This window comes from Cervus canadensis, chromosome 4, assembly GCF_019320065.1.
Source record: "Cervus canadensis isolate Bull #8, Minnesota chromosome 4, ASM1932006v1, whole genome shotgun sequence".
NCBI lineage: Eukaryota > Metazoa > Chordata > Mammalia > Artiodactyla > Cervidae > Cervus > Cervus canadensis.
The window spans coordinates 13,219,685-13,291,773 of record NC_057389.1 but is presented as its reverse complement, the minus strand read 5'-3'; positions in this window follow the sequence as shown (position 1 = coordinate 13,291,773).

The window sequence follows — 72,089 nt, the reverse complement described above, 5'->3', positions numbered from 1 at the left end:
AGAAAATCTAACTTTGTAAGTGTTTGCTTTTTGCATTGCATTTTAGAGAATCTATTTTTTAAGAACTTGACCACTTCAGACAAGAAATTGCTTTCAGTGTTACATACAATTTGAAAGCTGTTGGACAAATCACCTCATTTATACTTAGTTAAAATATCTGTTTATCTTTAATTGAACAAAGTACCAAGTCTTTTACAGAATGTGGATTTTTACAGTGAATCCCAACTTCATAGTATTCTCAGCTTAAAGAAAGACAATAGCAATAAAAATATACATCCTTTAAGAGAGCTTACCTAATACAGGTGTATCTCAGATATTGCAGGTTCAGCTCCAGACCACCACAATGAAGTGAATATTACAATAAAGGAAGTCACAAGAATTTTTTGGTGCATATAAAAGTTATGTTTATACTATACTGTAGTCTATTATATGCAATAACATTATGACTAAAACAATCAATACGTATATCTTAACTAAAACATACTTTATTGCTAAAATCTGCTATCATTTGAGCCTTCTGCAAGTTTTAATCTTTTTGCTTATGGAAGGACTTACTTTGTTGCTGGCTGCTGACTGATCAGAGTAATGGTTGTTGAGGACTGGGTGGCTATGTCAATTTCTTAAAGCAAGACAATGAAGTTTGCTGCACCTTCTTTTATGGACGATTTCTCTATAGCATGTAAGGCTATTTAACAGAATTTTTCCCATAGTAGAACTTGTTCCAAAATTGAAATCAGTCCTTTCAAACCCTGCCACTGCTTTATCAACTAAGCTTGCATGATGTTCTAAACCTTTTGTTTTAATTAACAACAATTTTTCCAGCATCTTCATCAGAATTAGATGTCATTTCAAGAAGCCATTTTTTTTGCTCATCCATAGGAAGCAGCTCCTCACTCATTAAAATTTTATCACAACTTTTCAGCAATTCAGCCACATCTTCAGGCTCCACCTTTAATTCTAGTCCTCCTGTTATTTTTATCACACATGCAGTTACTTCCTCCACCGAAGTCTTGAAATCCTCACAGTCATTCATGAGAGTTGGGATCAACTTCTTCCAGCCTCTTGTTAATGTTAATATTTTGACCTTTTCCCATGAATCCTGAATGTTCTAAATGACATCTAGAATCCTTTCCAGAAGGTTTTCAATTAACTTTGCCAAGATCCATCAGAGGAATCTCTATTAATGGCAGCTATAGCCTTACAGAATGTGCTTCATAAAGAATGAACTTGAAAATTACTTACACCGTGATCCACGGGCTACAGAATGGATGTTGTGTTAGCAAGTATGAGAACATGAATCTCATTTTTGTCTCCACCAGAGCTCTTGGCTGATTAGGTGCACTGACAAGTGAGCAGTGATATTTTGAAAGAAATCTTTTTTTCTGAGTAGTAGGTCTCAAAATGGGCTTAAATATTCATTAAATCATATTATAAAGAGATGTGCTATTATCTAGGCTTTGTTCTTCCATTTATAAAGCAGAGCCTGAGTAGATTTAGCCTAGGATTTTGGGGAATGGTAAATGAACACTGACTTCAACTTTAACTCACTAACATTACCCTCAACAAGAGAGTCAATTTGTTCTCTGTAATTTTGAAGCTAGACATTGACTTCTCTCTAGCTGTGAAAGGCCTAGATGGCATCTTCTTCCAATTTGTTGTTTAGTGTAGTCATGTTCATTAATGATTTTAGCTGGATCTTCTGTATTACTTGCTTGCAGCTTCTATATCAGCATTTGCTAGGTTCATCTTGCACTTTGATGCTATGGAGATGGTTTCTTTTCTTAAACCTCATGAATCAATTTCTGATATGTTCAAACTTCTTTTGAGCTTCCTCTCCTCTTTCAACCTTCATAGAATTAAAGTGAGTTAGACTTAAGCTTTAACTTCGGGGAATCCTATGGCTGATTTAATCTTATATTAAAACTTTCTCCCTATGAGCGATCAGGCTGTGTCACTTTCACATTATATATGTGTTCTGTACTGGAGAAGGACTTTTAATTTTCTTTAAGAACTTTTCCTTTGCATTCACAGCTTGTCTAACTGGGTGAGAGGCCTAATTTTCAGCCTATCTTACCTTTCAACATACTTTCCTCACTAAGCTTAATTTTTTTTCTAGCTTTTGATTTAAAATGAGAGATGTGTGAGTCTTCCTTTCATTTTGAATACTTAAAAGCCATTGTAGGGTTATTAACTGGCCTAATTTAAAAATTGTGTTGACAGTCAGACACGACTTAGTGATTGAACAACGACATGCATAGCAGTATGTGTATGCCAACCCAAACCTCCCAGCTCACCCCACCTCCCCCCGCCCCCGGCATCCATGCATCCATTCTCTGCGTCTGTGCCTCTGTTTTGACAGTTGGTTATTTGAATGCTGTGTGGATATTTGATATTAAATGTTATTATTTTAGGAGTGTGAAAAAGGTATTGTCTCTTGGAGAACAGGGAGGCCTGAGGAGAGGGAGAGAGAGAGAGGAAAAGCTGGTCAGTGAAACAGTCAGAACACATGCAACATTTATTAAGTTTGCCTTCTGGATGTGGTTTGTAACACTCCCAAAATAAGAGTAGCAATCAAGGACCACTGATAACAGATCACCTAAACAAATATAATAAGTTTGAAATGTGAGATTTATTGAATTGTGATACAGAAACAAGAAATCAGAAAATGCTGTTGAATAAATGAAACCAATAGATTTGCTCTATGCAGAATTGCCACAATTTGCAAAAAATTGCAAAGCACAGAATCTGCAAAGCACAATGAAATGAAGCACAATAAAATAAGATATGCCCATACTAAGTTTTGAAGGGAACTAAATACATAAACTAGTCGATAAATGTCTCCATTAAATAAAATATTCCATATCTTTTCAGAACTTGGGTAGTAGATAAGGAAGTCTTCATGGACTTGTGCAGTAACTCCTACATTTTAGTTTTAGCTAAGAAGTAGAATTATCAAAAAAAATATTGTGAACCTATATCCATTAGTCAACTTTGTCTTTTTCCAAATAAATTTTACAAGCTAAAAATATCCTCAAAAAGTCACAGTCATTGCCTAAAATAAAGGGTCTTTTATACCAAAGGAATATGGTTTGCATGATTTTATTGTTAATTACAATCTTCTAAATTGAAAATATTTATCCTTAGGGGAATATCATTATGCTGCCTTGATTTTATGAATTTGTATGCGTGTGTGTATATATATATATATATATATATATATATATATATATAAACCAGATTTTAAGAATTACTGACCATAGTCTTCTTTTGAGAAACTTGAATTAGAAAAGTTGTTATATGAGGGAGTGGAAATAGTCTTGATTAGATGAATGAAATAAAGTGTAATTTAATGAACCTTTCAAGAAAGTAAGTGTGGAGTACTTCAAATCAAACACACTGGGTGTTTAAGTCACATATAGCCTCCCTGAATGTCATTTGATCTTTCCATGGGTAGAGCATGTCATTAGTTTGAACTATTCCGTTTGCAGTTTACCTGTCCTAATATTCACTTCTTCTGACAGCCTATGGAAACATAGAGGGTATATAAAGGCTTGTGACCCAAATGTCTTGTTATATTAAACACAAAGTTAATTGAATGGAAGTGCGTAATATAAAGTTATCAAATTGAATGAGGAAACGGCAGCTCTATGCAAGTAGAAACTCTCTATTTTTGGGGTTGATTTCAGTTCACCCACAGTGTGTGGTGATCTGAACACTTTGGTTTATCTTCTTCATTGGCTTTTGGTATAGAACTCCTATTCACTGTGTTCAGAGAAGCTTTCAGAAGTGTAGAGCCTGTGTATTCTGAGATTCATTTACATTGTTTACACTTCTACGACCAGGCCTTAAGGGAAGGTCAGTTTTTTAAAAACCAAGTAGTGTCTTCCTCCAAATACACGTCAAAAAAGAAGGGTGTTTGTGTTTCGGCTTTGTTTTTGCTGAGTAATACAGTCAAGCAAGAGTTTATTTTTAAGTGACCCGTTGATTTGTGTAAGCGTTTTTGTTTATTTCAAATAAAATATATTTGTATTACTTGTCATTCATACTATCCATCCATACTACACTATCCTCTGTATCAGGTAGTCCAGTAGAAATACACCTGTTTTGTTCTTAAAAAAAAAAAAAAAAAAAAAAAAAGAAGTGTAGAGCCATTACTAGAAATAGTCATCTACAGTCTGGATTATTTGAAATTTACCACTGACAGTCATTGACAATGAAAGAAGACAATTAAAAAGCTATATCCTGGGGTACATCCATTATTTATCCCTCTTCTACTTCTTCACAGGTGGCTTTTATATAGCAGTGGAATATTGTCTTTTAAAATATGTGTTTATTTGTGTATGACATATATACTACAAAATGCACAATTGTTAAGAAGATGAAAGAAAAATTTTTAGGACCCATTTCAGTCATTATCACCTAAAATATAACCAATACTTTTAGTTCTATCACTATATATTTGTTTTCTCTATTTAACTTTATATAAACAGAATTATCCTCTTCATGGATAGCGGCCTTGTTGTGGCAAAGGGTCTTGCATAACTTAGTGAAGCCATAAGCCATGTTGCGTAGGACCACCCAGGATGGATGGATCACAGTGAGTGATTCTGATAAAATGTGGTCCACTGGAGTAGGGAATGACAAACCACTCTAGTATTCTTGCCCCATGAACAGGATCAAAAGGCTAAAAGATATGACACTGGAAGATGACCCCCCCGACCTAGGTCAGAAGGTATCCAATATGCTCCTGGGAGAAATATATATTGCCAAATAAATTTTCAAGCAGTTTTCCATTTTATATTCCCAGAGAATTCCAGTTGTTTAATGTTCTTGTCAATGCTTATTTTTGTCAGTTTTTAAAATTGTATTTTTAAAACCATCCTAGTAAAATTGTGTTGATTAGTTAAGAATTTAACTTTCTGTAAATGGGCACGTATTCACTAACTCTTATCTTCTATTAATCAACCTAAATAACCATTTCAAAGTATGTGTTCTTGAACATTCATTTACAATGCATTTAATTTTAAAAGATTTTGTTTGCGATATAATTATTCAAGTGACTTTGAAGTAACTACAGGATAATGCTTTCCTTAGTCTGGCATTTTAGAATCTCTACAATCTGGTCACTATTTTTTCCTGTGTCATAGGACCCACGATGGCTCAATAGTTTGTGAATCCAAAATAAATGTAATATTAACAGAACTAAATTTTATCAGGTCAAATGTTCTTTCCTACATATAACAAAATATAAGGCCTTAACTTTCTCAGGTTCCCCTCTTCATATAGAAAGCAAGGTTTTTTCTGGGTAGGGTATGATATCACGTATAATGGAGAACCTGAATTTATACACATGTATTTGAGTAGATTTATTCAGCTCTGATAAAATTCTGCTTCTCTCACTTACTTGCTATGTGATTATGCATGTATATTCTTATAACATTTCTTCTATAGGGTTGTTGATATTATTAAATAATATAGGCAAAACCTACTTGTGTTTTTGATATATAATATGTATATAATAGTTGGTTTTATATTTTCATACTTCAAAAATGAGTTCAAGTCATTTATTTTCACTAACTTTTTTCTATACATTTTCAATTTTATGTAATGGTTTCTTTGATAAATTTCCTCCTTCAGATTTATTTTGCATATTTTAAACATCTATCATATATTTAATTTCCAAGAGCACCATTTTTTCCTTGTATGTTACTTTTCACAACATTTATAGCAAATGCTTCTTGTTTTACAGATACAGAATTATAATTGCCTAACACTCCTAGCCCTAAATATTTTTAATAAGAAAATGTGTTGTGTTTTTTGTAATGTGTATTTTCTCGCAACTTTGTTTATCTATTTGTGTGCTTTGCTTTTTTTTCTCTATGTATTTTTTGTTAGAGGCCTTTTTCAATATCTGAATATTGTGAAATATTCACTCCTATTAAAGAATGAGAAACAGAAAAGTAGTCAAGATGACACGTGCACAGGGTGAGACTTGGTGGTGGATTTTTCTGAATAGTGGTTTCATTAGGAGAATCTTTAAAACTGTTATTTCCTTTTAGGTTGGTCAGTTTTTTCAGAAAGTAGTCACCAGTTTCCTATCTTGGTAGTACAAGTTTCTTGGTGAAGAGTGAAAGGAACCAGTACAATTTATATATTTTCTTATTTATTTTGTTTTCTTTATATACTTTCTTTTTTATTGCTATAACATTTATATTTAAGAAAGCACATAGATTTTGCATGTATAGTCTGATGAATTTTGTAAAAAGAAGTATCCGTGTAACCATACGCCACATGTATAACATATTACCACCCTAGAAAATTCCCTCTTGCTCCTTGCTCATCAGTCACCTCTGTAGAGAGGTAACCACTATGCTGATTTATAGCAATTTGCCTGAATTCTGTTCAGTTCAGTTCAGTTCAATTCATCATTTGTCACTTGACCCTCTGCTTTCTATGTTTAAAAACACTATTGTCATCAATATCCTCTTCTCTTCTTTTGGTAATTTGTCTCCTTAAATAATCATTTTAGTATTATTTTTTTGAGGTTTTAGAAGGAAGCAGAAGTGTCATGTAGTTCATCTTACATTTTGAGTGTACTTTTCAATGTAATGTCGTAATTTTTCTGATGATTATATTTACTTAATTCTTGGGTTGTTGTTCTCATAGTTAATCATGTGAATGATCTAAATCTATTACTGTTGTAATATTTCCATATCTCTTTTTGCAATCGAATGGATATTTTGGCCTTTTTTTTATAGGTGCTACTTTTACTACTCTAATTCTTCTGTGTCACCCCAAAATAATTGGTTTTGACATTGTTCTGTCCTCACAGTGGTTTTTTTTTTTTTTTTACAATATTAAGTATCTCTCTTGCTGATTATTTCGCTTCCATATTTATTCATGTTTGATAATATTTTTCTGTATAAGGAGTTATTTATTGATGTAAGTGCAAAAACCCTCTGCATATAGCTGTTGGCTGATTTTCAGTATACTTCTGCAAGATAAAGTGGGTTGTGGTATGTCAACACATTTATTTTTCTAGATATGACCACATTTTCTCAGTACTCATAAAACAAGCCAGCAAAGATTTATAATATTTTATAGCTGCATACAGATATATCACCAAAACAACATTATTGTAATTTCTTTCCCAGCAAAAACTGTGTGATTCATTTACCATGAATATATATTTATATATATATATATATATAAATATCCTATAACTGCTTAAATTACTGTCTTTGGATTGTTTTCACAACAAATACTCATGGTTTTTCCTTACAGACGAACAAACTGTGGCTTATGGAGATCACAATCGCTCCGAATCCATGTCTGCAGTCAAGATATTTTCCAGATTCCTTAAGGTTGATACAGGTGTGGGTTTCTTTTTTTTTTTTTTTTAATTTTCTACTTTACCACATTGGCTCCCTATGTAGTCAAAGACCAGAATTAGTAGAAAAAAGAAGAGTGAAAAAAAAAAAAAAAGCACAGGGGAAGACTTGTATTTTCATAGTTCTTATATCCTTCAGTGACTTTAAGACTGAAGTCCAAAATATAACACAGTAGAGCTTTTAAATATAGGGGAGTATTTTGGTTTTGTCGTAAGTAATAGCAACTCCCTAGGCAGTATAGGTTTTCTGCTTCAGAGACAAGATCATGAGGTCCATGGGTCTTAGCCTTTCTTCTCATTAGTTACCCAGTACCTTATCCATTTCGCCTTCTGATTAACATATCCAGTGATGTATTGAATCAGGCATTTCAAGGAACAGACTGTCTTAATGAATGAGGTATAAGAAAATCTTGGAGGGACAAATTTCCAGAGACCAAGAGTATACCTAGAGAATTAGAGCCAAGTCAAGGGCAGCCCTTGGGGCACACAGATGAACTCAACAAGAGCTGCCATTCCCCAGAGATTACTCCTATTGTGGACTTTCTTGATCCTGAATTCAGTTGTTCAAACTAAGTTAACTACGAGGAAGATGAGAGCAGCCAATCTAACATCACCTGCCAACGCCTGACACCAATAAACTAAAAGTAAGAAAATTAACACTCTGCAGCTTGATTTGCTTTGGACTCTGCTATCTTGCAACATTCCCAAACAAAGCCTGATTCTAGCTAAACATTGTTTCCTCCCATGGACTCTAAGTGAAGTGGAGTCTACTTTGGCTTGACATATGGCTAGTTTTCAGAAACCCTAGGGATCTCGCTCAAGGCTGGAAACTCACTTTTTACTAAGGAGTTTGTCTCTGAATATTACCTGTGCATTATTCTTGCTTAACATGATAAAATAATGCTACTTAACAAAAAGGTAACTTTAAGATGCTTTTGTGTAATGAATAAGAACCTAAGAAACACATCTTGCTTGCTCATAATGCAAAGTAGTTAAGGGAAAAATAGATGAACAAGGGAAAATGGCTTAGTTTCAAACCTTAATGTAGAACACTTAATTGTTCTAAATGAGGGGCTTAATTCAGGTAAACATTTTAAAACCTTAAATACAATGCAGCCAAATTTCTTTTTCTATCTTTTTCAGTGTGGAAATCTCACAGGTAAGCTTTAGATCTCATCACATCACCAAAAACAAAAAATAGGAGGAAAGAGGGAGCTTGTTCTTGTACTGAGGTCAGAACCAGTTTAGGTATTTCATTCCAGATTTGTAAGGATGGAAAATAGTTCTCAATAAAAGGATCTCCATGCCTGTTATAAAATAGTTGCATGTAGAAAATATTGAAAATATATATGTGTGTTGAGGGGAGATTTTGAAGGTTAGATAGTCTCAATTCTTAAAAGTTCAAGAGAAATAACCAACCTTGACAGATGCCAGGCCATTTGATCTCAGCCCACAAAAGAAAAATCCCTAGTACAGAAAGAGAGAAGGACAGGGCCTTCAAATGACTGGGAGTGGGCCCTGCGCTGTCTCAGCTCTCCAGGATGGCAGAAGGGAAAAGCGTCTCGAGGGGAAAATGACTATTCTGTTGTGGATACTGACATTTAACGTTTTGATAAGGATAGTGAAAATCTTTACCAGTTAGCAGGGTGGTCAATATAAGGTCCAAAAATTGAAGACTGAACCGTAGCAAGGCTTTACTACCTTGGGAATGGAACCAGGGGGCAGGAAGTAGACCTTTCTTAAATCAACACTTCTAGTGATTCTCAATCCCTTTACTCTTATCACAATTACAGTGTTAGAATTGTTTTTCTGTGATTTTCCTTTTTTCTTGTAGGAATGATACCCACTCACAGTCTTACACTGATAGTTCATTCTAGCATTTCATATGAACTCAGTTACTAGTCATTGATTAAACTTCTTATTTTCGCTTTTTCCCTATTCCTTTCACACCTCTCTGGTGATGTGAAGTTAGTATAGTTAACAATTAAAAATTTATGATCATTTTCATTAATGCACCACAGACAGCATGGTTATGTTAATTCATATATGTTTGGTAAAAATAATCCCCCACCCATGGAGGATGTCCAGATATAAGCAAAACATTCAGACTGATTAATTTAGTGATGACACATTGCCCTGACATTTGAAAAACAACATTTCTAGGTAGGTTAGCAATGGAGGTACAATTGTTTAATTATTTTCTGTATGATACCAGCTAAAATGATCATTACAGTGTAAAACTGGTCCCAACAGTGTTGTTAACTAGAGACTAGTGCTAAAATTATAATCCCTAGCATTATTAAGGATACTGGGAAAGTGGTGTTTGAATGTGCTTAATCTGTTGCTAGTTTCTGGAAAGAGACATATTTCAATATTTTGATTTCATCATTATACTTCCAGGTATTAATTTCTAATACATAATTGGACAAAAGCACAATGGTATATGTAACTAAATATTTTGCAATATTGGTTATAAATCTAAAAGTGGGAATAAATTAAATATCCATCAATAGAAAAATAAATTAATAAATAAACTCTTAGAGTGAAATACTGTGCAGTTATTATAAAGACAATATAGAGCTAAATTTTAAGGTCACAACAAACTTGATTAACAAATCATGCTACTGTGTGAAATGTAGAGTACTATCTCCATCTAGTTTTGTGGGAGTTTGTATATGTAAATATATTTGTAAAAATAGATATCTGAAAGGATTATACCCAATATTTTATAAATAATTAATTCCAATTGGTTAAATTTAACTTGATACGTACTCATTTTTCTTCATATTGTATTCCATTTATATGACTCACAGAAATACTAAAATGTGAAGTGATTTTTATTTTTCACACAAGTATTTCAGTAATACAGAAATATTAAAAAATGTCATCTTGCCATTTAATGTGTACAATATTCATAGGTTTCTCCCAGTAGATTTATTGTACAATCCAGGAGTAAAACTTAAAACTGAAAGTCATTTAGGAGTAATAAAACTTAAATTAACTAAAGAAAATACATGTCTCATATTTAGTCATTTAATATTTGACTATTGTCCATACATGGGGCTTCCCTGGTGGCTCAGACAATAAAGAATCTGCCTGCAATGCAGGAGATTTGGGTTTGATCCCTGGGTTTGGAAGATCCCCTAGAGAAGGGAATGGCTACCCACTCCAGTATTCTAGCCTAGAGAATTCCATGGATAGAGGAGGCTGAGATAGAGAGGCATGGATAGAGAAATATAATCCATGGGGTCTCAAAGAGTGGACATGACTGAGCAACTAAGTTGTTATTATTTTTTAATATTATCCATATATAATACTGAATAGTTATTATAATTATCCATATATAGTTATTCTGTTGTTTATATACAGTTGTTTACAACTCTAATTGTAGTACTTTGTAGGAAGAATCCAGGCTTAAACTATCTTTCTCCAGGCAGGAAGGTGGGGAGTCATCACCTAACTCTATCCTTGTGGCCTGATTGTTAGCCTCCTATCAGTCTTGCTTTAGATTAATCAAATACAGAAAGTAAATTACATCACTGACATTCTCCCTGTTGAAGATCAATTGATAGCCACTCTTCAGTCCAGGATAATGAAACAAGAAAACAAATGGTTCCAGGTCAGCTAAGAATTGTTACATGAGAAAGAGAGAGCTTTGAAGATTTTTTATAGAAATCCTTAAAATGTGACTTTGAACAAATATCATTTTTAAATTCCAAAAGGAATAATTCCTAACTAAATTCAAGCAAGGTTATTTAAAGCAAATTATCCTGAAGACCCAATGATGGCAAGCTCAAAGAATTTCAATTTTGTTTGCTACTGCAAGGTACACATGGAGATAGTTAAATGTACTTTTTCTTTTAGCTTTACTATCTGCTGTTATAAGCTGAAACAATAGTAAAGCAGGACTCTAGGATTTAAAACTACAAATGCATCTACCAGTTAATCAAAAAGTCCAAGTCAGAGATATTTAGACAGCTGATTTCCTCACAGTTTTGTAGAGAACTTTTGCATTACTTAACTCTAAGCACCTTGACTTCTCTCTGAGTAACACACTTTGAGCAAAATACAATGGTAAAAACTCTCATCAGTATTTGTATGGAGGGAATATATCTCAACATAATAAAGGCCAATTATGACAAATCCACAAGATCATATTCAAGGGTGAGAAGCTTAAAGCTTTTCCTCTAAAATCAGGAGCAAGACAAGGCTGACCACTCATACCACGTCTACTTAACATAATATTGGAAGCTCTGGCCACAGCAATCAGAGAAGAAAAAGTAAAGCCGTCCAAATTGGAAGGGAAGAAATGAAACAGTCACTGTTAGCATATGGCATGATACTGTATACAGAAAATCCTAAAGCCTCCTCCAAAAAACTATTAGAATTAATAAATGAATTCAGTAAAGTTGCAAGACACAAGATAATTTACAGAAATCTGCTGCTTTTCTGTTTATCAATAATGAACTATCAGCAAGAGAAAACAACAAATCTCACTTAAAATGCATCAAAAAGAATAAAATACCTAGGAATAAACTTAGCCAAAGGTAACAGTAATAAAACTTAAATAAAGGAAATACATTTCTCATATTTAGTGATATCATGTTTAGTTATTACCCATATAGCTGTACTCTGAAAACTATAAAATATTGATGGAGGAAATTAGAAATGATACAAAGAAATGGAAATATATTCCATGTTCAGGATTGGAAAACATGTTAAAATGTTTATATTACCCAAAGCAATTTGCAGATTTAGTGAAATCTTTATTAAAATACCCATGACATTTTTCACAGAACTGAAACAAACAATCCTAAAATTAATATCAAACCACAGGAGACCCTGAATTCCCAAAGCAATATTGAGAAAAAGGAACAAAGCTAGAGGTATCAATCTCCCCAAATCCAGACTATAATGCAAAACTACAGTATTCAAAATAGTATGGTACTGGCACAAAATCTGACACATAGATCAATGGAACAGAATTGGAAACCCAGAAATAAACCCAGAAACTTATGGTCAGTTAATCTGTGACAAAGGGAGCAAGTTTTTTGGGAAAAGACAGTCTCTTTAATACATGCTAGGAAAACTAGACATGTGAAAGAATGAAATTAGAACATTTATTTACACCATATACAAAAATAAACTCAGGATGAACTGAAGACCTAAGACCAGAATGCATAAAATTTCTAGAAGATGACAGGCAGGACACATTTTGACATAAATTGTAACAATATTATTTTGTATCTATCTCCCAAAGGAAATAAAAGCAATAATAAACAAATGAGGAAGCTTCTGCCTAACAAAGGAAACCATTGACAAAATGTAAGACAACCTACTGAAAGTGAAAAAAATGAAAATGATATATGACTGACATATTAATATCTAAAATATATTAACAGTTCATACAACTCAATATCAAATAGACAAACAACCCAATTTAAAAATGGGTGATAGATCTAAATCAACATTTTTTTCAAAGAAGACATAGATGGTTTTTGAGGTTCTTCACACCTTAAGAAGTCTCTGGTTTTAGATACAAATGAGATGATCTTAGAAATTACTGCTTGAAATTTCTGTGTGGGATGTTGTAATGATGGAGAAAATCTAGCAAATCAGTTATAAAATTAGAAATATCCTAGTTAATCATTTTTATTCTTTGGCATTTTGTCTTTATTGGATGGTTATTTGATGCTGGATCACATTTGACATTATATTAAAATTTTTATATGTGAAAACTTCTAGTTCCTAATTAGATTGAATCCTATGGTCTTCACAGTCTGATTTATATTTCTCCATTTTATCTGCAGTCATTCAGTCATAGGAGGTGCTTAGTAAATATTTGTAAGAATTAATGAAGAACTAAATTTATAGAACCTATAGTCCTTTCAGGCAGAGATATATCTTAAATTCTTTTATTGTACAAGTTTTTTTGTAGTCATATATTTTTCTTTATCTTACTGGAATAACTGAGAGAATAATTTCTACATCATTAAATTGGTTAATTATAAGTAATTGCCAAAACATTTTCCAGAGTGGTTATACCATCGACACTTCCATCAGAAATATATAACAGTCCCAGTTGTTCCATATTCTCATCAATATTTGATATTGTCAGTCTTTTAATCTTTAGGCACTTTAGTGTGTGTGTAAAGGTATCTCAATGTCATCTGTTTAAAACCAACATATTGGTATTGAATTGTCTTTTTATTACTGGATCATGAGAGTTATTTATATATTCTGGGTACAAATCTTATGTGGGTATCTTTATGAATACTTTCAATCTGAAGCCTGCCTATTTTTTTAATGGTGTCTTTTGATCTATTTATTTTTTTTCTTTTATGAATCTTACCTTTTGTGTCCTAAAACACCTACACTTACCCCCAGGTAGTGAATATTTCATTCTGAAAGCTTTGTAAATTTAGGTTTTATGTTTAGGTTTATGATCTCAGACAAATCATTAATTTTTGTACATGTTGTGAGGTATGGGTTAAAATTCACATTCTCTTTTATATGCATATCCAATTGTTCCAGTATCATTTATTGAAAAGACAGTCCTTTCTTCACCAAGTTACTTTGGTGACTTTGTTGAAAATTAATCATGTACATATGGATTAACTTGTTCAAGCATTTTCTTCCTTAATAGATTTACTGTGAAGAGTATTGATTACTGAGTTAAATGCAGAACACAGAAGAAGGACTCGTTTTCTTACTGAACTTTAAAGTTATAATTTGTGGGCTAAATATACTATCTTAATTTGAAAACATTTCTATTTAAAGCCTTCTTATATTAGCATGAGGCCACATGAGGAATAATATGATGGACAAATAAAGTGAAAAGAAATGGCAAGAGACAAACGCGCCATAAGATGCCATAGTCCATGTATTTAGGGAGATAAAGGGACAGAGGAGGGGAGTACAGACTAAGGACATGATACCAAAGAACTTGGAAATTAAGTTTCTGATGGAGGAAAATAAATCTTTGTTTCTTTGAAATGCACCTATTCCCAAATATTTACTTTTTTACATTGCAGGGTTTTGTTTTTGTTTTTTTTTTAATTAGTTGGAGGCTAATTACTTCACAGCATTTCAGTGGGTTTTGTCATACATTGATATGAATCAGCCATAGATTTACACGTATTCCCCATCCCGATCCCCCCTCCCACCTCCCTCTCCACCCGATCCCTCTAGGTCTTCCCAGTGTACCAGGCCCGAGCACTTGTCTCATGCATCCCACCTGGGCTGGTGATCTGTTTCACCCTAGATAGTATACATGCTGTTCTTTCGAAACATCCCACCCTCACCTTCTCCCACAGAGTTCAAAAGTCTGTTCTGTACTTCTGTGTCTCTTTTTCTGTTTTGCATATAGGGTTATCGTTACCATCTTTCTAAATTCCATATATATGTGTTAGTATGCTGTAATGTTCTTTATCTTTCTGGCTTACTTCACTCTGTATAAGGGGCTCCAGTTTCATCCATCTCATTAGGACTGGTTCAAATGAATTCTTTTTAATGGCTGAGTAATATTCCATGGTGTATATGTACCACAGCTTCCTTATCCATTCGTCTGCTGATGGGCATCTAGGTTGCTTCCATGTCCTGGCTATTATAAACAGTGCTGCGATGAACATTGGGGTGCATGTGTCTCTTTCAGATCTGGTTTCCTCAGTGTGTATGCCCAGAAGTGGGATTGCTGGGTCATATGGCAGTTCTATTTCCAGTTTTTTAAGGAATCTCCACACTGTTTTCCATAGTGGCTGTACTAGTTTGCATTCCCACCAACAGTGTAAGAGGGTTCCCTTTTCTCCACACCCTCTCCAGCATTTATTGCTTGTAGACTTTTGGATAGCAGCCATCCTGACTGGCGTGTAATGGTACCTCATTGTGGTTTTGATTTGCATTTCTCTGAGTGATGTTGAGCATCTTTTCATGTGTTTGTTAGCCATCTGTATGTCTTCTTTGGAGAAATGTCTGTTTAGTTCTCTGGCCCATTTTTTGATTGGGTCATTTATTTTTCTGGAATTGAGCTTCAGGAGTTGCTTGTATACTGAATTCAGTTTGTTAGAGTGACCAATGAGCCCAAAATGCTAGTCATAATAACAGGTCATTAAGCCCCAATTTTTCTGTCACACTTTTCTAGTTTGTTGTTTCAGCCACCAAAAATACAGATTTTCTCCCAAGGCATGAAAAGATGGAGTTTATATTTTAACCTTCAAGGTTTTCCGCTTACCTGGATACTGAATTTTTTATTTGAATGGAAACTACCTACTGAGTTGGATTTTAGGGGAAATTTAGGCTGCAGTGGTTTTGATAGAAATCTACTCATAGTAGTTTATAGTGGGATACTTATTGGTCAGCCGTATAAATGACCCACTCCAATTTGCCTGGAGGCTTCTTGTCCCACTCCCGCCTGTTATACACACGCCGAGGGTCTACTGAACAGTATGGATTGCAGCCAAGCCGGCGTACATTACTCAGTCAGCCACTGTCCATCTAGTTCATCCACAGACTCTAAATATGCACTAAATTAATGACAACGTGCTTATAAGAGAATGCTTAAATGGGGCAGATATTCTGATCTTTTTGGAGAAAAACTGCCTCCTTAAAGAATATCTGTCCTTGGCAAATGGAGAGCTTAGGCAAGAGAAGAAGTTGGACATATTCTGTGGTTGCATATTGATTTTGATCCTCATCTTTCTCACTATGCTATTTATTTTTAAAATTTCTTTAATGTTCAATGAAAAATAGACTTATTTAGAAATAAAATTCTTAATAAAGCATGCATAATTATTTTACTGAACTTTCTTTTTGAGGCAAAAAGTATGAAAAAGACTACAAATTACTCAAAGGAAAAATATAAACATGTGCCACAGAGAATTTATAAGTCAAAAAACTTATTTTTATTTTCTTAATCTTCAATGAATCATATTTTTTCTAATTAGATGCTTAATTTCACTAATTTTACTAGTGATTTTGTACATGTAGTTGTATGAGTTGAATGCTTCATATACAGTAGCATGCTACCATAAAGAAGCAGAAAAAATTTAAGGTTGAATTTCACTTTAGAACAAAATAAAAATAAAATAGTGAAGTCCTATTTTTCCCTACAGGGTAGCATTTTGTACAGTTACTTACTTTAGGACTTTAATTTTTCACCTTGTCTTAGGAGAAGGAATTGACTTTATGATCTGTAAAATACAAAACAGGGACTTGAAAATGTATGTTTGTGTTTTTAAAGCTACAATATTAATTGCTGTATTCGATGGTTGTATTTAAGGATTTGTATGATTTATTTATGGAATGCCATTTTTTAAAAATGAACTTCAGAGAGGGGTAAGAATTCTTGACTTTGAAAACTGCTTGTGCTATGGGCAATTTTTAAAGTTATAAGCTAGATAAGAGGAACATTTTTATCTTTTCTAATCATAGCCATATTTTTATTTTTTTAAAAATTTCTGTAATCAATGCCTGGGTATCAAATGAGAAAGAATGGTGATCTGTGGGTGGCCTTAATAAGGAGTATCCATTGCAGCTTTAAGGATCCCTCTTCCATCCTTTCTGTGCTTCAGTTTTACCAATGGGAAGACACACACATGTGGAATTTCCTTGCTCCCCTTTACTCCTTGCTTCTACTGCGTTCCAGGAGATAATTGAATTTTGTGGCAATTCTGTGCCATTGAAAACTAGCAAACTCTTATGATCCTCCCAACAATCTTAAGATACACACACACACACACACACACACACACACATATATTATGGAGCTGGCCTTATTCTCTCATTTAATTCAGATCTTGCTTTCCATTTTTAATAAAGTATTGAAAAAGTATTTAATAAACTGATATGTGTGTCCACTACTAAAATCAATGCAAAAAAATAGAAAAATTCTATTTTAGAGATTTTAGAATTTTATTTAGAATGACTCCAGAGTGTCAAGAATTGATGCTCTAATTATTTCCTTCACATTTCCAGGGGCACAAAGACAGAGGTTTAGCCAGGATTAGGAATCAGGTAGCTTGATTTCCTGTCAATAGCTTTATGTATAGTATTCAGCACTGCCTTGAAATCAGTTGGTATTATTTGTTTTAGGGGCAGGAAATATATTCAACAAATAGATACTACAATATACAGTTTCCTATCAGAATGAATGGAATAAAGCATCAGTAATATAAATAAGTCTTCCCAACATTTTGTCAATATGGAATAAATTATTCTAATAAGTGTGTGTTGGTATCTCATTAAAGTTTTTAATTTGCTTTTCCTTGATATCTAATTATACTAAGCATCTTTTAGTGTATTTATTTGTCATTTACTTAGGTTCTTTGTGAGGTATCTGTTCAAATATTTTGATGATTTTTTTTTTTTGAGATTTTTACTGAGTGTTATGTACCCAATAGAATTTTCAGCACTGGATAGTGAGATAGAGATTTGACTTAATATAAAGAATACCATTCTTCCTCTTCTATAGTCAATGTTATTAATTCTAAATAGAATTCATAAAAATCAATTTACATATAGTCCCATTGTTCCTTTCATTGATTCTTGTTCTCAGTCTTTGTTCTTACGGACATGTAATCTCTGTAATGGTTATAAGGACCAGTATAATTCTCTACTTTACTTTCTAAATTTGACAATAAACCCACTGCTTTCTAAGAATATGGGGTATGAGCTTTTCAGTAATGCAGCCTGACGTGACATCTGTGAGTTCCCTCTATGAAATTCTTTAGGCAAAATCTACCTGATTACTTGGAAGAGATACTGTGGAAGTTATTCTGACATACATGACAGAGGTGTGGCTTATTTTGAGATGACATAAAAAGAAGTACATTGTTGTGAAAAGAAGTCTAGGAACTTAGAGGTCTAATATTGATGTTTACAAAGAGGTTTAATATGAAAGCAGCATTAGAAGCAAACTATGAAGGCTTATATTTCTATGTTCTCATATAGTCTAATACTATCCCCTAGATCATGTTTTAATGTTTTGGGGTAGTTATGTTTTCTATTTTTCTGGTTATTTTATTAGCAGTACTATGGCTTTTCCTTTTTATCAACCCTCTGATAAGTAGCAACTCTTCTCATACAGAAAATTCAGTTAATTTGGGATCTTCCAAACATACTTGCAGTATGAGACTAAGAATCTCCAAGAAAGAAATAAAGTTCCTGGATAAGATAGTTCCTATTTCTCAGCCCTTTGTTAGTGAATAATCATAGTAAACAAAAGAACAAAATTGAGCATTAAGTCAGCATATACTACTCCAAAAAGATGTATGAAATCTTTGTAAAAATTTCTCTGAGTTATACTTGAGCCCTGTGACCTCTGTGCTTGACTGAAGACATGAATCTGAAAACTGTATTTTATATGAGGTTTTTAAATTGCATTGTTCCTTGTATATTTTAAATTCAACTATTTTGTCACACATATGTATTTTTTACAATCTGTGGCTTAGCTTTTCATTTTTTAAGTCTTTACAAGAGTAGAAGTTATGAATTTTTACTAAATCCAGCTCATTTGTGGTTCTCATTTTTTGTGGGTGTATACTATATAAGAACTATATTGCCTTTTCCAAGGTCACAACATTTTTCTCCTGTTTTCCTTTAAAAGCTTTATAGTACCAGCTTTCATATTTAATCAGTGGTCCATTTTGAGTTAACTTTTGTGTGTAGTATAAAGGAGGACATCTGTGCTCATCTGTTTTTTCCTAATCTGAGTTCAGGTATGACAATATAATCTATAAACTATAATCTATAAACTACATAATCACCCTGGAAATACCTTAGCACCTTTGTTGAAATTCTACCACATCAGTCTAATTATACTGCTGTACTGTCTATTTGCTCCAAATATATATCCAGTCTATACACCAGTATCACGCTGTCTTTACTGTGGTCATTTTTTTCTTTTCTTTTTTTTCCTAGTCTTCCTTCCATTATGATTTGGTGTGGGTTTCCCAGGTATCACTGGTGGTAAAGAACCCGCCTGCCACTGTAGGAGACATAAGAGACATGGGTTTGATCCCTGGATTGGGAAGACTCCCTGGAGGAGGAAAGGGCAACCCACTCCAGTATTCAGAATTGATTTCCTTTAGGATTGACTGGTTTTATCTCCTTGCAGTCCAAGGGGCTCTCCAGATTCTTCTCCAATGCCACAGTTCAAAAGCATCAATTCTTCAGTGCTCAGCCTTCTTTATGGTCCAACTCTCACATCCACGCATGACTACTGGAAAAACCACAGCTTTTACTATATGGACCTTTGTTGGCAAAGTAATGTCTCTGCTTTTTAATATGCTGTCTAGGTTGGTAGCAGCTTTTCTTCCAAGGAGAAAGGACCTTTTAATTTCATGGCCGCAGTTACCGTCCATAGTGATTTTGGAACCCAAGAAAATATAATCTGTCACTGTTTCCATTGTTTCCCCATCTATTTGCCATGAAGTGATGGGACTAGATGCCATCATCTTCTTTTAATGTTAAGTTTTAAGCCAGGTTTTCACTCTCCTCTTTCACATTAATCAAAAGGCTCTTTAATTCCTATTTGCTTTCTGCCATAAGGGTGGTATCATCTGCATATCTGAGGTTATTGGTATTTCTCCCGACAATATTGATTTCAGCTTGTGCTTCACCCAGCTTGGCATTTCACATGATATGCTCTGCATATAAGCTAAATAAGCAGGGTGACAACATACAGCCTTGACATACTTCTTTCCCAATTTTGAACCAGTCCATTGTTTTGTATCTGGTTCTAACTGTTGCTTCTTGACCTGCCTACAGGTTACTCAGGAGGCAGGTAAGGTGGTCTGGTATTTCCATCTTTGTCAAGTAAATTTACCAATACCCTTAATAGTTAACAAGTTAAATGCAAGTCAATAACTTAGTAGCTAAATGTTTTCAACTCAGATTAAAATTTTCCTGTTAGGAAGCATGTTCTTTTCATTTGTTTTTCGTGACATTATTATTCCAAATATTCTAAAACATAGTCCATTAGGTGGACTATAGTTGCATAGCAAGGTTACTTTTGCTAGAATGTTTAAGTCCCTTTTAATTTTATTCTTATTTTCTATATTCATAATGTTATTTATGGTAAAACATCCAATGCAATTATCAGATTTCACAAATTAGTGAACCTATTTTTTTATTTTTTAAACAACATTAGTAATTTCAGGAAGGTTTTAAAATTGCCTTTATTCATCTAAATTATAATACTTTATTTTTTAACCTAATCAGATAAATAAAAAGAAAGAAAAGTGTCCTTTAGTCCATTTAATCTGCTTAAAGGATTACATATCTCTCCTCTCTACTTATTAAAAAAGAAAACAAAACTATTAACATAGTTATCAAGTTAATAAACACATTAAATGGAAGCAAAAATAATATATTTATGTAACGATTCATCAGGAATAGAAAAACATTGCAAATTTATCTACAATGTTTTAAAGCTTTACCTCTTGATTCCAATATTTTTTTGTTTTGATCCCAATATTTATCACACTATATTGAACTTTAAATATGCTTTTTCAGAAATAAACTTATATGTGAAAGAGTTTTGGGGTGTCAAATTTTCCCCTGAACTTTCATTATTTGATTTCCTAAGAAGCAATGGCATATTTCAATTTACAGTAGGTAGTCTAGTTCTAAGCATACAGTTTCTAAGCAAGTTGACTGCCTGTGTTAAAATCTCTGCTACTTCACAAACTGCTTCTACACATTAACTGTGTATTCCTGAGTTGCTTTCTCTTTTTATATTTAAAATTGAATAATTATATAATCTAAGTCACAACATACTGCTAAGAGACAATTAAATATTTTCTATTAAGTGACTATCACAGTGCCTAAAACAAAGGTCATAATAATTTCTACCTTAAACTAATGCATCATATACAAAGACCTGGTAAGCATGAAGCTAATTACATTAGGACCCAAAGTATCTCTTTAAACACTTTACTGTATATCCTTACATACTTTCCGTATGCAGATATAGATTGACAGAAATTGTCATACAATACCTCATTTTATATTGCAATGTATTATGAATAACTTACTATGCAAAGATTATTCTTAGTGAGTGGGCATTCTGAATATTTTTTAAGATTATTTTTGGACATTATGAGGTTGTTTCAATGAAAATTAAAACACTTCTATTATAATTTTAAAAACAATTTATAATAATAAACACTATTATCTATCTGTTGACATTAGATGAATATATATTTTTAAAAACTATGGAGCTTAAGAAAAAAAATATTGTTTTTTAATTTATATTACTAACTAAAAGGACTTTTGTTATGTTTTCAGAGTTTTGTACTACAAATCTTGAACTGAATGTTGATGAGAGCAGTTAATTCTTGATCCTTTCTAAGTCCTGATATTTGAGTAATTACATTAAAGACAGGCATCAACAATACTAAATAACTCTGATTATACTGAATGGGAGAGGAATGATTAAAAGTCCACGTGAAGCATTAATTTACTACCTAATTATCACCTAATACCAGTTGACTATTCTATTTATTTTTCCCCTTTGGGTTAGGTTATTTTAAATGAAATAAAAATTGCAGTGTAATAGTTTGCAAAGATCATAGGTAGAAGCACTATAATTCATCAAGGGGCCTAGTTGGGCAGCCTTGTCAAAATAGGTTAGTAAATTTCTCATGACTGTAGCCAGTGTTGCAACATTTTTAAAGATAGCAATCCATTATCACTTCTCTTCTGCCACCTGAAAAATATCATCCCACAGAATCTGATTTCCTCCTGGGATGACATGACACTGCTCAAAAGACAATGAAACCTCCTTTTCCCAAAATATCAAATGACAATCTCTAAGCCAGAGACATGATATTATGTTCCTCAAGTCTGTTGTGTATTACTAAGGAAATAGGAAACTTAGGTAACTTTGATTCATTATGTTTAGATTTAATTTTGTTTTGATTATATCAGTAATAAAAACAAAATTTGCTGCAATTATGTCTTAAAAGTATAACAATGTATAAATGTATAACAAGTCCTGTGGAGGAATATATGATATTTATAGTTTTTACATATATATGGTTTTATAGTTCTATATAGGAAAGGTATAGTACTTGTTTTGCTGCTACGTCTAAAGTCAGGGAACTTAAGGCAATTGAAAGCTAAGATAATTATGAGGAAGATACATTTTTGTAACAGGGAATTGGTCAGTTTCAATTTTGTAATAGCTGCTATTTATTCAAATCAGCAAGAAAATGAAACTTCATTATGATAAAACCACTTTAAGGACTAAACTGAGAAAAGGATCTGTTTTTCTCGTGTAGAAATCTACTCAAAAATGAATTCCTTTAGAACTACTATATTTCTTGAAGTTCTTCTAAAATGAAACTCTTAAAAATAAGTTCATATGACACTCAATTCCAAAATTAAGCTTTTCCAGGAGAAAGCCTAATTTAAAAAAGCTTCATTTAAAAAAAAATTCTTAGAATATTGCCTATCAAGTAAATATGGTGATTATGGCAGAGACTGTCCCTGGCTACTAGCTATTCATAACAACCCTGTATTTCCCAATCCTTGGATGTAGGCATGGCCTTGGAACTAATTCTGGTCTATGGGTTGTGAGTAAAAGTGACAAAGGTCACTTCCGAGATGAAATGATTAGGAGTCAGTGTTTAACTCCCTAGCCTCTCTTTTCCTTTGTCACTGAAGCCACTGAGGCCATGGGGAAGGTGTAAGATACTAAAGTTTCTGACAACTTGCATCACTGAGAGCTGTGTAGAACAGGGATTTCACCCAGCAATTCACACTGAGTTTTCTTAGCCAGAAAGAAGAAGCCATTTTTAAAATAAGCCACTGAGATTTCAGGATTGTTCTGTTTCTACAGCCATGATCCAGACTATCCAGATTAATTCAGTGAACTAAGGTGAAGAAGATAGAGCATACAGGTCAAGTTTCCTTAATAGTAAATATAGCTTAAAAATGGGAAGAATATTGGTTCAAGATGGCAGAGTAGAAGGACATATGCTCATCTCTTCCTGTCAGAGCACTGAAATTGCAGCTAGCTGTTGAGCAGCTACCAACAGAATGATGCTGGAACCCACCAAAAAGAGATACCTCATGTCAAAAGACAAAGAAGCAGCCACAATGAGATGGTAGGAGGGGTGCAATCACGATCAGATTAAATCCCATACCCACCAGGTGGGTGACCCACAAACTAGAGAACAACAATACCAAAACATTCTCCCACTGTTGTGAAGGTTCTGAGCCCCATGTCAGGCTGCCTAGTCTGGGGAATGGGGCAAAAGGACTGAGAATCCCCAGGGAATCTGAACTTGAAGATCAGAGGGATTTAATCACAGGAATTCCACAAGACTGGGGGATACTGAGATGGAGGCCACAAACAAAATCTTGTGGGCACCAGCGCCCATGGGAAAGGAGCAGTGACCCCATAAGAGACTGAGCCAGACTTACCTGTGAGTGTTGAAGGGTCTCATGGGGAGGTGTCAGTCAGCAGCAGCTCACCATGGAGCCGGGGGCACTGGCAACAACAGTCCTGGGAGATGAGCCCAGTGCTTGGTGTGAGCCCTCTTGGAGATCTCCATTAACCATACCACAGAGCCGGCAGACTCCAGGACTGGGTTTTCCCAAGCCAAACAACTAACAGGGAGGGAGCAGAGCCACACCCATCAGCAAACAATTGGGTTAATTTTACTCAGCTCTCTGGCTACCCACCAGAGCAAGACCTAGTTTCTCTACTGCCAGTCCCTCCCATCAGGAAGCTTTCACAAGCCTCATTCACCAGAGGGCAGACAGAAGAAGCCAGAAGAACTACAATCCAACAACTGCCTGAAAAAACCACATCACAGAAAGTTAATCAAAATGAAAATGCAGAGGATTATGTCCCAGAAGAATGGACAAAATAAGACTACAGAAAAACAGTTAAATGAAGAGGAGATAGGCAACCTTCCAGAAAAATAACTCAGAATAATGACAGTGAAGATGATCCAGGCTCTCAGGAAAAAAAGCGGGGGTGGGGGGGGGCGGAATTTGCAAGAATTGTTTACCAATGACCTAGAAGAACTAAAGAACAAACAAACAGAGATGAAGAATACACTAGAAGGAATCAATAACAGCACAGCTGATGCAGAAAAACAGATAAGTGTCCTAGAAGACAGAACAATGGAAATCACTGCCACAAAAGAGGATATAGAAAAAAGAATGAAAAAACAACAACAAAAATGAAGACAGCCTAAGCGATCTCTAGACAGCATTAAACACACCATCATTCTCATTATAGGGGACCCAGAAGGAAAGAGAAAGAACCCAAGAAAATATCTGAAGATATAATAGCTGAAAACTTCCCTAACATGGGAAAGGAAATATCAACCAAGTCCTGGAAGCACAGAGGTTCCTAGGTAGGATAAACTCAAGGAGGAACACACCAAGACACATGGTAATCAAGCTGACATAAGTTAAAGACAAAGATAAATATAAAGCAACAGGGGGAAAGTGATGAACAACAAGGGAACTCCCATAAGGTTTTCAACTGATTTCTCAACAGAAACTCTACAAGCCAAACCAGAATGGCATGATATGTTTAAAGTGATGAAAAGGAAGAACTTGCAATGAAGAATACTCTACCCAGCAAGACTTTCATTCAGATTTGATGGAGAAATCAAAAACGCTCCAACAAGCAAAAGTTAAAATAATTCAGCATCACCAAACCAGCTTTACTATCAATATTAAAAGACCTCTTTAGGCAGGAAACATGAGACAGGGAAAAGACCTACAAAAAATAAACCCAAAATAATTAAGAAAATAAGATCATCAGTTCAGTTCATTTCAGTTGCTCAGTTGTGTCCGACTCTTTGTGACCCTATGAATCGCAGCATGCCAGGCCTCCCTGTCCATCACCAATAAGATCATACATATGAATAATTATCTTAAATGTAATTAGATTAAATGTACCAACCAAAAGACATAGACTGGCTGTGTGGATGAAAACATGTGCATGGATGCATTTCCATTTACCACATCATTCAACTTAACCCCCCATATTATATGTAATTATTTGATATTGTTAGGTTAATCATGATGCATTAAGACTTGCAATTGCAATTATCTTCCTATTTTTTGTCTGACTATTGTTTGTAAAAAATAGATAAACATTTTTACTATTGTGATTATATAACTATTATTCATTTTAATACTATTGTATTATGATTGGTCAACAGAAAATAATAGAATTCTTTATCAATGAAACTACTATTTAATAGAAAAATCTATAATCACTTTTTAAAATCCATATGCACGTTAGAATTATCTTGGAATTTTTTGAAAACTACAAATGTCTAGGTATTGTTTTTTCTCCCAAGCTCTGAATGTGATTCTAATGAGCAGCTGTGTTTCAAAACAACTGGGCTCATATGCTGATCTTTTACATTTATCAAGTTTGTTTCACTTTTTCTATTTCATATTCCATGCTCCCATTTTATTTAGTTTATGTTTTCCAATTTCTCCATCTCTTTGTTGTTCTTTCTTAAGCCTTTTTGAAGTTTACTAGAAAAACTTTTGTATATATATATATATATTTTGTATATATATATATATATATATATATATATATATATATATATATGTATATATGAGAAGGAAATTGTAATAAGTTTTGGAACTGAGGACTTCCCAGGTGGTGCTAATGGTAAAGAACCTGCCTGGCAATGCAGGGGACATAGATGAGGGTTTGATCCCTGAGTCGGGAATATTCCTTAGAGGGGGGCATGGCAACCCACTCCAGTATTCTTGCTTGGAGAATCCCACGGACAGAGGAGCCTTGTGGGTTACAGTCCATAGAGACACAAAGAATCAGACACGACTGAATCGGTTTAGCACACATGCATGTAGTAGAATAACACGTAACTTTGTTCTGTATTTTCCAAGTCTCCTGTAAATGTGTTATTATACTTTCATAATTAAAAAAATGGGAAGAATGGAACAAACAAGGACATTCAATTATTAGCAAAATGTGAACTCTTTGAGATAATGACGTGAATTGTCACTCCATTTCCAAGAACTAAGCTGATGCCACTTTTAGGGCCTCACCTGTGAACTAAGGTTTCCCAGTCTGTGGGACTTGGCTGTTCTCAGAGCCGTTTGTTTGGCAGCCTGTGCGGGAGAGCAGATGTATTTGTGAGTCCAAGTGAAAGATTTTCAAACTCAGCTCCATAACTACTCTTCAGTTCTTTTCCACTCTGTTTCTCAAGTGGGAAACATTAAAGCTTGTCTCATGTTTGCCCACATGTTGCTAGGATTCCTCAAGTAATGTGTTTGCGTTATGACTTCTCGCTATCCCTAAAGGAAAAAAATCACCTAAAAATGCACCATGTGTAGGCAAGGAGCTATGGTTTTCATTAGTCATACACTCAGCCAACATGTGGCCTTATCTACATGTAGATTACTAGAATGTAAATGTGTATGGTGAATATTTAGGAAGCTAAGGCTTTGCTGGATGCTTTGGGAGAAATTTGGCTTATCCAACTCCGATGCACTGTGTCTTGTTTACCTTCAAATTTAATGTTCCAATTGTATTCACAATAGCATCTGAGCCAAATTCAAATTTATAAACATGCATTTCTGATCTTGGATCTCTATGTGTGAAAACAAGCATTCTTTATATTACCGATGAGTTTCCTAGAAATTTCAGAATTAATTGCCTACTGTATTTTGTATTTGTATACTGACTTTGTATTTTACAAAGTCTTTGTAAAATTGTATGCAATGGGTTGCACATGCTACCTTTTCCCCATTCCCCCTTTCCATAGCTTTGTTTCATCTTTTCCAGAAACAACAACATAATAAAAATGACCTTCTTTTAGAATGAGGGTTTGAATAATAACTTCCCATTCCTCTAGTTCACATATTAAACTCAGGTCTCTCTTTACATCCCCAACAGGAACTTAATTGAAATATCTTGCATTCATCATCATTATTGAAAATGTGATGCCCATTCCCTTATACTACACATTAGCAGAGTTAGCATCTCTGCTGTTTCTTTATCAGCTGAATGGCACTGGAAGTGTATTGTGACTTTCTAATTGAACAATTAGATACTACTGAAGGATCATCAGGTAAAGAGGCATGCTAGCTGCTGCCACTCTTGTTGCTGATATAGTGAACACTCACCCCTGAGCTTTCCCCCATCCCTCCGCCACCCTCTCATCCCAATTCAGAGAACGGGAATCTTACAGGTTTTAGCATAGACTTTTGACTCCTGTGTGCTGTGTGGACATGTCTTATTCTTTACGACCCTATGAACTATAGTCCACCAGGCTCCTCTGTACATGGGATTTTTTAGGCAAGAATACTGGAGTGGGTTGCCATTTCCTCCTCCAGGGGATCTTCCCAACCCGGGGATTGAACCTGCGTCCCCTACATTGGCAGGCGGATTCTTTACCACTGAGCCACCTGGAAAGCCCCCTGTGTGGTTTGACTTTGGGCAAATGAATCTTATTCAAAGGAATTTATCCACAGCCCTTCTTCATCCAAGTGGGCATCTTTGCTAAGGAAGATATGCCAAACTTCTAGCTCTTCAAATTCCTGTAAGCAGTTGCACTATGAGGATCTCAGAATGTTATATTATATATGAGCACCTTATTTAGAAATATTGGAGAATTGCCAACTATTTTTATTTCTCAGTTCTTACAGAGGTATAATTTGAAATAGAACCACATTTTCCCACTCTTGTTCTCTCTCTGTCTTTGTCTGTGTGGGTGTGTCTCTCTGTCTGTCTGTCTGTCTCTTGGTTTTCAAATTCTCCAGAGTACAGTAGGAAAGGGATCAAATAAAGAACTCTAGAAAGTGAAGATTTTCAGATTTCACAGAAGCCACAGAGTGTTCGGGGAATCAGATGTTTTCATTTGAAACTATGGGCAATACTGCCGTCCTGCAGCTGTCACATGTATCTTAGTGTTCAGTGAGCACTGAAGTTTGAATTAGGCAATAGAATATAAAAAGAGCAACTGGTAAGGACAGAATTAGTATTTGGAATTATGGGCATGAGCACTTCTAAGGTTTTGGTTCTTATGCCTGAATAACAGCCCAAGATGGTGGGATGCAAATGATTCTCTCTTTCTCTTTAAAAACAACAAGAACAAAAGCAATAACAACTTTCCACTTAATTGAAAAGAAATGATTGAATGCACTGCAAGGACACTGATTCTTTAAGGGGCATGTTTTTAGTTATTACTATTTTATCAGGGAGGGCTTCCAGGGAGGGCTAAAGAATCTGCCTGCTGATGCAGAAGATTGCAGGCTTGATCCCTGGGTCAGGAAGATCCCCTGGAGAAGAAAATGAAAATCCACTCCAGTATTCTAGCCTGGGAAATCCCATGGACAGAGGAGCCTGGAGGGCCACAGTCCAGGGGGTCACAAAAAGAGTAGGACATGACTGAAGTAACTTAGCATGCACGCACGCACGTGACTTAGCAACTAAAACAACAACACTATATCAGGGTAGGAAAATTCCAGAAATAGGAAGACTGTCCCTTGGCATTTCTTCAATTCTAAACATTATCATGATGAGAAATAATTTGCAGTATTCCACATGTGCACATACTAGATCTATTTATACTTACCCACTCACATTGTTAATAAACATATCATATCTGTTTGATTGATTTGATTCTTTATTTGATTCTTTAATACTAGGAACCTATTTTTCCTTATCCACTCAAGCAATAAAAAGTATGTTCCAAAAATAAGTATAATTGTACATAACACATCACAATTTACTTTAAAAAATTTGGTCATTTAAATAACCTGAAAATTTAGCTGATTGACCGCAGAAATTGTGAATCACTTAAAACACAGGTGATAAATGGGAACACAAGGTTCTGGACCAGATTCTCTTATTCCAGATCTCACATTACCTTCACTATGTGAAAGTGAAGTTGCTCAGTTGTGTCTGACTCTTTGTGACCCCGTGGACTGTAGCCTACCAGGCTCCTTCATCCGTGGAATTTTTCAGGCAAGAGTACTGGAGTGGGTTGCCATTTCCTTCTCCAGGGGATCTTCCCGACCCAGGGATCAAGCCCAGGTCTCCTGCACTGCAGGCAGTTGCAATGTCTGAACTGTCTGAACCAGCAGGGAAGCCCACTGTGTGATATGGATAGGAAATTCACTATACGATGTGGAGTGTATAACACAGATGATACAGTAATGAACAACTTCAGTGGCCCATACCTTTCTCTGGCAAATTTTTTGCCTGGATTTACTATTTTTGTTAGTGGACTTTCATGCTTTGTCTTTAACTCTTGTTGGATTATCTTCTACGTGTATAATTGCTTAGAGCTTGTTTTCTTAGGTTTTGTTGTTGAATCTAAACTATTCTTGTCTCAAGAAGTTCTCTCTAAGCTTTTGCTAGCCTGAAAACTTAAGTTGGGACGTAGATCAGAATAAACAGAATGAACAGAAGAATTTCTTTTAACTCATAATCCTAGTAGTAATCACTTTCTCTGTATTGTTAAGTATTTTGCTATAAAATATTTCAGATACACAAATATTATAGAGAATACTATAATGTATAAAGAAACTACCCAGATTTTAAAATACTCAGTATTTGGTTGCACTTCTTCCAAATACAGTTTTGAGAATAAAGCACATTGGCATTTTATGCACCGCCTTGTAATCCCTTCATCTCCCTTCATCCCTGCAGATAGCCAAGACCCAAAGTCGGCATGTATTTATAACATGCTTTGTTTTTGTACAAATTTGTATCTTTATCCATAAACAATAATTTCATATATTTACTATCTTACACAGAGGGTATCTTATGATCTGTAGTATTTTTCTTTTATTACAATAATTTTATTGAAATAATTCATATATGTAAGTTGCACCCTTTAACATGTACAACTAGGTGGTTTTGTTCTGCAATTTTATTTATCTTTAAAAAATATATATACATTTATTTGGCTGCACCAGATCTTAGCTGCAGCATCTGGGATCTTTATTGAATCCTGTGACGTCTTTACGTAGTCCTGTGGGATCTTCCATGTGACTCACCACTCTCTCACAGTGGCGTGCCAGCTCCAGAGCATGCGGGCTCAGCAGTTGCAGGGTGCAGGCTTAGTTGCCTCCCGGCAAATGGGACCTTAGTTCTCCAGCCTGGGATTGAACCCACATCCCTTACACTGTGGGTTTCCCTGTTAGCTCAGCTGGTAAAGAATCTGCTTGTAATGCAAGAGACTTTGGTTTGATCCCTGGGTGGGGAAGATCCCCTGGAGAAGAGATAGGCTACCCACTCCAGGATTCTTGGGCTTCCCTGGTGGCTCAGATGGCAAAGAATCTGCCTGCAGTGTGGGAGACCTGGGTTTGATCCCTGGGTTGGGAAGATCCTCTGGACTAGGAAATAGCAACCCACTCCAGTATTCTTCCCTGGAGAGTTCCCACGGACAGCAGTGCCTGACAGGGTACAGTCAATGGCCTCGCAGGAAGCCAGACACATCTGACTGACTAGGCACAGCACAGCCCCTACATTGCAAGGCAGAGTCTTAACCACTGGACCACCAGGGAAGCCTCATCCCTGATTTTAGAACATCTTTCCATTCCTCTGGAAGACAGTAATTTACCTTTCTTATGTCTAAGCATCTGCCTATACTGGGCATTTCCCATAAAGAAGTTATGTGATATGTTGGAAATATCCCCTGGAGAAGGGCATGGCAACCCACTCCAGTACTCTTGCCTGGAGCATCCCATGGACAGAGGAGCCTGGCGGGCTAGAGTCCATGGCGTCGCAAAGAGTCGGACACGGCTGAGCCACTAGCACTTTCATTTTCACTTCATGATTGTTTCTGGTTTCTTTCACTTAGTATAATTTTTTCAAGGCTTGACCATGTGGCAGAACCACCCGTACTATATTTCTTTTTGTTAATAAACAATAATTCATTGCTTAGAAGAATGCATTATATTTATGCACTCATTAGTTGATGGGCATTTGTGTTGGTTTCACATTTGGCTCTCATGAATAATGCTTCTATGAACATTCATATAAAAGGGCGAACATGTTTTCAGTTCACTTGGGCATATACCCAGGAGTGGAATTACTTAGCTATAGGGCAACAATATATAGCATTTTGGGCAGATCACCAACTGTTTTCCAAAGTGGCTACTTCCTTTTACTATCCCAACAGCAGTGTATAAAGGTTCCAGTTTCCCCACATATTTATCAACACTTGTTATGTCTATTATTTTGAATTTCACCCATCCCAGTGAGTCTAGAGTGGTATCTTGTATTTTTTGTTTGTTTGTTTGTTTTATATTTCTATAATTACAGGAAAGCCTGGCTTGCTGCAGTCCATGGGGTCACAAAGAGTCGGACACGACTGAGTGACTGAACTGAACTGAATAGTTTATAATTGTCCCAAGCAGTTTGCTGTACTCTCTTTGATTTTGAGGGCAGATATAATTTAAGAAAATAGCAAACACACAAAAATATTTGGCAAACGAAACCATAAAACAAACAAATAAAAAATTGCACTGTCACAACACCAAAACATTTTACGGTGCAAATTGCTTTTATTTTATGATGTGTATCAACTCTATATTCTAAGAAACACCATTGCAGTTCCCTGAAACCTTGACATTGCTTTGCTCTAATGAGATGAGGGAAATAAAGAGTGCTTCCTTCACTCTATAAAGTCACAAGTCCGCTAAATGGTAGAGGTGGATGTCATTCTTGAAACCCAAGCCTAGAGCTGCTCCTTCTTCCATAACGTATGTCTTGGTGTCAATCCAAACTGTGGTGCACACAGATTTAGCACTGGTTTCCTTAGGAGCCCAGTTTGGGTGTAATAAGAGTGAGTTACACAAGACTTGTGCCTCAAATGATGAATTTCAGCTATTATGGGGTTGGAGTGGGACTAACAGGTGCAAACTGTTATATACAGAATGGAATAAACAACACACAAGGTATTTATATTTAACAGCCTAAAATAAATCATAATAGAAAAGAATATAAAATAAGCATAAATATTGCTTATAAGCATATATATACATGATTTAACTGAATCACTTTGCTCTGCTATACACCAGAAAGTAAAAAAAAAATTCTAAATCAACTGTACTTCAATAAAAAAAATACTCAACTCTTATGAATCACTATTTAATTTAACCTATTTTTTTTTTACCAGTCTGACTCATTGGTTCTTATACTTGAAGATGTAAAGCATGACTGATAAAGTACTTGCTTCAGCCCAGTAAGGGTTCTCCAGGCTACTTAAAAGTGATCAGAGCTGTTAATGCTTTGTTGCTGACTTTTATCCCCTCTTAGAGAATCTTGTCTGTAGTATTTCCTGCTAATCTTATTCTTTGCACAGGCGAGAGCTGCTTTCTTTCCATTTGGCTTCTAAATATGCAGCATTCATTTAATTTATTTTCCTGCACTATTCAGCTTGGGTTTCCTACCTTTTTTCCATGGCAAACAAGAGCATTAAAAAAGAAAGAAATATCAAGTTACTTATCTATCCTCATGTTATGAAATTTTTTTCCTATTAGGAAAACACTGCTTTGGTAATTATGTATCTATTACATTCCAAAAGATATGTCCGTCAATAAATTATCCAGATGGGATAATTTTTTTGTGTGTAGCTTAGCTTTTTTTAACAGTCCCCTGCCTTTTTAAGGCTTAATGATTTTTCTCTTCATGTATCAAAATAATCATATGAGAAAAAGTATTTTGGGCTATGTTCTTTATATCTAACTATCATAATTATATATTAAAGAGTTTTATATTTTATTGCTGTTATATTTTGCAGCCTCTAAAGACAAAGTAATGCACCGGAATTTGCTCCCCCCAAAAATATTTACTTATGCATCTTTAAGTTGATTTAACAAACTCTCTGGGCTTCATTTGCTTCATTTATATATTAATTCAATCTATTTGTTGAGCTCCTTTCCTATGCAGAATTAGACTGAGGACTTGACGGTAAATAATCACAGCCACCTTAAGGTGTTTACGTTCTATAGAGAGTTAGGTGAGGAAAAAGTATCACTGTAGGTGATTGAGCTATCTCAGAGAAGAAAATATCTGGGCTAAGTTTTAAAAAGTGAGTAAGAATTAGTTGAGTGAAAAGGACATGGAAATTGGGGCAAACATGTAGTTCAGATAAAGGGTATAGTTTAACAAAGCCATGAGTGGAAGAAACAGCCATATATCTAGGCAAAAACAAGAAGTGAGCCATAACTAGATCAAAAAACCTGAGGCAGGGAATATAGGGAGAAAAATAAAATTTGAGAAAGCAATAAAATAATATAAGAGTGTGTATGCATGTGAAGCAGTATGGAATTCATTTGGAAGGTGATATGGGGACTGTTGAAATGTTTTAAGCAGGAGTATCATGAGTTGGTTATATTTGTATTTTAAATATATTATTTTGAAATTGATGTGGTGAATGAATTTGAGAAGTGTAAAAATATTGATAAGATAGTTGTAAATTCAAATATATCCCATTGTCTCTGTTAATACATTTGTGTTCATCAAAGTGATCTATATCCTTTTTTGGTTTAGTAAATACATACACTGTATTATTCTGAAAAGTGGTGACCATAAAATTTGCATAACTTGACTGAAGGAAGAAGATTGTACCCTATCCTCTTGGAAATTCTAGTACCTACAATATATGAATTTAGTGGAGAGTCAGTATCTCTCTTACATATTGAATAAATGAATACATTTTTGAGTACATATGGCATGTTAGATATTTGTGTTCCTATTTGTGTTAAGTCCACTTATCTAGGTACTAATTTGTACAATAATCTAATGTTATGATGTAGTTTAATTACAGATAAAGCTGAATTGCTGACTATGTGCTGTGTGCTATAATATTTAGTTTAATCTCTCAATAGACCTGCTAAGAACTTGTAGTTATTCCCACTATATTGTTTGTTAATCTGTAATTCAGAGAACCTTATGCAATTTTATATAACTAGTAAATAATGGAAATAAAATTGAATCCAAATCTATGTGCCTTCAAAGCTTATTCTATTGGTATAGAATAGATCCACAATACAGAATTTCAGTCTGCACATCTTCCATATCCCCATGCTCTGACCATGATAAAAAAAGCAATCATCTAATTTCTAGGTTAGACTGAAAAATATCCCAATTGCACTTTATAGACATGTAGTTTTTTCTTTTTTTTTAATCTTTTTATTTTAATTGGAGGCTAATTACTTCACAATATCGTAGTGGTTTTTGCCATACATTTAGTTTTTAGAAATGAGTAGTTAGTTTGATTTAGCAGACTACACATTTAACCAAAGTGCACCATTCTCCAATCATTTACTGTATGCTATCTCAAACACCAGGCTTCCCAGGTGACACTCGTGGTAAAGAACTCACCTGCCAATCCAGGGGAAGTAAGAAACACGGGTTTGATCCTTAGGCAGGAAGATCCCCTGGAGGACAGCATGGCAACCCACTCCAGTACTCTTGCCTGGAGAATCCCATGGACAGAGGAACCTGGTGGGCTACAGACCATAGGGCTGCAGAGTCAGACACGACTGAAGAAACTTAGAATGCATGCATGTACATCTCAAACACAAAGTGAGATTTTTTTTTAAAAAAATAACATTTTAGATGTTTCATTTTCATTTTATTTTATACAAAGGATCTAGAATTTGTTCATTTTGAAAGAGGGGTTTAAGCTACAGTTTTTATTGCCCAATTAAGTTTTTCATTGTATCAGTCCTATAGATATTCAAAAGTAGATAATAATGACACCTAATCTAGTAAGGGGAAATAAAATGAAAATATCTTTCTTTGTCTGCCATATAAATCATCTGATCATTCTTCATCAAGTATATTTATCTAGAATTAGGCTTCTCGTGGCCATCAAAGGCCACTATCTCATTTTCCTTGACTCCTCTGAGACAGTGTCATTGTCAGTCATACCCACTTCTCTTGCTTCAAGGATGCTCTATGCTCATGTCCTCATCTTCCTCTGTAACCATACCCTACTTGTTTTCTTTTAATTAATGCATTTAACTTCATTGTATTTAAATTGTTGTTGTTGTTGTTCAGTCACCAAGTTTTGTCTGACTCTTTGCGATCCCATGGACTGCAGGACGCCAGGCTCCTTTGTCCTCCACTATCTCCCAGAGTTGGCTCAAATTTATGTCCATTCTGTCTCTGCCTAGTTTCGAACTGAGGACCTTTCACATATTAAGTGAATGTGATAACCATACGCTCCAGAAACACACATTTAAATTGTTAAGTGGTCCTATATATACACCTCACTTCATGGCAAATAGATGGGGAAACAGTGGAAACAGTGGCTGACTTTATTTTTCTGGGCTCCAAAATCACTGCAGATGGTGATTGCAGCCATGAAATTAAAAGACGCTTGCTCCTTGGAAGGAAAGTTATGACCAACCTAGATAGCATATTAAAAAGCAGAAACATTACTTTGCCAACAAAGGTCTGTCTAGTCAAGGCTATGATTTTTCCAGTAGTCATGTATGGATGTGAGAGTTGGACTATAAAGAAAGCTGAGCGCCGAAAAACTGATGCTTTTGAACTGTGGTTCAGTTCATGGAGAAGACTCTTGAGAGTCCCTTGGACTGCAAGGAGATCCAACCAGTCCATCCTAAAGGAGATCAGTCCTAGGTGTTCATAGCAAGGACTGATGTTGAAGCTGAAACGCCAATACTTTGGCCACCTGATGCAGAGAGCTGACTCATTTGAAAAGACCCTGATGCTGGAAACAATTGAGGGCAGGAGGAGAAGGGGACAACAGAGGATGAGATGGTTGGATGGCATCACCGACACAATGGACATGGGTTTGGATGGACTCTGGGAGTTGGTGATGAAGAGGGAGGCCTGGCGTGCTGCAGTTCACGGGCTCACAAAGAATCAGACATGACTGAGCGACTGAACTGAACTGAATATACACACCAAAATGCAGTTATTAAGTAATCTGCATAAAGAGGTACATTTTATGAGCTATTAAAATAATATATTTCATTATTAAAAATCTCTAAATCCAAGTTGTCCTGGTGATTTCTGCTATTGAAACTAATGCATTCTTTGTTGTGGACAAATTGTTTTGCTCAGCGTTGAGTATCAGAAGTTTTTTATGTATGGTAGGAAGGCCACATTTTCTTGAGAGATAAATTTCTAAGTGATAAAATCCCTATGAGCTTCCAACTTCCAACATGAGAACAAAATGCTCAAGACAGTATTTTCTGGTAGCTGCAAGGTAGCCTCACTTCCTCTAAACTGAAGTCCAGAATAGGGTATATGAGGTGCAATTGCCCTAGTTGATTTTCACAGCAATAGCCAGAAGCAGAAGCATCCAGACACCTCATAGATAAGTAAGATAATGCATTATGCCACCAAGTTTAGGAGTGCTTTGTTATGTAGCATCACTGTGGCAATCACTGTGTTCAATTAATACAAAAATTGTATTAAAGTCAGAAATTGAAGCTTAAAGTCTCATGTAGGGTTTTATTATAAGACAACATAGAGCAGCAACAGATTTGAAGTCACAAAAGCTTTTGGCTGAACAGCAAAATATAATAAAAGCAACAGGTGAAAAAATGGAAACTTTGCAAGGGAAGTAGATTGGAGTTGAGATGTGATGTTTTGTTCTGTTTTGTTCAGTCGCTAAGTCATGTCTGATAACTTGCAACCTCGTGGACTGCAGTGTGCTAGGCTTCCTGTCCTTCACTATCTCCCGGAGCTTGCTCAAACTCATGTCCATTGAATCGGTGATGCCATACAACCATCTCATCCTCTGTTGTCCCCTTCTCCCACCTTCAATCTTTCCCAGCATCAGAGACTTTTCCAATGAAAAGTCTTATCCGGTGGCCAAAGTATTGGAGCTTCACCTTTGGCATCAGCCCTTCCAATGAGTATTCAGGGTTGATTTCCTTTAGGATTGACTGGTTTGATCTCCTTGCTGTCCAAGGGACTCTCAAGAGTGTCTTCTAGCACCATAGTTCAAAAGCATCAATTCTTCAGTGTTCAGCCTTCTTCATAGTCCAACTCTCACATTCCTACATGCCTACTGGTAAAATCGTAACTTTGACTATACAGACCTTTGTCAGCTAAGGGATGACTCTGCCTTTTAATACACTGTCTGGGTTTGTGGTAGCTTTACTTTCAAGGAGCAAATGTCTTTTAGCTTCATGACTGCAATCATGAGATGTAATATACGTATATTAAATTATTTAATCCTTAAACCAATAGAAGAAAGACCCTTTCATGTGCCATAAGGTACACAAGATGAATCCATGGAAAATTTCTCCAACTGTCGTTGGAAAAATCTGTACCAAATCCTTGACAGAATTCTGGACACTTCTTCTCAATGACTATCCTAGCTGAGCACAGAGTGAAATTAGGAAAACAAACAATACTAACAAACTCACCATTTCCATTTGTACCCATACATTTATATAACATGCATACAGGGAAAAGAAGGAACCTGGCTGCAGGCAGCTTCAGCTGAGCCCACGTTTCCAATTCTGAAGAGATAATGCAGTAGCATCTCACCCACAAGGCAATAAGACAGTTCATCGTATATGTGGAATGATTTTAAATGCAGTATTTTTGATTAATTATAATTAAAATTTTAAAAATTACATGTATTAATAAGAAAGTGTGGAAAATTTTACTAGAATTTAGGGCTTGCTGTACAACTAAATTTCAATTTTTTCCTTTCCTGTTCTCAAATTTAAAAAAATTTATGCACCTAACTTAAAATTGGTATGAAAAATGTTTCTTATAAGTCTAAATTAATGGAAAAAATTCAATCTCCAATGCATTGTTCATATTAACTTTTGAAAGTAAAGCTTCCCTGGTGGCTCAGAGAATAAAGTGTCTGCCTGCAAGGAGGGAGAACTGGGTTTGATCCCTGGGTCAGGAAGATCCCCTGGAGAAGGAAATGACAACCCACTCCAGTACTTTTGCCTGGAAAATCCCATGGACGGATAAGCCTGGTGCAGGCTACAGCGCAGGGGGTCACAAAGAGTCGGACACAACTGAGCGACTTCACTTTCACTTTGAAAGTAAAACTATCATTTCTTTCATTCTTTTATTTACTTATGAGTTTATTTGAATGAGAAAAAAAGACAAAACAGAATTTTTTTAAGAACCAGATTTACCAGTTGCGTTTTTCCTCTTTAAATTTTACATATCTTATTGTTTATTTTGTTTAGAATATGTTGTAACTTCCCTTCTTTCAAAATCAAAATAAAAGGCAAACACTGAAATGTTTTATCTCTATACCTGTCTCCTATAAGTAACCACTTTCATTACTTTCACTGTTTTTAGGTATAAACAACTAGCCCTCATCTGTTCTTTTATAAAAATGAGCATAGTATATAAAATATACTATTTTTTTTTATTTTAGCAAAGAATAGTTTTACATTTTTGTAACAAATTATCAGAAATTTAAGGGCTTGAAAAGCATACATGTATTAATTTCAGTTCTCGAGGACAGAAGTCCAAAACCAATTTATAGGTGTAAAATCAAGGTGTTTGCAAGGCTAATTATTTCTGGGACTCCCAGGAAGTATCTATTTCTTACCTCTTCCAGCCTGTAGAGACTGTGCTGGAATTTCTTGTCTCATAAACAAACCACTCCAATAACTACTGCCATCTTCACATAGCCTTCTCTTTTCATCAAATTTCCCTATGGCTCATTCTTACAAACACACTGGAGATTACATTCAGGGCTCCCTTGAATAACCTAGGATAACTTCTCCATATCAAATTCTTTATTTTAATTAAATTTGCAAATTATTTTTTGATGTATAAGCTAATGCAGGTTCTGAGAATTAGGATGTAGATATCTGTGGTGCGAGTGTATTATTGAGCCTGACAGCTCTGTGTCCTGGAAATCACTCCTATCAGTCATAGATGTGCAGCTTTTTCACTTGCTTTTTGTAGCTGCATAATACAGAGGGTCTTATTTTGGGCGCTTCTGGTGGCTAAACTGGTAAAGAATGCGTGTGCAATGCAGGAGACTTGGGTTCACTCCCTGGGTTAGGAAGATCCCCTGGAGAAGTGAAAGGCTACCCACTCCAGTATTCTGGCCTGGAGAATTCCATGGACTATTCCATGGAGTTGCAAAGAGTCGGACACGACTGAGCAACTTTCACTTTCAGTTTCTAATACTCCCGTATATAGCTGTATCATGGTTTATTTAAGTAATTTTCTACTAACAGACATTTTTTATGCTTTTGTAGGGAATGCTGCAATTAGTAACTTTATAAGTACATTTTGGAACTGTACATATGTATTAATATAATGCATTATACGTAACATATATGTGTATGTGTGTGTGCTCAGTCATGTTTGACTTTCTGCAACGTCATGGACTGTAGCCAGCCAGACTACTCTGTCCATGGGATTTCCCAGTGGGTTGCCATTTCCTACTTCAAGGGATTTTCCTGACCCAGGGATCAAACCCACCTCTCTTGCACCCACTGTGGTGGCAGGCGGATTCTTTAGCACTGAGCCACCTGAGTTGATAGGTATATCGAGATATACAAATATAATGGAAATATTAAATTTAATACTTAAATATTATGAAGATACATATACTAATAAGTTGCTGTGATTGTTTATAATTAACTTACTTCCCTGATAGCTCAGTTGGTAAAGAATCCACCTGCAATGCAGGAGACCCTGGTTCAATTCCAGGGTCAGGAAGATCCCCTGGAGAAGGGATAGGCTACCCACTCCCGTATTCTTGGACTTCCCATGTGGCTCAGCTGGTAAAGAATCCGCCTGCAATGTGGGAGACCTGGGTTGGATCCCTGGGTTGGGAAGATCCCCTGGAGAAGGGAACGGCTGCCCACTCCAGTATTCTGGCCTGAAGAATTCTATGGAATGTATCGTCCGTGGGGTTGCAAAGAGTCAGACAGGACTGAGCGACTTTCACTTTCACATTTCTGAGGTTAAATAGTATTACTTATTAGAATGGCAATTTCAGCATCAATTCTATACTATTTTTCTATAGGTGTAAATTCAGAGAATTCTGTTCATATGAGTACATAGATGAAAATAAAGGAGTTGCAGCAGTATCTTCAAAGTCTTTAAACTTCTTTTTAGTTGTACACTTAAATCACTTAGTGACCTATCATCAAAAACTAATAACCTATCAGATAACAACTCAATTCTGTGCTCCTTTAACCTTTGTTGAATGTAAACAGTTGCAAAATACTGAGCAGTAAGATACCATTTGTTGTCCATTCATCAGAGTCATTTACTTTTTAAAAATCAAGAGCAGTAATTTGGAAATCATCACTATGTATTGCTGTCCTGGAGTTCTTAATTCTTAGAATAATGGAAGGTGGTAAAATATGGGAGGCAAGAAATAAGAGCTAAGCTGAAGAATAAAAATGATGAAGAGAAGTTGGGAAAGGGAGCAAAATTCAACTCCATGTTCTTTCTTGAACGGATCAGTGTTGGTTATGTGTATATAAGATAGTTGAAGATCTGAAAATCAATTCCTTTAAAATATTTCTTTTGCATACTCCTTGTCAAGTCTTCATGCACCCATGTGATATACATATGCTACCCAGTATTGAAGACTGCAGCTGTTCACTATTGCAGGTTGTGTTCTCAAACACCAAAGGCTATATTTTTATTCTCTTCTTAAAGGCATACTTAGGTTTTAGAAGAACTGAATTATGGCAAAGGGTATCTAAAATAATTTCTTTAAGAACAAAGATGGTCTCTTCTACTTAGTAAAATTTCAGAATAACTCCTGGTATTTGCCAAGTATATGTAGATAGTAAATGCTTATGGTTTGATTAAAAGAAAGTTATATATTAAAAAAAGAAAGTTATCAAGAATAAATGCAGTGCATAAGCACCGAGTTCAAATCTGGTCACCTTGCTGTTCACTTGTCATTTCTTTCTAAGGAAGTCAAGCCTTGGTCCTAATTAGAAAGGCCTACCCAGTTTAGCTGCCTTTATATAAGGGTAGCACAGTGGTAAGTGAGACTGTTTCTGCTGTTTTCAATGTTTAACTGGGGCTCAAAAGAAGAGCACAATGGGTGTTAAGTGCTCACACATTTATTCAGAGGTGCTAGCCATCTACGCAGAACTTGTTAAAAGTAGCCCAGACTGGTTCTCCAACACTTAACCCATCAGTACCTCCAGCTTATATATGAGAGGAGGCTAGTGAATTAATGGGTGAGGACTGACGAATAAGGATTTCCTTAGGAAAGTTCTGTAGTGCCATGCTTTTCCTCTCTCATTTCTTGAGGAAATAGTGTACTCCTTTTTAACTTAGGCCGTGTGACTAGGGCTTGAAGGAATGAACCGATGAGCTTGGAGGTATAGAAAATCATGCTTGAATCTTCCTGGAAAAAGCTAAAGACTGGTAGTACTTGCCAGGGAGCAGAACGGGAGAGAGATCCATAGGGGATCTCTTGTTCCAGTGTTTGGTGGAAAAGGACGTAGTTTTTCCTTAGATTAAGATGAGCAAGTTTGATCCAACAAGACATGACTCTAAGAGCAATAGGCTGTGTGGGACATTAGCAAGAAAGAACAGAAAAAAGATTCGGGAGGTGGTATACCACTGCAGTAAAGAGTATGAAAGTGGTTGATATTAGAAGAACTCTTGAGAGAGGCGATATTTAGGCACCGGCCATTGAGAGGGTTAAAACTTTCAGATTAAAACACTACCAGTAAATTCAGACCCTTTGCCCATTTTTTAATCGAATTATTTGTGGGTTTTTTTTTTCTTGAGGTATACGAGTCCCTTATTTTATTTTCCAAAGAAGTTATACAAATGGCCAACAGATACGTGAAAAGGTGCTCAACATCACCAATAATTGGGAGATACAAATCAAAACCACAATGAAATATCACCTTATACCTGTTAGAATGGCTGATATTAAAAAAAAAAAATGAGACTACTACTGTTATCAGTAGTTGGTGAGGGTGTAGAGAAAAGGGAACCTTATAAAGTGTACAATGTATATTGATACAGCCATATGATAATGAGAAGAATGGAACTTCCTCCAAAAAGCTGAAAGTAGAACTGCAATATGATGTAGCAATCTTGCTTCTGGATATACACCTGTAGGGAACAAAATCAGTATCTCAAAGAAATATATTTATCCCCATATTCATTATCCATAGTTAACCCACATGGAAACCATCTGTGTCCATCAACAAATGAATGAATGCAGATATATATATATAAACATGAAATTTTTATGATATAAATTTATATATATCAAAGAAAAATTATATATAGTACACATATAAATTATAGTCATATAGCTAGCAAATTGCATAAATTATCATTATATAAGAGTTATATGTAATTATATATAATAGTATATATATATAATTTTTCTTTGATATATATAAATGTATATGATGGGATATTATTCAGCCATAAACTAAAGAAAGAAATCTTGCTACTTGGACAACATAGGTGAAACTAGAAGGCATTATGCTAAGTAAAATAAGCCAATCAGAGAAAGGACACTGTATGGTATCATTTATATGTAGAGTCTGAAAAAAACAAACAAAAAAACAAATTGTAAAAACAGACTAGAATTGTGCTTATCAGGGCCTGCTGCCAATATTTTCCACCAATGTAATAATATGTTCTTCGGTTCAGTTCAGTCGCTCAGTCGTGTCCTTTTTGCCACCCCATGAATCTCAGCACGCCAGGCCTCCCTCTCCATCACCAATTCCCAGAGTTTACTCAAACTCATGTCCATCGAGTTGGTGATACCATCCAGCCATCTCATCCTCTGTCGTCCCCTTCTCCTCCTGCCCCCAATCCCTCCCAGCATCACGGTCTTTTCCAATGAGTCAACTCTTCACATTAGGTGAAGTTTTGGAGTTTCAGCTTCAGTCCTTCCAATGAACACCCAGGACTGATCTCCTTTACGATGGACTGGTTGGATCTCCTTGCAGTCCAAGGGACTCTCAAGAGTCTTCTCCAACACCATAGTTCAAAAGCATCAATTCTTCAGCGCTCAGCTTTCTTCATCATCCAACTCTCACATCCATACATGACTACTGGAAAAACCATAGCCTTGACCAGATGGACCTTTGTTGGCAAAGTAATGTCTCTACTTTTAAATATGCTATCTAGGTAGGTCATAACTTTCCTTCCAAGGAGTAAGTGTCTTTTAATTTCATGGCTGCAGTCACCATCTGCAGTGATTTTGGAGCCCCCCAAAATAAAGTCAGCCACCATTCCACTGTTTCCCCGTCTATTTGCCATGAAGTGATGGGACCAGATGCCATGATCTTAGTTTCCTGAATGTTGAGTTTTAAGCCAACTTTTTCACTCACTTCTTTCACTTTCATCAAGAGGCTTTTTAGTTCCTCTTCACTTTCTGCCATAAGGGTGGTGTCATCTGCATATCTGAGGTTATTGATATTTCCCCCCGGCAATCTTGATTCCAGCTTGCGCTTCTTCCAGCCCAGCGTTTCTCATGATGTACTCTGCATATAAGTTGAATAAGCAGGGTGACAATATACAGCCTTGACATACTCCTTTTCCTATTTGGAACCAGTCTGTTGTTCCATGTCCAGTTCTAACTGTTGCTTCCTGACCTGCATATAGGTTTCTCAAGAGGCAGGTCAGGTGGTCTGGTATTCCCATCTCTTTCAGAATTTTCCACAGTTTATTGTGATCCACACAGTCAAAGGCTTTGGCATAGTCAATAAAGCAGAAATAGATGTTTTTCTGGAACTCTCTTGCTTTTTTGATGATCCAATGAATGTTGGCAATTTGATCCCTGGTTCCTCTGCCTTTTCTAAAACCAGATTGAACATCTGGAAGTTCATGGTTCACGTATTGCTGAAGCCTGAGAACCCCATGAACAGTATGAAAAGGCGAAATGATAGGACACTGAAAGAGGAACTCCCCAGGTCGTTAGGTGCCCAATATGCTACTGGAGATCAGTGGAGAAATAACTCCAGAAAGGATGAAGGGATGGAACCAAAGCAAAAACAATACCCAATTGTGGATGTGACTGATGATAGAAGCAAGGTCTGATGCTGTCAAGAGCAATATTGCATAGGAACCTGGAATGTTAGGTCCATGAATCAAGGCAAATTGGAAGTGGTCAAACAGGAGATGGCAAGAGTGAATGTCGACATTCTATGAATCAGCAAACTAAAATGGACTGGAATGGGTGAATTTAACTCAGAAGCCATTGTATCTACTATTGTGGGCAGGAATCCCTTAGAAGAAATGGAGTAGCCATCATGGTCAACAAAAGAGTCTGAAATGCAATGAGTTTGGATGCAATCTCAAAAACGACAGAATGATCTCTGTCGTTTCCAAGGCAAACCATTCAATATCACGGTAATCAAAGCCAATGACCCAAACAGTAACGCTGAAGAAGCTGAATTCTAATGGTTCTATGAAGACCTACAAGACCTTTTAGAACTAACACCCCAAAAAGATGTCCTTTTCATTATAGGGGACTGGAATGCAAAATTAGGAAGTCAAGAAACACCTGGAGTAACAGGCAAATTTGGCCTTGGAGTACTGAATGAAGCAGGGCAAAGGCTAATAGATATTTGCCAAGAGAACGCAATGGTCATGGCAAACACCCTCTTCCAACAACATGAGAGAAGATTCTACACGTGGACATCACCAGATGGTCAACACCAAAATCGGATTGATTATATTCTTTGCAGCCACAGATGGAGAAGCTCTGTACAGTCAGCAAAAACAAGACTGGGAGCTGACTGTGGCTCAGATCATGAACTCCTTATTGCCAAATTCAGACTTAAATTGAAGAAAGTGGGGAAAACCACTAGACCATTCAGGTATGACCTAAATGAAATCCTTTTTGAATATACAGTGGAAGTGACAAATAGATTTAAGGGACTAGATCTGATAGACAGAGTGCCTGATGAACTATGGGCGGAGGTTCATGACATTGTACAGGAGACAGGGATCAAGACCATCCCCATGGAAAAGAAATGTAAAAAGGCAAAATGGTTGTCTGAGGCGGCCTTACAAATAGCTGTGAAAAGAAGAGAAGTGAAAAGCAAAGGAGAAAAGGAAAGATATTCCCATTTGAATGCAGAGTTCCAAAGAATAGCAAGGAGAGATAAGAAAGTCTTCCTCAACGATCAATGCAAAGAAACAGAGGAAAACAACAAAATGGGAAAGACTAGAGATCTCTTCAAGAAAATCAGAGATACCAAGGGAACATTTCATGCAAAGATGGGTTCGATAAAGTACAGAAATGATATAGACCTAACAGAAGCAGAAGATATTAAGAAGAGGTGGCAAGAATACACAGAAGCACTATACAAAAAAGATCTTCAATACCCAGATAATCACAATGGTGTAATCACTCACCTAGAGCAAGACATCCTGGAATGTGAAATCAAGTGGGCCTTAGAAAGCATCACTATGAACAAAGCTAGTGGAGGTGATGGAATTCCAGCTGAGCTATCTCAAATCCTGAGAGATGATGCTGTGAAAGTGCTGCACTCAATATGCCAGCAAATTTGGAAAACTCAGCAGTGGCCACAGGACTGGAAAAGGTCAGTTTTCATTCCAATCCCAAAGAAAGTCAATGCCACAGAATGCTCAAACTACTGCACAATTGCACTCATCTCACACGCTAGTAAAGTAATGCTCAAATATGTTTTTAGTAAATGCCAATAGTTAAAAGTATAAAATAGACTTACCTCATGAGAAGAACAAACAAATACTGTCTTCTGGAAAAGTCCTCTGAAATATCAGTGCAGAAAGGGTTTGTTTCCTCCTGATATTTTACTTTTTTTTTTCTTTAGAGTGCCAAGGAGCCAGGAAGTAAAGCTGCTGGTTTTCAGGGATATTTCTAGCTTCAGATTTCAGTGATAAAAATGAGAAGATAGACATGGAAAATCTACCAGAAGATGCTACTAAGGTAGGGGGCAAAGACTAGTAATAAAATGTGAAGAGCAACTTAGATGGGGAAGTGTTGCCCATGCATGAGAAGGCAATTACTTCTCAGCTCACTCTGTGATCAGTGCAGATATAATTAAATGGTCCAGGCATTTGTTCCTGTTGATACCAGATGAGCCTTGCAAATCCTTCATAATAACATGATAGTGGCATCTACTGCCAAAGCACAGATATAAAAAATCTCAAGAGAGACATGGCAAATTATGTTGGTCAGAAGCCAAATACTGCCTCTACTTATCATCATCTTTACCCTTACCTTGTTAAGAACGAAGTATTTTTTCAGGTTAATAACTTAATGATTGTGACTATTTTATGCTAAGAATTCCACCAAGAGTTTTACATAAAACTGTACATACAGATTATTTTATTCCACATTCACTGCAGTGTTGAAAAGCTGTATTATTATTTCCATTTTTCAGTTGAGTCTCAGAGAGGGAAAGCAACTTGAACAGAAAGTGCAGAATTAAGAACAAAACCCAAATGCTAGATCCCTGAAAGCATCTTAACTTCAATACTAAATCACCTGGCCTCTTGGATTTAAGTGCATGGAGAATTAGTATCTTTTTAGAAATAGTATCTATTTTTTCTAAATCAACCTGGATTTAGAAAAGGCAGAGGAACCAGGGATCAAATTGCCAATATTCATTGGATCATCAAAAAAGCAAGAGAGTTCCAGAAAAACATCTATTTCTGCTTTATTGACTATGCCAAAGCCTTTGACTGTGTGGATCACAATAAACTGTGGAAAATTCTGAAAGAGATGGGAATACCAGACCACCTGACCTGCCTCTTGAGAAACCTATATGCAGGTCAGGAAGCAACAGTTAGAACTGGACATGGAACAACAGACTGGTTCCAAATAGGAAAAGGAGTATGTCAAGGCTGTATATTGTCACCCTGCTTATTCAACTTATATGCAGAGTACATCATGAGAAACGCTGGGCTGGAAGAAGCGCAAGCTGGAATCAAGATTGCCGGGGGGAAATATCAATAACCTCAGATATGCAGATGACACCACCCTTATGGCAGAAAGTGAAGAGGAACTAAAAAGCCTCTTGATGAAAGTGAAAGAAGTGAGTGAAAAAGTTGGCTTAAAACTCAACATTCAGGAAACTAAGATCATGGCATCTGGTCCCATCACTTCATGACAAATAGATGAGGAAACAATGGAAACAGTGTCAGACTTTATTTTTTGGGGCTCCATAATCACTGTAGATGGTGACTGCAGCCATGAAGTTAAAGACACTTACTCCTTGGAAGGAAAGTTATGACCTACCTAGATAGCATATTTAAAAATAGAGACATTACTTTGCCAACAAAGGCCCATCTAGTCAAAGCTGTGGTTTTCCAGTAGTCATGTATGGATGTGAGAGTTGGACGATGAAGAAAGCTGAGCGCTGAAGAATTGATGCTTTTGAACTATGGTGTTGGAGAAGACTCTTGAGAGTCCCTTGGACTGCAAGGAGATCCTACCAGTCCATCCTAAAGAAAGTCAGTCCTGAATATTCTTTGGGTGGACTAATGCTGAAGCTGAAACTCCAATACTTTGGCCACCAGATGTGAACAACTGACTCATTGGAAAAGACGCTGATGATGGGAAAGACTGGAGGCAGGAGGAGAAGGGGATGACAGAGGATGAAATGGTTGAATAGCATCCCCGACTCAATGGACATGAATTTGAGTAAACTCTGGAAGTTTGTGATGGACAGGGAGGCCTGGCATGTTGCAAACCATAGGGTCGCAAAGAGTCAGACACGACTGAGCAACTGAATTGAACTGATACTTCTATTTAACTTATATTTCTTTTAAAATTATATTTTTTGCCTCCCCGGTTGCTCAGACAGTAAAGAATTTGCCTGTGATGGGGGAGACAAGGGTTCAATACCTGGGTTGGGAAGATCCCCAGAAGGAGGGCATGACAACCTACTCTAGTATTCTTTCCTGGAGAATTCCTGTGGACAGAGGAGCGTGGTGGGCCACAGTCCATGGAGTCTCAAAGAGTCATATCACATACTTCTATATAATTTGTTTTTCCCAGAGGGATTGGATGGGGAGGGAGGCGGAACGGGGGATCGGGATGGGGAACACATGTAAATCCATGGCTGATTCATGTCAATGTATGGCAAAAACCACTACAATATTGTAAAGTAATTAGCCTCCAACTAATAGAAATAAATGAAAAAAAATAAAATGATAAATTAGACATAGTTAAAACAACTGTTAAATAATATAGACATGGCAGTGAAAAATGACTAGGAATCATGTAAAGCCATATCTTCTGTATATTCGAATAATACTGATTTTTATGGCCAATTACTGTATGTAAAGATAAATTAATAAATGCCCTTTCTGAACTCTGTGTTATAATCTTTAAGGGTCAGAGATATCTATACTATTGAGACTGTATGGTATGAAATGGTTAATGGAGAGGAGATGAACAGTGTTCAACATGAATCTAATCATGCACCAAATTGTTCAAACTTTACTCATTATTACTGAATCTGGTCTTCCAGATTCAGACCAAGATAATATATACCATTGATATTTGAAATATAAAACCAAGTAATAAATTTTATAATTGTTAATGATGTCATTTTTCTCCTATTCCAATTTTTTCTTTTTGAAATTGTGTTGCTATAAATCTGCATTTCAACTTGAATGTCTTTAAATTTGCAATGCTACAACATCTACAGATTACCTTTTACATTTAATGAAGTTCATTGGGTTTACATATTCTCAGCTAAGAAATCTATGAAAAACAGAAGCCTCTAAAATGTTATTGAAGCTTAAGTGGGGAATATATATATATATGTATATATATATTTATATCTTGCTTTTCTTTTTTTTTCTCTAATGCTTCCCTTGGAAATATATTAGAAATAAAAACATCACATCTCAACGTTTATCTCTAAGTTTTATTATGTCCAAAAAGTTTCTAATATTTATAGAAGTCTGTCTTATAAATAACCCTGATTTTCCTCAATCAAACTTTCCACTTAGTATCAGTATATTGATATGATGTAATTAACTCAGTCTTGCCCAATACTCTTCCAAGTGTATCCATGTTATAAAATTCCCCATCTCAGTACTGCTCACTGGACTCTGGTAGTTTAGAATTTAGCTGATGTTCTAAAGGCTAACATCATTACCAAGGCAAACAACCAAATGAATATCATATTGAAGAGGGTAGGAGAAACTGTTGAGACTAGAATTTCTGAGATTGTTTTATCACATTCAACAGGAAAATCTGAGTGGACAAGAAATAATTATTATGATTTATTCTTCAGCTGGTCTGAAGTTTTTGCCAAAAGTAAAGTGTCCTTCAGTTCAATAACACTAACAAGTCTATTTGTATGAGTATCTATTTAAAGTTTTGTTACATTTTCAATAAAAGTTAAACTGCTTATTCTCATAATATGTGGGTTAATTTAATACTATTTCATTTATATGTCTTGATAAGGTATTAAGATACTTTATTTCAACCATTTAATAACCCATTCATCACCATTTTGAACATTATAAGTGTATGGATATGTTTATGTATGTATTAGATATCAATGTGGTTAAATATGTAAGGTATGTATGAATGTATGCATAAATAAAGATCTTTTATCAGCTGTTCCTTGTGTTATAGCCTAGCGAACAGAAGCTGGACCTTAAGTAAGAATCACTCAAGCTAGGTCATGTCATTTATTACTTCCATTTTCTTAGATACTTTACAACCTGAATAAATTTAAGGATGAAAGAAAAAAAATCATTAGAGATAATAAATTTAAATTTTAAAAATCATCAGATATAAAGATTTGGCAGTGTTTAAAGAGTCAGCTATAGTTCCAGCATGACATGAACCAAATTTGTGTAAATATCTTGAATTATTATTATATTTTGATGGTGTATGTGTGAGGATGATGTATTGTTTCGTATCTTCCCTTAGAGGACATGAATATTGTAAACCTATAGTAAGTTCAGATGAAACAGGAAAGGTAAATAGTTCTCATCATATCTTAGACCAGAAATGAGAATATAATTGATTAAATACTTAATCAAACATCCATAAGCAAGTTAAATTCTAACTACATTTGTACCCTGTACTTTATTCCGACAGCTGTATAATATGTATCTCATACGGTAGGAACATTCTATTGAGACATGCACCTAGTCATTACAATTAATATTTTTGACACAGATAATCTTCTTTCTTTCCTTCCTCCTCTCTCCCTTTAACCTCTTTTCCCTCTCTCCCTTCTTCCTCCTATCTTTCTGTTTAAATAAATAGGCATCATAAATTTTTGTGTGTATGATATTTTTATTTGTTTATAACCCTCTCTTTTGTATACATTCTTTGTATATATCCAAGGGAAATGCATTTAGTTCATATATAAAGAAGTGTGTCCATTTTAAATATAACTGAATATTTGTTAAGCAAGGATATTTTGTAATTTGTGCATATTGGAAGATATTGCTTACATATTTTAAACTGGAGATTGTTATGGAACTGTTATCACTGACGCCATCTGGATAATGCTTGGAAGTATAAAAAGTCTGAGCATATACATGAGTTAAGGCTATTTTCTTATTCCAGAAGGTTGTAATGAAACTCCGTGTGCAAATGAGTCTGTATAAAGAAATGACATTGTACAAATCTGATGGGGGACAACGGAAGGCAAGAGAAGTAGGCAGGAGTTTTATGGGATATTGGATGAGGAATAGCTAATAAAATTATGCCTGCATGACTCTGCATGGAAGGAGAGTCAAGAAAGCTAAATGTTAAATTACCAAAGGAAATACTTTAAAGAAAATTAGAGACTTAAGTGGAGTCAGCCCTTCTCATAATTTAGACCTTGAATCTTGGTGTTTTAAACTCAAAACTGATGACTTTACTTGTGAAAGTCAATTTTCAGACAGGATAAGACAGCTATTTGGGTCTCTGAACTTGAGTTAAATATCCTTTGGGGAATAATTTAAGGAAGAGCTTGAGAAAATGGAGAGATAAGAATCTAATATGCTGTTACCTACTTTCTCATGTCAGATTGGTCCTTAGAATAAAGCTGCAACTTCCATCTCTCAGCACCAGAATTTCACCAGCTCTTGGGAATTGTGTGATTAGAAAGACTATTCTCATTTTTCAAAGGCCTCTGAAATGGCATTTCTATTCTGTCTCTTCTTTCTGAGATAAAAATAACTACAATCTCTATTTTTCCTCCTAATACAATATTTTATTTACTTCCAAAATGGATATCCATAATCAAATGATATAATAACCTCTCCAAAATAAGTGAGTCAATCACCTTCACATTAATCAGTATTCACAACTTTTTTTTTTTTTTTTTTACCGCTAAAAATCTCTTTTACCATTTGCCCCTCAGTTCATAAACTTTGAGATTTGGGGGGAAAAAATAATAATGTCCATGTAGAGAATTCATTCACACTAAGAACTTAGTTCTCATTTTTTTTCTCCCTTAATTAAGAGTCAACTGAAGATTCTTTTATTTTATTTTATTGATTTATTTTTATGTTTGACTTTGCTGGGTCTTTGCTACACGGGCTTCTCTCTAGTTGCAGTGAATGGAGGCCACTCTCCAGCTGTGGAGTGTGGGCTTCTCGTGGCGGCGTGGGCTTCAGCAGTTGTGGTAGATGGGCTCCGCAGGTGCAGTTTCCAGGCTCTAGAGCACATGCTCAGCCGTTGTGTTGCCAGGGCTTAATTGTTCCATGGTATATGGGATCTTCCCAGGTCAGGGATCGCACCTGTGTCTCCTGCATTGGCAGGTAGGTGGACTGTTTACCACTGAGCCGTCAGGGAAGCCCTGAAGATTCTGATAATCATGAATAGAGTCAAGGACAAGAGACTCACGAGATGGTATCTCACCCCTGTGCAGAATATGAAAGCTGAGAGTGGTTTTCTATCCTGGCTCTGCAACTTGCTAGCCATGTAACCATGAATAGCTTATTTAACCTTTCTAACCTCTCTTCCTCATCTGCTATAGATGGCGGAAAAAAAATGATATTCACATAATGTGACTGTGGGGGTTAACTGTGTTATATATATAAAGCACTTTGTATCACTGTGAATGAGGTTGCTTCTCTTGATATTTTAATTAGCCTATGGAGACTTCAAACAGGTACATATATGATTCCTACTAAAGTTTCATTTTCTATAACCATTAGATCTTTTTGAAAGAGAGAAAGAAGGGGATGGGCGTCTAAGAAGTGTCAGATCAGAAATCACTATGATATCATGTACATCCCTGGAGGGGAGGTGCTGTGATTACATTTGTTTTCATTATCCCTTTTCTACGTCACATGGGTTTTTATGCATAGACACTCAATGTATCTGTTAATAAGTTTCCATTTTCGTGATATTTTTGAGGCAGATATTAAGGACAAGCATTCAGTCTAAATGATTTATGATGAAATTTAGTTATAAAGTTTTATAATATGCACTGTTTTAGTTATTTGACTTTTATCATTTAAACTGGTCACACTGTAAAAACTTGCATGACTTACAGCTAACACTAGTGTGCCAAATTTCCTAACAGTGACAGCGAAAAGAATGGCCCCAAGCTAGAACTTGAGCAAAGCATTCTTTAAATTTAAGAATAGAAAAATAGTTAACAGAAACTGGAGAAAAAATTAGGGAAAATGAAAGGCACAGAATAAGTTAAGCTTAAACTATGAGAATACTTAATTAGCCTTTCATCTTTGATTTGTTACATATTATGTAAGGTCCTCCGTAAACTCTAACAAGCATAAGATTTCTTTAATTTTTCACTAGTAATAGTTTCATGATCTGTGTCCCCAACCAGGCTACGTCTATAGAGATAGGTTCACAGATTTTAGCTGCATTGACCAAATGTTTTCTTTCCCAGGGCTGAGGAAAGCAGTAGCCTGAAGCTGGGCTCTAAAAGCATTTGGGGCACTGAGCCTAATCAGTGTGCTGAATGCTGGTCATAATCAGGCATTCAGGCTTGTGACAAAGGTTGGCAAAGACCAATCAGCTGGAATGGATAGCATTGTGTACTGTTGGCTCATGACACGGTATCTAAGGACACATCGACCAGAACTGATTATGTCAGACCAGAATTCTCTAAGTGGAGTCAGCACTTCCTAAAAAATAAACAGCTCAGAATGTGCACGTGTAAGGACTCTGTAAGGCTTCTCTTGAACGCTGAGGGTGGCCTTGAAATGTTCAGTGGCTCAGACTGTGTTGAACGTGTGTATACCTCCATCTCCTCTGTCATTATCTGGGCGTATTCCTTCTTAGTGTGCTGTCAATAGCATGTTTCTTTTGAGATGCTCCAACAAGCTTGTTAACAATCCTGCGCGCTGCTGTCTCAAACCAATTGATGAACTGACATAGGTTCACTGTTAAGTTCATGTTAAATATAAGAGAAGTAAGATTCAAGGAATCTGAGGACAAGGTTGGGGGAAGGGACTCTTGTCTAACTCTAATCCCCTCTTTATCCTCTAGAGCAATTACATACTCTCTATCACCAGCATCTTTATCTTTAATTATGTGCACACGAACCTCCTGGTGTTTAGTTTAGCTATATAACTTTCTGATAAAACCAAAGCATTTCTCCACAACAATCTTTTTGGGCGGGGGGCAATAAAACTCCAGCAAAATCTTCCATTCAAGAAAGTACCTCTAATGTCTTTTACAAAATACAAGAATGTCCAGAATTTTTTGAAACTAGGCATGTTTATCATATTGTAAAGAGAATTTTTATTTTACTACTGTTTCTTACATTAGTACACAATAAAATGGGCTTAGAGCGTGCTTAATTCCCAGTGGAACTGTGTTTATCTTGGGTTGCTAGTGGGGAATGAGTATTTTAAGCAATTATTTTGCAATTTTATATACGTATCAAGTTGATAATTACTATAGAACTATATATTTTAACTATAAAAGCTATCTACAGCTGAATGTATATTGAAATAGTATATTGAAAATAATCATTCTCAGTAATGAGAATTACTCATTAATGAGTAAATGAATGATAAAGATGAGTCTTGCCAGTAGGACATTTGTAAGTGGGAATTTAATTTTCTATAAAAGAAAGAGCTTCCACCTCAGATCTGACAAACCAATTCATAAGACCTTTCTAATAAAGAAGCCAAAGATGAACCTGTTATGAACTTGGCCAACATCTTTAATTTTTTATGACTAAATTGTATATATCCTAAAATTTATATAATTATGTTATATACTAGTTTATATGATCATTCACTCAAATAAAAGCTATGATTGAGGTTTACGCTATATGGAGATAATAGTATTATCAAAAGTTAAAAGTTAAATTCTTTGATTAGACTAACATTTAGTCTTTTGTTTTTGATTGTTTTATTTCTGAATGTATTTCAAATGCCTTAAACAGTGACTAGCACAGGTAGATAATAAATACTTGTTAAGTGAATGAATTTTTTCCTAAGTTCTTTTTAAATTGACATATAACTTATTTATAATATTACATCAGTTCCAGGTTTAGTTATTCAATATATTTATAGATTACACTTCAGTTAAAGTTATAAAATATAAAATATTAGCCTATATTTACAGTGCTGTGCAATATATCATTGCAGCTTATTTTATACATAATACTTTGCATCTCTTAATTCCTTCCACTATGCTGTCCCTCACTTCCTTGTAATCATTAGTTTGTTCTATCTGTGAACCTGTTTCTGTTTGTTATATTCATTCACTTATTTTTTAGATTCTACATATAAGTGATAACATAGTTTTTGTCTTTGACTTATTTCACTAATCATAACGCAACATTTAGTATTTTCGTAAGACTTTTGAAATATTCTTATCTCTTTAAAAGATGTATAATTACTAACTTGTCTCATTAAAATACTGCCTAACGCTTGTTCTAGGTGACTGTTGCTCAGTTTTCTCCCTTAAAAATCCCAAAAGCCATACTGACTTTAACCAGTTCCAGATATAAGTTTCTTTGGTCCAGAGAGATTTTCAGTTTTAGACAAGGGCTAGCAACCTTTAATGTGCAAATGAATTACTTGGTGACCTTATTAAAATGTAGAATAACTCAGAATATCCAAGACAGGAGCCCAGGTTTGCATCACCAGAGGCATATATGCTTACTTTCACATCTTATCTGCCAGACTGTATCAGTGATTCTTGCTTCCGTCACACTGGCCCAAGTCTTTACCATCAGGTGCCTGAAACCCAGCCAGAGCCCATCCCTGCTCTCCTGCATCTGGTCCACTTTCCTTCCCATTTCCTTTGCACAGTCGTTTTTCCTTCACCTTCTTATTCTGCCTTTTTTAATCATTTCTCTCTTCAGCCAAGCACTTCTAATGGTTTTCTACATAAACTAAAAGCCTCCCTAGAGCCTCTAGAATTTGATCCTAAAATACTTTCTCAGATGCATCTTTCTCTCCAGTCCAATGCTCCTTCTTGCATACCTTTCGTGGTGGGTGGAATAATGTCCCCAGGTCCTTCCTCCACTCTCCCCTCTACTGCTAAAGATGCCTATAGCCTAATTACTGGAAACTATGAATATGTTAGCTTATAAGGCAAAGGGGAATCAAGTTTACTGAAGGAGTAAATGTTCATAATCAGCTGACACTGAGAGGGGAAGTTATTCTGCTTTTTCCAAGTAGGTACAATGTAATCACAAGGGTCCTTAGAAGTGGAAGATGGAGGCAGAAAAGAGAGATAGAGAGGTTTGGCAGTATGATAAGGATTCAGTCTGATGTTGTTGGCTTTTGTTGATGGAAGAAGGCGGTTGTGAGCCAAGAAAATCAGGTGGCTTCTAAAAGCTGGAAAAAGAAAAGAACAGACTCTCCTCTGGAAGTTCCAGAAAGGAGCATGACTCTGCTGACACAATGATTTTTGCACAATGACACATATTTTGGACTTGTGACTTCCAGAACTCTAAGATAATAAATTTGCATTGTTTTCAGCTGCTAGGTTTGTGGTAATTACACAAAGTGGCAATAGAAAAACAATGTGTCTTCTATTGAATTCTACTCATTGCATAGAGCACATTCCACCTTTGTGGAATGTTTGCTGCCTATATGTTCTTGTCTCTTAAATTATAGTATAAACTAGTGAGGCTGTAGAGCTAATACTATATCACTTAAGAGTATACTTGTATATATACTCTATTGCCTTGCATGGCAGATCCTTAATTCTCCTTACTGATACTTTAAGTTAGGCTATCTATTTTAAACTTCTGGTAAATATACATAATGGGGGTCATTTCTCAGAGAGAAAAGATATACTGACAGTTTCACTGTATAGCATTAATATATCAGTTTTCATGGTCGAGAGAATTTAGCATCTTAAGAGGTCAATATGAACAGCATCTCTGAGGGGTTACTATGTCAATTTACTAAATTACAAAACTAAATCCTAGTGAGGCAAATGGCTTTGTGTGTGATTAAGTAGTTGCACAAGGAAGAATCCAAATTTTATTTATCATGCGTGTCTGATTCCAAGTTCCTGAACTATCTTGACTTCCAAAATCATTGCTTACAGCAAGATTAAATGAGCCACTCAGTACTGGGCCCAGATAGATGGATTTAACCCACATGTGTTCCCATAATTCTTAATAGACCCTTAGAAATTTACAGTCAATCACATTCTTCAATGCTATGTGGAGACTATCTAAAGAGTGTAAGAATTTCTACATCAACATTTTAGGGAGAAAAAAGAAGGAAATTTAATGAGAATTAAAAACCTGTTTGTTTACAATAAAGAGCTACCTTGAATGTAGCTTGACTGCAAATTACAGGGGTAAGTAGGAAAATATAGGTGCTAAAATCGTTTTTGTTTTTTATTGAACTTGAAATTTTTTTCTTATTTAAAATAAAATTTTCTTCTTTCAATAACCTAATTCAGTCACACTTACTGGTAGCAAGTGCATGTATACTTCCTAAAGTATTTGAATATTGAATGTTTCAACCTAATTTGTTTCCATTTAATGAACATAATTATAGACGTAGCACCTGCAGGGTACAAGAGATGAATCTGTGCTCCTCGGATTTCTTGGAAAGCCATTTACCAACGCTCTTGCCCAGGCTCCACCGTTGCAGCAGAGTCTGGAAGTGCATCCACGCTTGAGTGTTTCTTAGAAGTTCCCAGTTGGCTCTAACGTGAAGACAAGTTTCCAAAACCACCACAATGGGAGATAGAAGAGATGTTCCTTTTATACAGTTCATCTTTTCCCTTTCCCTCAAGTACAAAAAAGGAAAAAAAAAAAAAAAGATTTGAGCTATTACTGAAATTGAAAGATCACCATCTTTCTGGGGTTAGCGGCAAAAGTAAAAGCTGATACTGTGCGTAACTGCTGTATGATGCATGCTTAAAGAGAGTATTTTGAGTATCTTGACAAAAGACATACAATATTTTTGCAAGATATAATAAGAAATGCCAATCATTACCAAACACACTGTGTTCATAACATTAACGCCGTTCTGTTGTACCATAGAGATATTGGCTCTCATTATGTTCCTGAAACAAATATTTTTAGAGGTCTTCTAGTTGTCTTCTTCCTATGTGATCTTGGGTATGGTGGTGAATTCTGGGCTCAACAATTCCTTATGCAAAAATTAAGATCAGATGCAAAAATCTACTTCATGGGTCAAATACACATTTATTTAGAAGAAAATCTTCATGGATTTCTATACTGGATGGTACATTTTCTTATCTCTTTTAAAATAAATTTGCTTGTTACAAACAGGAGAATGGTAAGTATGTAGGTGGGATTTTTCATAAAGAACGTGCAGCACATGCAAAATTTTACTTTATATTCCCATTTTAACATTCTAATTTACTAAGTTAAGATGAATCCAAATAAGAGAACATTAAGGATAGTAAAGGTGATAACAAATCAGTACTGTAAATCTTTAGGTGAAAAGAAAAGAATTCGGAAAAAAAACAAAAACAAAAACAATCCCAGATTTCAGCTATTAGGAAAGCTTTAGTATTGTGTAAAGAAGATAGTCTAACAGCTATTTAACACTGAAGATTCTAAAGAGAATGAGCATTATAACTCTCAACAGCCAAAAACTGACCATTAAAGCCAGTGACAGCCAAAAAGTGAGAGAATTAAGGAATTAAAAAATGCTCCTGTAAGTTCTGCTTACAGGTATCACCTGGACATTGAGAAGACTAAGTGTAGGTTATACACTGCTCTGTACCAGACAAGGAATTGGGAAACTGGTTCTTGAAAGTGAATCAACCGTTTCTACCAGGATACAGGTCTGTCAATGTCCCGCTTTCACCAAGGTGATGGCAGGGGTACCCATCACGAAGTATGTTTACATATACTCTCACCTAACCCTCAGACTATACTTTAAGAGGGTGACTAAATGGTAAAAAACAGTGGCAGCTACAAATTCTCTTAATGTGATATCCAAAATGCTTAGGATACATTTTTTTTTTTTTTTTTAAATCATTTGTCTCCAGTTTCTGGCAGCAACTGAACTTTTTGTCATCTCCATAATTTTGCTTTTTCCACAATGTCATATAGTTGGAATCATACACTATGGATCCTTTTCAGGTTATTTCACTTAACAGTATCATTTAAGCTTTCTTCATGTCTTTTCATAGCTTGATAGCCTTTTTTGTTTGGTTTTAGTGCTGAATAGTATTCTATTATCTGAATATTCCACAGCTTATTTATTCATTACCCTACTGAAAAATATCTTGTTTTCAAGATATTCTTGTTTTGACAGTTATGAATAAAGTCCCTATACATATCCACAGTGCATGTATTTTATGGACATATATTTTAAATTCATTCAGGTAAATCTCAGGGAGTGTGGCTGCTAGATTGTATGGGAAGAATATGTTTAGTTTTGTAAGAAACTGTTAAGCCTTATATTCTAAAATGGCTGAGTCATTTTGTATTCCTACCAGCAATGAATGAGAATTCTTGTTGTATCAAATGCTGAATGGACAAAGGCAATTCCATGATTCTATTTATATAATGTTCTTTAAATGACAAATTACAGAAATGGAGGACAGCTTAATGACTGCCAGGGATTAGGAATGGGAGCAGTAAGAAGGTGGATGTGGTATAAAATAACAACAGCAAGGATCTTCATGGTGATGGGTGTCTTCTGTTTCTTCAAGGCATCATTTTGTCAATATACTGGTTGTCCTTTTGTATTATAGTTTTAAAGATATTACCTTTGAGAGAAACAGTCAAAAATATGTGTTTTCTCTGTGTTATTTTTTCCAGCTACATAAGAACCTACAATTATTTCAAAATCAAAGCTTCATGTAAAAAGTTAATCAGCTGCCCCTCACTCAGAAAGTTAACAGATAACATTAGCTTTTTCACATACATTCTTTTATCTTCATAAAGAAATTTGCACTTATCTAAAAATAAACATCATATGTACAAGATCTTAACAATTTACAGAGTTATTTCACAAATGTTGCCTCATTAATTTTTTCCAACCACTTCATTAGTTTTCATCCCCTTTTATTAATAATAGATGACGAAATTGAGAGTGTGTAACTTTCCAGGGTGATCCACCTGGTAAGGATTAGCGTCTACTGTGCGTATATGTCTTGCTTCTCTCACAAAGACAATCTCTTTGGCTTTCTTTTTCTGCTCAGATACCTAATCCCTATTATAAAAGTGAGCTTCTTTGTCTAGATTTATTGCTCATACATTTTTGCCCTTTCTCTTTGGCCAGCTGCATCTTCTTAGAAATGCCCTTATTGCCTGCATTTACCATCTGGAACTTCTCAGCTTCAGCCTTCTGATGACTCTCCTCTCAGTCCACGAAGCTCCCTAGTTCTCCAGGGGACCTGGGTCTGAGCCCTGAGCCCTTGTCAGAACTAACGCTTCGGGTTCACAGAAGGCCTCTCCTGGGTCAAGAAAACTCCCTCACCCACACCTGGCTCAAATCTTCTTTTCCATCAGGCTATGACAAAAATAAAGTAGACATTCCTCCACATGCATTATTTGCTCCAGCATGTGGAATATGAAGAATAAGTGGCCCCAGGTATAGAAGTGATTCTAAGCAATAGCAGTCCAACATCTGCAATCATACCCACATATGGAACTTGAATTTCCATTTGGTGTGCCAGGCTTCTGAAGAATGTTGAAAATGTTTAAACGTTTGTGAATAATAGTGGGAAGAAATATAATTGGCCCAAAGAGAGGACTCTTTTAACAGTGTTTTAAAACACTTATATTCAATATTACAAATATTATATTTAGTATTCTTCAGAGACTTCCAAAATCTAAAAAGGATACCTTCAAGATTAGATGACATTTAAATAAATCATAACCTCCTTAATACATATTATATATATATATATTATATATGCATATATGATCAATATTGCATAATCAGTAAGTGATATTAATAAATAAAAAAATGTTGAATCCATCATTTCTTAACCATAAAACATTCATAGAGTCATACATGGAAGCTTTGCTTAATACCTTTCTTTGTATTGATGTTAAATTCAAACTTCATGTGAGCACAATCACTTCCAGATTTTTACTTTGTTAATTTGCTAATTTATTCAAATTCAACTTGTGCTTATGTATAGCAGCACCCATACTAGTAGATCTGCAATCTTCTCAAGGCTCCTCTGTCCATGGAATTCTCCAGGCAAAACCCTGGAGTGAGTAGCCAGTCCCTTCTCCAGGGGATCTTCCCAACCTGGGAATTGCATTCGGGTCTCCTGCATTACAGACAGATTCTTTACCATCTGAGCCACCAGGGAAGCCCAAGCAAAAAAGGTTTTCCTAATTTTTCTGCATCTTGTATAAGCTATAAACTAAGAAATATCTTAGTGATACAGAAGATCGGAATTGAGCCAAAGGATTTGCAGAGTCATGTCTTGAGGTCATGTCTTGCCATTTTTGCTGTTAATATTGCTTTATAGCATGTGGTCTCATGATTAAACACTCAGCTTGTCCTCCTGTCCCCCTGCCTCTCTACGTCACTCCATCTACTCTCCCCGTGGTCTCACTTCTGCGTTTCCTGCTGTGTTTCTCCTTCCCACTTGCCTTATTCCCACCCCAACACTCACCTTTTCTCCTTTCCTCTGCTGACCCATCCCTACTTCTCTTTACCTCATCACTTCTCTAACATTCACCACCTCCTGTTCCATCTCCATCTTTTCCTTCTATCCCCTTTTTCATTCCCAAAAGTATGGTTCTCAAATCATATTTTCTTCAACCTTACTTTTACTTAACAGATCAATACATTCAGCTTGTGTAGAGGGACATCTTGTCTTAATCACCTATAATATAGAGAAAGGACCAAGATGATCCCAAACACAGGAGATGAGTATTTCATTAGTAATGAAAGCAAGCATTGTTAATCAGAGCTCTTTAGTGACAGCTAGGCGTTTACTGACACTTCACATTTTCTGTACATTTCAGTAGTTTATCATTTTAATGATAAATTTGTCCTTGTTCTGCTTTGAATTTTAAACTGTAACTATGGTAATATTAATAATAATAACAACAGATTCTTTGTAATAGAACTACTGTGGGCCATATTAATTGTCCTTTTTACTGGTTAGATCACAACTGATATTTTTCCCCTACTACTAGAGAATTTATTAAACAGGAGACAGGTATTCTTGGCACAAAGAATATCCTCTTTTCCTGGTAAAAAACATAATGTGTTTCTTTTTTTTTTTTTGTACTTGATTTACAAATTTTCAGCTGGAAGTTTGCAAATGTGAGACTAGCAGTTTTCTGAACTGTGTTGAAGGTGTAGGTATCTTGCTAGCACTGCCACTTACCAAATGAGAAAATATAAATTAAAAATAAAGTGTAACAGCCATACCAAAAAAAAGGCTCTTCTCTCATTCTAAACAAATGTTCTAACAGTATTACACAAAACAAAAAAATTCAGTAGGAGATGGATGATTAAAACTCTTTCATCAAATAAGAGTGAAATAAAAAGTGAAAAGCTTCAATTGTAGTGTACGTAAGACAACGTTATGATTTTTTTATTTTAAACAACAATCGAGGTATATGGGTAAAACCACATTGTATGACTTAATAGAGGAGACTTATAGACACACTGGGCTTCCAGGTGGCTCAGACAGTAAAGAATCTGTCTGCAACACAGGAAATCTCTTTAAAGAAATCTTTATGAAGGAAACACAGTACTCAAGAAGAGTACTGTGAAGAAAAAATAATTTGTATAACGGAGAACTCTACATATGCAAGAAATAATTTTCTGCTTTACTGAGCTGCAGAGATTGATGTGCTAAGTCAAGTCCTGGATAGTTTGAGGTAGCAGTTTAATTTGCTCACACATCACTTTACTGAATTTTACTGGGGCAGTTTCCTGAATTTTTATTGTTGTCATTTTTGTTATTTTTCTGTATCAATGGTCTTATTCAATCTGTCAGAGGTGGTTTTAAAAGTACAGTTCACCATCATAATTGGAAGATTTAAGCTTAAATTTTATTATATTCAATTACTAGAGCCCTCTCAGTGCAAAGGAAGAAGAAAGGGCCTCTTGTACTTTCTTCCCATTGATATATAAGCTACACGCACATAATCTTTTAAATTGCCAGCAAGTCCCATATGACTTTTAACAAAATATTTACCCACAACAGTGGCTTAAATGCATTTAATTATGGCATGATTCTCTCATATCAGTGCTTTAAAACTTGCCTTAACATTGGAGAACTTTAAGGTAAATCTACCTACTTTGGACACCACTCCCAGAGATTATGATATTACCAGTGTTATGATTGCTCTAGACAGTGAAACCGTTGCAAACTCCCTAGGTGCTTTTTATTTGAAAATGTGTTTTAGAAACAGTGCTGTCTATGAACTTTGAAACTTTGGAGCCCAAGAAAAGTAGCTCAATGTTTTTGTTTTTTTTTTTTTTACTCAGTTGTCCCTATCAATAATATCTTGCAAGTCCATAGCTGACATTAGGATTCACTCTTTGTGTTGTACATTCTATGTGATTTGTGTGCCAACTCACTTCAGTAGTGTCCGACTCTTTGAGACCTTATGGACTGTGGCCCTCTAGCTCCTCTGTCCATGGACTTCTCAATGCAAGAATTAATGGAGTGGGTTGCCATGCCCTCCTCCAGAGGATTTGCAGTTCTGACAAATGTATCATGGCGTGTATCCACCATTACAGTAAAATACAGGGTAGCTACACTGCCCTAAAAGCCCCCCATCCTGTGCCTATTCATCCCTCCTTCAGCCCTCCATTAAAAAAAAAAAATGCCCATTTTTCAATGCAAAGATATCCTAATCTCAGAGCAAAAGACAAACCACTAAATCAAATATTTTGGGTAGTGATGGTTAGTAAGGAATGGAAAGGGTAGAGAGCGCATATTTTCATAAGGGAACTAGTTCTTATGTTCTTCAGAATCAGAAAGATGAGATAGATTATATACAGTATTCATGTCTAGATGCACATACACACTGTTAAATACAGAGAAAAGGGAGTTGTGCTTGGACCAATGTGGGAGAAAAAAACAAACTTCCCTTTACACTTCTAGATTCTTGGCTGAGACCACTTCCCCTCCCAACCCTCCACCCTTAACCCTCGGAATAAAAGACAGATTATTAAGAGGAAACAGTTATTCAACAGAGGTTTAGTAACAATATATGCCTCCTATGTATATGGAAGAAATTCAGGAAAACTAAGTAACTCCCCCAAATGGCCCAAGTCACCACCTTAAATACCATGTCCAGCTAAAGACAAAAGAAAATGTTGGGAGATGGTGGAACCAGTTATTGCAGGCTATCAGGAAACATGCTTAGCTTAGCTTAGTGAAGTCGCTCAGTAGTGTCTGACTCTGCAATCCCATGTCCATGGGATTCTCTAGGCAAGAACATTGGAGTGGGTTGCCATTTCCTTCTCCATGGGATCTTCCTGACATAGGGATCGAACCCAGGTCTCCCACACTGCAGGCAGACTCTACTGTCTAAGCCATCAGGGCCTCAAGTTATTGGAGACTATGAGGAAACATGAGGATATGTTTGATCCGCAGACTTAAGTCATTGATAAGAGTTTCTAGGGACCTAGTCGTTCTCTTTCTGGTACAGAGAGGTAGACATCCTTAATAATGGAGATGTCTCTTGAAAATGTAAATGTCTCTTACAAAAGGGTAGCTTCTACTCAACTTTTTGAGCTTGTCTTGTATCTGCTGTTTCTTAAAAATAATCAGCTTAAAATAATCCTTGTGCCAAAGAGGCATATTTTGAGGGTGGCAAACTCTGCTCCCCTTTACCAGCAATGGCCAAAAAGAATCACAGTAGTAAAACAGCAGTTTTTACATCATGAAGACTACATATGCTATCCTTTGAAGTATCTGGCTGCCATAAGAGCTCAATAAACATTCATTGAATGAGTATATCTATCTGTAAAAAAAAAAAAGAAGTCGCTCAGCCGTGTCCAATTCTTTGGAACCCCATGGACTATAGTCCATATCTATCTGTTGGACCCAAGTAATTTAACTTCAGCATTGTTTTTAAAACATGCATTTTATCCTCAGAGACAAAACTATGGTAGTCATTCAACAAGAAAATAAAAATTATTATTATTTTCACATTACAAACATTTTAAAATCTCTCACACACACAAAAATATGTGTCTCCATTCTTTAGTTTATACTTGTACACACATTCATTCATACGCATGTTCAAGCATATGCACACACATGTACACGCATCTCTAGAAATATGCTGTATTGGACTTTGCCTTCTTTTTTACTTCAGTGAATTTACCACTGTTGACTAAAAGAGATGCATAACTTGAGAGCTGTGAATTAAGTTTTATTTGGGACAAAAGGAGGACTGCAGACTGGGAGAAAATAAAGAGATAAATAACATTTGTATAATCTAAAGTGAGCAGGTATTCTATATGATGCTGCTATAGATTTTAAAATATTCAATAATGACAAGGTTACTTATGCCTTCTTTTTTAATCATTATTATTTAAAATAGTAATTATAGCATTTTTTATTCTGACAATTTAATTTTTAATTGCAGTTTTACTTTATGAACTAAAAGGCGCCAGAGGTACGGGGAGACAATGGGGAAGTTCAAAAGTTACTCTAATCTATTCTATTTGTACTTTTGTTAATAGTAAAGCCAAAAGCTTTGTTTCCCAGTAATGATTTAAGTCAGTGTTTCCCATTTCCATTTGCTATTTTTTGACTTATTGACCCAAGAAAAGATTATTTTCACCACAGAGAATTATCTACATCTCTTCCAAAAAAAAATGTTGGATTGGCAGTTGTCTAGGGAAATATGTGTTTTTCTGATTTTCTTTTTTCCTTCATATAGCTCGGTAGGCTGTTTCAGTTCTCATGTGTAAATTAAAATGAGTTGCATATTTGAGAGTGAGCTGACAAGGAAACTCATTTCTTTTCATTTAATTTATTTTATTTTGAAATGCCTTCCAGATAAGAGAAGATTAAATAGTACAAGGACTAGATGAGTAATCTTTATATCTGAGCTGTATGCCTCTAATTCAGTCACAGAGATGATTAAAATTATTACTATTGTTATTATTGCTCCTGATAGATTACTGAGTTAAGTTTGAAAACAAAGAATCCCAAAGAACTTTCTACTGGAGCTATATCTCAGTATTGGGCTAATTGACAGTTGCCATTTTCAAACCCATTGTCTTTACCTCTTTCCTATGCTAATGCAGGAAGTGTTTTCTCTGACTCCCCCAATATTCCATGCCATGAAATTTATCATCACAATTTGAATTACCTCATCCACCAAAATACAGCTGACTTTTCCACTTATTTTCTCATTTAACAAGACACATATTTAGGACTTCAGTGACCCAGCCAAGTCCTCATTTCCATTTCTGTCACCCCACTCATCTCGATTTTGCTAACATCATCTGGATCAAGTATTGTTTTTTTTTTGGATCAAGTATTGTTAAAAGACAATTCTACCGAGTGAATGTGGAGATCTAAATCATTCATGAATCAGGCAGCACCTCCTCTAGCAAATAGAAATGAGCACCAAAGAGCTACAAAAAAAGACAAGGTTTTTAAAGGCAGAGAGAGGTTGGAACAAGAAGATCATAAACAAAATGATTGTTTCAGGCAGGCAGGGTCAACTTTGTGCTTCCCCAGTAGCTCAGCAGTAAAGAATCTGCCTGCAATGCAGGAGACACAGGAGATGTGGGTTCGATTCCTGGGTCGGGAAGATCCCCTGGAGGAGGGCATGGCAGCCCACTCCAGTATTCCTGCCTGGAGAATCCCAAAGACAAAGAAGCCTGGCGGGTTACAGCCCATAGAGTCACAGGAAGTTGGACATGACTGAAGTGATGGAACATGCACACACATTCTTTGCAGGGGACAAAAGTGTCTGTTAGGTAGATGGCCTCATTAGTGCTGACCCGGAAATTTCAGACTGACCAGTTGAGATTATACTCCTGGGAAAGAATGAAACTGCAATTAGGTTTGGGAATAAGTCTTGGTGTGGTGATGAGCTCAGGACAAGTAACCCCACTTTGTGCCTCTTGTTTCTTTTCAACAGTTCCCCCCACTTTTGATCATAACCATTAGCTCAACTGAGAGATATGATCAACATTTAAAGGCTTACTGCCACCCTCAGCTGCAGCTCTGTAGTTCTCATAGCTTTTGGTGATCTTTTGCGTAGTATTCTCAGGTCATGACATTTTTTGCTTTATCTCTGTAATATTCACAGGTTATGACTTCAGGTTTAGAATTATTAACTCAGTAGTTCTCTGTTCCATTTTTGATGTGCTGGTCTTAGGGAGATCATTTTCAGAAGGAAACATGAGTTTAAAACTCTCAGGCGAATATAGTGCACCGGGGAGATTACGATGGTTATTATCAGCAGGATAGTTCCCAATGTTTGGAGTGCTCTTCAAAGCCACAGTCCCGAATACACAAACCAATCACAACGTATACCGAAGAAAGATCCCAGTGAAGGAGTCACCCTTTTAAGCCAAGCGGCTTGCTCAGTGATCTTATGTAACTGAGTTTCAGCTTTCCCAAAAGTGTTAATACAGGTGTATCAAGTGGTATTGGTTACAACACAGACACCTCCCTGCTCAGATAATAGATAATCAAAGACAACAATGGCCAGACCACCTAGAAATTTTATTGTTGGGGTGGGGAGGTATTGTCTTAGCACTTTCATCAATATCTTCAAGAGTTAAGGGGAGGTTTCTGATCATATTCTCATTTACATTTATTCCTAACCAGTGAAGTACAGCCTTACCAAAACAAGCAAATCCTGAGTCATGAATACCTTTCCAGCTCAATGATGTAAATATAAGGGAGTCAACCAAGGAGGTGTCTTTGTTCACTTTTAGGAAAATCAGAGGCACAGTTAGATACTTGAGATATTTCCAGGCTATACACTGGCTATCTGGATATTAATAAGGAGAATAATTACCACAGCCAAAGATGAATACTTTGGGTACCCAAACCATTTCCACTATAGTGACACTGTTAATTAATTCATTTGCAGAGATTGTTACATTTGCCTATTCAAGCCAGGGGTCAGTGAGGTTTTCTCCTAGCCTGAAATAAAAAGTTGTTCTAAATTCCAGAGATTAATCCCAGTAGCAATGCCCTCAGAAATATGATATCATTTCAGGCCATTGAGAAAGGGCTTCATGTTTGAAGTCTTGATCTGGTGTCTTGGGAGGAAGCAGTCTACCTTGATGTTAGCTACTTCTCTTCTTGGTTGATTTGATTTGAAGGACTCCAACATTTGTACAGGACCACTTGTCAGATGAAGCCTTCTTTAGCTATGAGATATTTATCCAAGGTTCAAATCCCTTAAATTTGGCTGCCATCTAGAGAGAGAGGATGCCTGGTATGATCTCATCCAGTAGGATTCAAGAGGAGTGTTAGTCACTCAGTAGCGTCTGATTCTTTGTGACCCCATGGACTGTAGCTCACCAAGCTCCTCTGTCCATGAGATTCTCTAGGCAAGAATACCGGAATGGGGTGTCATCTCCTCCCTCAGGGGATTATCCTGACCCAGGAATATAACCCGTGTGTCCTTCATTGGCCGGAGGATTATTTACCCCTGAGCCAACTGGGAAGCCTGCACAAAGGTACAAACAGCACTTTTTTTTTTTTTTTGTCTACAGTTACCCCACTTTTTCCCAAACATAATCTTAGTATTTTGACCTAAACTTGGTCTGGTTATTTTTATAACTGCTGCAAGAATAGCGATTGACCATATGGGCTCTTTTTTAAACTACTGCTTTGTTAGAACCTTGTAAACAAAGATTCGCATCAATTTTTCCAAGTCCTGTTACAAGGAGAACAGATTACTACGAAGCCTATGAAAATCATTAACTGTATATGTATTGCCATGAAAAGACTATTCAAGTTTTCTAAAGGAGGAAGGATCAGTTTGGACTAAAATACAAATGGCTTATCCTTATCTATAAAGTTATATTTTATCAAATTGCTATAATTCACAGATAGCTTAAGAGAAAAAATTTCCTTAAATCTGGAAAAACAAAACATTAAGTAACCATCAGTGTTTAAAACAAAAAGTAATAGGAATTATAATCATCCTCCTCATTTCATTCAGTCTCCTGTTAATTAATTCTTCCTACTCTCAAGCCCAATTTTCCATTAGTTCTGGAAAGCCTTACTCAGTTCAGTTTTATGAGCTTAAATTTATAAAAAAACTGTACTTATTGAAATTCTCTTCTTTAATCTCCTTGAAGATGAGGTGCTTTTGTAGAAACATTTTTGCGAAGCATCATAATAATTAATAATGCAAGTGACAAAAAACTTGAAAATGCCCATTGTTAAAGGTCTAAAAGACTTTATTATAATAGAATTGACAAGAAAACTATTTTATTTCTCTGAAACACAAAATTTTAAGATAGTAACTGGAAGTATGACTGATACCATTATATCAGGACATATTAGACTTTTAGAAATTAACACAATTTCTGGAACAGATATAACATACCCCTACACAGTTATCCCCTGGAGAAGGAAATGGCAACCCACCCCAGTATTCTTGCCTGGAGAATCCCATAGAGGGAGGAGCCTGGTAGGCTACAGTCCACGGGGTCGCAAAGAGTTGGACATTACTGAGCAACTTCACTTTCACACAGTTATAGCATTAACAATGCTTAATGTTACTTCTTGACAATGGTCCCATGTAATTTAACAAATTAAATTAGCCTAATTAGTTTAACATATCTTTTCTTAATAAGGAGAGAGGAACAGGTATTTTGAGATACTCCACTGACCCTCTGGAAATTCCCAAAATCAGTCTGAGGTCAAAAAGTCTTAGTTTAGAAATCTATTTTAGGGAAGTTTTTCAAAAATAACAAAAAGATTTTTAAAACACTAGGTCAAATAAAATCATAGTTCATTGTGAAACAATACTTAGTTATCTATTTAACCAAAGTAATACTTCACAGGCAAATAGAGAAGGTTACACAGTTTTGAGAAAAACTTAGCTCTTTTAGTATCAAAAGGACTGTATTTGCCTAAGTAATCAAAGACAACATGGAACATAGGTGATTGTTTTGACAATATACAAGATTTTTGTTTTCTAGACAGATTAAGAGGTAAAGAAAACCTTTTACAATAACTTATTAAGAGTAGACCAACAATTAGGTAAAACCTTGTCTTTTTAACCAAGAGAAAGCCAAATTCTGATTTTATACCAGCTTACTTTGCTATTGAAACTCAGTCACCTAATTAACAAACTAAAATCTACATTTAATATATTTTTAAAAACATACTTTTTAACTGTAAATTTCTCAGTGTGGTACAAGATGTTTACTAACAAATATTAAAAAATCTTCACAATTTCTCTGAAATAAGACAAAAATAGGCAAGTCTATGTTCATTAATTAATATTTCAGTATTTTATCTTATTTGGAAATGACCTAGATATTTAATGACTATGCATCATTTAATTTAGCTTATCAAAACTTTAAGATGTCAGGTTACCAAAAAGATTTGGGGAAACTATTGAAAAAATTCACCTATAAATTTTTTATCCTATTTGCATCTACTTAATATGTTTTTTCTTAACAATTATGTTTAGATTACCCATGAAAACTTTATGAGACATTAGACAGAGTCAGCAACCATCTCAAGTTATTTTTTTTTGCTGACAAATTTTTAAAGAAATAACATGGACTAATTTGATCTGAGCCTAGGTAGGATAAAAGTATTTTATTTAATGCTGATAACTAAAGACATGCCTCTTTTAATTAAACCAATAACTTGAACTAGTTTCATTTACTAAAGATTATGTGAGCCCCCCAAAAATTGGGGTTAGTTTTTTATTATATTTATGAGAGTTAATTTATACATATGCTTAATTTTCTTCAAACCAATTAAATATGGGAATACCAGATAAAGGTAGAAAATACCACACATCTACAATACACACACACACACACAAACATACAGACCAATGCAAACAGCGACCTTATAGTTTTATTTTAAAATATTAGCCATGAGTCAAGCATGATTATGCATGACCCGTTGACATATGTTAAGTTTACTTGTTCCAAATGACTAAAGCCTTTTCTATTAGTTGTGAACAAGACACTTAAGATTATCTGTCATGGACAATTACGAACTTTGTGGAAGCTGAACAGCGGTTTGAATTTTTTTTTAAAGCCCTTCTTTCTTTCTTTCTTTCTCTGGTTCCTCTTCTGTCTAACGAATTGAGGATGGTGTAGACAAGATTTCCTGGAGAATGCTGGGTAAACATTACATCTGACTGACGCAGGGAAAGTATTTAAGTCCCACCAAGAAGGACTTCAGATTTCTAAGACCATGATTTTAAAAGCTTTTTGAAATAAATAGGGGAGGCTTGAGGACTGGTAAAAAGAAACAGGTTGACCTTGAACTGCATCTTAATCTGATATTTCTGATTTTGCAAAGATTTCTAAGATAACGACAGTTGCTTTTAATTCCTCAGAGAAATGGGCTGCAACTTAAATTGTATCATAAGTTGATCCACCCATAAATCCTTTTACAAGGACTTTAGAAGTTTTCTCTTTCCCTCTGGATACATTTAACTTAGGGGAGGAGCCCAAGAGAAGTTTCTATCAGGCTCTGAATATTTCCAATTTAGCCAAATTTCTGATTATACAGTTATCACATCCTGTCAAGTATCTTGTCAGTTTTCAGATGGGACAAACAATAAGTATTTCTGGCAGCATTTAACCACCCCTTGGACTCAAGAAACACCCCCACAAAGTATGCAAAAGGTATTCTCTTTCTTCCTACCAGGTACTTCATACAGAAATCGTGATGGGCTCACTCTGGTAAAAATAAAAAGAAGCCCTTGGCTGGCTTCTACCAGTTTTTCCAGAATTCCATCTGTGACTTCAGTGTTTATCAGAATTTAGATTTTTTTTTAAATTTTAATTTTAGATTCCCCTTGGCTGTTTAAGGGAATAACACAGGAGTTTACCAGAAAAAATGTCTCAGACTCTTGTCATGTAGGCTTCTGTAAGACTGTTAGCTAGGCAAAATTTTGCTATGGCCTTGTAGTTTCTTCAGAGTGGACAAAGATAACTAGAGTGAATACCCAAGTAAAGGAAGATGAAGGGAAGCAGTAGGAGTTGCACTAAGTCTTAACTTTTATTGTCTTCAGGTACATTTTATGTGTCTAATTTTTCATTTGCCTTTTGCAGTGAATCTCTCAACGAAGCTATTTGGAGGACTGAAGCCTTTTGGAGACATCTGCATACAAATTAAATTGGCATGCCATTATGTTTGGTTGATTTAGGAACAGCTACTTTCAAGTGTACTTGTTAAACATTTTTATCTAATTGGAGCATTCC